A 72,089-nucleotide genomic window follows, 5' to 3' on the forward strand; every position below is an offset into this window, starting at 1 on the left:
GCTCTTTCTCTAGCTTAGAATTGGACTATCTCATCACTTTCGATCCCTCTCACTTTGCTATAGTTTTGAAGCTCTTCACAATATGGTGCGTGCATAACAAATTCAAATGTGGTGCATCACATAATCTTTCCAGTTGTAATACATCAATAACATTATCTGTTGTGAGCAATCCATGCTCCAAATTTTGTGTGCACACTAGTTTCAATGATGATACCAAAAACACATGTGCCAGTACTAATAGATGGAGGACATATTTCTTCATATCTTCTTGTTCATACCTGAATCATAACAATCAATATGTTAAAGCTCAGGGTGCTTCCAAATATAGATAGGATCAATGACAAAGCAAGAGCAATGTTTCATTGTTTCCCTTGCTTCAGTTGATAAATGAGCCCTAACATAAGTTTTAAAACACCATTGTATAATGCTCATAAGATATGTCAAATAGAACTCCACATCAATTATGGTTTTTTAGCCTCCCATAAGTATATATATGGTAGGAAGAAGGAGACTGTTAATGTGGAACAAATACCATTACAGGGATATGCCTCTATAGTAGGGTGAAAATGGTTGACACAATTTTCCCTAGAAAAGACCTAGTCACATTTACAATATTTAGTACACTGGGATCATCCAACATGTATAGTTATTATCCTCATTCTATATTCAAGAGAGAACCTTTCTGTTATGGATTCCTTGGCAATGTATGAGCACCAATTGGAGAGTTGTTTCCAGTAAATTCATAGAAATACTATGGCATGCCAGTGATGGCTACAAACAGTTTTCTATAATCTTGTATGGGCAGGAATTACTGTTGAAATTACAATCTTGATCTCCAAATATAGTTTCAATACCCTCATAGAATTCTAAGAATTGTAAATGGGCATATACAGTCTAGATAGTCATATGGGTGATGTATGAACAGATGCATCTGACATATACTATTACTTGGTCTTGAGCTTTGATTGTTGGATGAATAATAGAAATACAAGCTATGTTTTTTTGTATGTTGTGCTTCCCTTCTAAGTTATTGCAACAGGCTTGCTATCTAGGAGGTCTATAGTAGTTTCTGATTAGTCAAGTGATCCGGATTTAAACAGGAACGCAACAAATTACAAAGATAACCATATACACAAAGATGCAGCGGAAATAATACTTCATTTCATTAATGGAAAATACTGAAATATGCTTACAACCAGAAATGGAAATAAACCAGCTAGGGCGATGGTAGCTTATCTCTGAGAAGAGATGTGATGGCTACATGCCTCTGAACTGTGTTACAATGAGGCTCGAAGGCCTATTTATTGTTGAGAAACAATGGAAAACCCTTCACATTCCAAAACCTAACCCTAGGAGATGAAACGCCAAACTGTGGGCCCCGTTTGGGGTAAATTGGTATATCAACTTCCCGGGGTCGTAACTTTGGCATATTATCTCCGTTTGATGCGTACAATAGCTCATTAGAAAGATCTATCCGAGCACTATCATTGTTGGAATGGGCAACATTGGTCCATTCCATGGACCCATGTTACCCCTGGATTCCCCAAAAAACGTCGTTTAGGGCCTCAAAACGGCTCCGGAAGTTCAGGACCCGAAAAACTGCTAAAAATAGTAAGTTGTGCTACAATTAAGGAAACTGAAAATGCTGAGAAAGACAATGGTGGGGGTCCAGGTGGACTTGGCAGGTGGCCACCAATATCCACCTAGATCATTCCTCCCCCCTTAGGAAGCAATGGTCCCCATTGCGTTGAGCTCCTCCATGAGGTGAGGAAACTTCTGCTGAACTTGTTCTCTGGTGAGCCACTTGCCCTGCTGAAGGAGTTGGCCTGCTTTGAAAACTCGATACAGTTGGATATTTTGTTGGCGAGTGTTCTTGATCTATGTGTCCATGATCCGATCAGTTGCAGCTTGTTCCATGCAATCTGGATTTAATTCTGTGGGTTGGAGCTGTTCTGCAATGTCGGATGTGTCTAGCAATGGTGGAAAGTATGGCCGAAGGCAGTCCACATTGAACACTGGGTGCAGGCCAAGGAATGGGGGAATGTTGAGCTCAAATGCATTGTCTCCCATAGCCTTAGTAATGGTGTAAGGACCATATCGGAGTGGTATCAATTTCCGATAGGCTCCAGTAAGGCGTTCCTTTTGCAAATGCAACCAGACTTTGTCACCCACCTGAAACTTGTGTGGCACCCGATGTTGATCATGTCGCTGCTTGTACTTGGCATTTGATTTCTCAAGAATGTCATGGACCTGCTGGTGAATATGTTGGATGCGCTCAATGAAGCTGGTGGCCTTATCTGTTTCAGACTGGACATGAGCTGAATTCATGTGAGTAGCTGCAAGTGGCATGGCCACATCAATGGGGCATAGTGGCTGGAATCCCAAACCCACCTGGAAAGGGCTATGGCCAGTGGAGCTATGAAGAGCTCGGTTGTAGCTATGCTGAACATAGGGGAGGCTCTCGTCCCATGTGCGTGGATGCTTTGAGTTATACATGCGTAGAATGTGCACAATCATCCTATTGACAACCTCTGTCTGGCCATCAGTTTGAGGATGGAAGGCTGTGGACTTCGTGAGTTTGGTGTCCAGCATTGACCAGAGACTGGACCAAAATGTGCTGAGAAACCGACTGTCCCGATCTGAGATGATAGACTGTGGGATCCCAAAGTGCACCCACACTCATTCAAAGAAGAGTTTAGCAGTGGCTTCTGCTGTGATATTCTTCTTGCAGGCCACCATAATGGCCATCTTCGAGAACCTGTCGACGACCACAAAAGCACAGTCATTTCCATGCTTAGTGGAAGGAAGGCCTGACATGTAATCCATGGAGATGGATTCCCAAGGTCGGCTAGGGGTAGGCAACGGGGTATAGAGGCCGTGCTTCTTAATGGTCGGTTTGGCAATGGCACAGGCAGTACATGATCGGATGTACTTCCCAACATCCTGTCGAAGATTCGGCCAATAGAAATAATTTTGCAGTACTGCCACCGTTTTCTCGACCCCGAAATGCCCAACAGCCCGACTGTAGTGTGCTTCCCAAATCATCTTGGCACGCTCGCTTGAAGGAACACAAAGGTGACCGAGGTGGCATAATAGGGCATCCTGGAGGTGAAAATCTGCAACATGCCGACCCTCCAAGAGTGTCTGGTATGTGTGGCCGAATTCTGGGTCGCTTTTGTAGAGAAGTGGCCAATCAGAAGTCTCGTGCCCACAAGAGTTGAGCACGGTGGTTAGCGCCATGATCGGTGGTCGACTGAGGCAATCTGCAACATTATTGGTGCTGCCCTTTTTATACTTGATATTCAAGTGAAACTGTTGCAGGTATGTAGACCACTTCTGATGGCGATCATTCTGCAATTTCCCTTGGGTCTGTATGAACTGCAGGGGTCGGTGGTCTGTGTGGATGACCGTTTCCTTCCCCAAAATGTAATGCTTCCATTGTCGGCAGGCCTATATAATGGAATACATCTCTTTATCATAAGTGGGGTACTTCCGGACTGTGTCTGAAAGTGTTTCACTGTGATATGCCACTGGATGTCCATGTTGAGTAAGAACTGCCCCAATAGCATAGTTAGAGGCATCTGTCTCGACCTCAAATGGTTGTTGTAAATCTGGTAACGCGAGCGCTGGTACCATGCAGAGGCGATCCTTCAACTCCCTGAATGCCTTCTGTTGAGATTCAGACCAGAAGAATTTTTCTTTCGCCCCTCCCTTGGTGACTTGACTCAAGGGCCAAGAAATATGAGAAAACCCCAACACAAACCTGCGGTAGAAGTTGGCCAGACCTAGAAAGCTGCGGAGCTCTGTTAGAGTGGTTGGAGAGGGCCAATCCCGAATGACTTGGACCTTGGCTGGATCGACATGCACCCCCTATTCATCAATGATGTATCCCAGATACTGAACCTGGGTCATGCCAAAAGTGCATTTCTCCAAATTGGCACATAGCTTGTGTTGCCGCAGTGTTTGGAGAACCTGTCGGATGTGATGGAGGTGCTCTTCCCAACTCTGGCTGAAGATCAGAATGTCATCCAAGTATACTACTACAAAGGAGTTGGTGAATGGCCGCAAGATGTCATCCATTAGCCTCATAAAGGTTGCAGGAGCATTCGTCAATCCGAAAGGCATGACCAACCATTCAAAGAGGCCCTCCTTGGATTTGAAGGCAGTCTTCCACACATCGGAGGGTTCGATTGGTACCTGGTGATATCCTAACTTCAGATCGATCTTGCTAAAATATTTCGCCCCCTTTAGTTGGTCTAGGAGGTCATCAATCCGCGGGATTGGGTACCTATTACGGACAGTGATCTTTTTCAGCGCCCGATAGTCAATACAGAGTCTCCACGTCCCATCCTTCTTCTGTACCAACACGATCGGGCTCCCACAGGGCGATGAACTCGGACGGATGTGACCTTTCTACAGGAGCTCCTGAATCTGCCTCTTGATTTCATTGTTCTCCAGAATGGAGCACCGATAAATTGGTCCATTGGGTAGCGGCGCACCTGGGGTCAGATCGATGGAGTGCTTGACTTGACAGTGCAGAGGAACCCCTGCCGGGGAGGTGAAGATGTCCTCGTACTCCTCCACAATCTTGTCCATCTGTAGTTGTCGTGTAGAGGGACCCCGTTTGGAGGCCGCGGCCACTATCTTCTTCTTTCCTTGAGGGTGTATCATCCGGAAAACAAATTTCCTGGTTTTGGAAATGATCTTACTGCATTGTTTTGCAGTAATCAAAGAGATGGCGGCAGGTGGTGCTACCTCTGGTATCCTGAACAACTTATTTCCCAATGTAATAATAACATCACGGGGCCTTGATTCATACACAGCATGTCGCTTCCACAAGTATGGTTGTCCTAGTAATACATCACAAACTTCAATGGGAGCAATGTCACACAATACCTCATCCGTGAAGGGCTTGATGTTGCATGGAAGGCGACACTGCTGGCTCACACGAAGATCTCGTCCTTGGTGAAGCCACCCAATGGTGTATGGTTGTGGATGGGCTGTGGTCGATAAGCCCAACCGCTTCACAACCTCTGCAGAAATGAGGTTCTTTTGACTCCTGCTATCAACAATGAACTGTATCGGGGAGCCCTTTACCCACATCTAGGAGTGGAAGAGACGCTCCTCCTTCGCTGGATCTTCGGGTTCATTTTTCTAGATCTTTGCGGTAGCAACAGTGGCGCTGGGATCCGCATCAATGATCTGCTTCCCTTTTTCATACCCCTTATCAGGTTCTGACTCAGAGTCGGAACATGCATCTAATTCTGAAACCTTTAGCTCAGCCACCAGTGACTGCTTGGCCCGACACTCACTTGTGTTGTGAGTGGAGCTCTTATGGAACTCGCACCATTTTCCAGTGTCCTTTCTCGGCTTCGCGGCGCTGTTCTTTGCTTGCAGCTTCGGCTGGTTGTCTTGGGTTGTCCCGCCTTGGCTTTGTCCTTTGTTCTGTGGTTTAGGGGCACCTTTCCCCTGCTTTGGATTCACAGATCCAAAGTCTCGCTTCTTTTGTTTAAACTTCTGCTCGACCTTGACGGCGTATCGATATGCTGTGCCGAGCGAGGGGATGTTTAGGAATTGTATTTCTTCCTGGATGTACTTGTGCAGGCAGCCACGATATTTGAGTATCAAATGCTGCTCCGAATCCTTGATACCCAACTTTGTGCGAAGGGTATGGAAAAGATTGGTGAACTCCGGCATGTCTTGGTCCCTTCCCTGCCGCAGCGTGGTCCACTTTATGTATTCATCCTCATAGCTTCCGACAGGGTAGTACTGCTCCTTGATGGCATCCCGGAACGAATCCCAGGTGGGTGCGACTGAAAATAGTGAGCCAGTACTTTCATCCTTCTGCTCGCAATAGGTTTCCCACCAGTCCTTGACGTGGGGGGCTGCTTTGAGAAGAGCAAAAACAATCTTTTCCCGACTCGAAAATTCATGAACAGAAAAATAACCCTCTAGCAGATTCAACCATTTATCTACGGCATCTACGTCTATCTGACCCTCGAATATGGGGATTTCAAAATTAACTTGTACCTTAAAGGGTGTGGCGTTTCCAAAGTAGCTGCTGGAAGCCGATGCGTTTCTTCTGGGTAGCCGCTGAAGGATCTGGGCAAAGTTGTCCATCATCGCGTTCCGTTGTCACTCGAGGGCTTCTTTGAGCAAGATTTTGATGGGATCTCCTGCCCCCTCGTCTTTCTTCTCGTTCGCCATGGGAGGCCGTCAGGATTTGCGAGGCTGGTCTTGCAAAGGTTCAACCAGTTCAAGCCCTAACTCCTTATATCCCGACCTTGTTGGGGACATGCAAAGAAAAACAGAGAAAAAGCAGACCGCTCTGATACCACTGATCCGGATTTAAATAGGAACGCAAAAATTACAGAGATAACCATATACACAAAGATGCAGCGGAAATAATACTTCATTTCATTAATGGAAAATACTGAAATATGCTTACAACCAGAAATGGAAATAAACCAGCTAGGGCGATGGTAGCTTATCTCTGAGAAGAGATGTGATGGCTACATGCCTCTGAACTGTGTTACAATGAGGCTCGAAGGCCTATTTATTGTTGAGAAACAATGGAAAACCCTTCACATTCCAAAACCTAACCCTAGGAGATGAAACGCCAAACTGTGGGCCCCGTTTGGGGTAAATTGGTACATCAACTTCCCGGGGTCGTAACTTTGGCATATGATCTCCGTTTGACGCGTACAATAGCTCATTAGAAAGATCTATCCGAGCACTATCATTGTTGGAACGGGCAACATCGGTCCATTCCATGGACCCATGTTGCCCCCAGATTCCCCAAAAAACGTCGTTTAGGGCCTCAAAATGGCTCCGGAAGTTCAGGACCCGAAAAACTGCTAAAAATAGTAAGTTGTGCTACAATTAAGGAAACTGAAAATGCTGAGAAAGACAATGGTGGGGGTCCAGGTGGACTTGGCAGGTGGCCACCAATATCCACCTGGATCATCAAGTGTTATAATGGTTCTCGATTTGTTGAGTCATTTGTAGTTAGCCTTATGTTTTGACTGGATGTCTATTCTTGCTTCATTATAAATTGCTAAGCAATGGGATTGAGGGTTTTGTTGTGCATCCATATTGTAATGTGTGTGTTGATTTCCATAATTGTTATAAATGTTTTCTACCTTGCCTTTGTATTTGTATCTTGGAGTATTTTTTTTTTGAGTTGACACTTCACTTGTTGTTTGATTGGCAGATTGATGGACATGAACAACAAAGAATATTTAGAGGAACATACTGCACGTTTAGCATGAAACAAGGATCATAAAAATTGCTTCCAGTAGCTCTGAAGGATAATTAAATCATTGCAAGAAGATATAACTTATATTCAGAGAAAATTATTCAAGTTTTCCATCTCTACCATTATTGGTATGGTTGAAACTTGATCAAATTTTCAGAACTTGCTCTACCAAATTGCAATTCTAGACTTTCTCAAGAACTGTAAATGGTAGACTTTGGCAAGAGCTGTAAATGGGTTTGTCTTTGAATGTATAATAAGGCCATTTTCATTTTGTAACCTTATTTGGGATTATATACACTTGTAAAGCAGCATCGTATATGACTTGCAATGTACTCATTCCAACATAATCTTGAAAAATCCATGCTAAAAATTTAGGATGAGCTTCAATATAGCTTTCATGGTTCAAAATTATGGCTTCTCAATATTTTGTCACTTCTAATTCAAGCTAGATATTGTTTAAGAATGTACATCAATCTAATAAAATAAGCCCTGGAATTGCCTACATTTGAGAAACAATTTTCAAATTCTAGCGAGAAATATTCATGCCTGCTTATGCTCCTACATCATCCAACTAACAAGAAAACGTCAGTATAGTACTTCCATCTATAGAATTAGACGAGGATCATTGATCCCTCCTTGTTGAAAGGTGATCCACATAAGTACTAATAGACAAGAAATGTTGTAATTAAATAATCATTTTGTTAGGTAATAGCTACTCAACTAGCTTGGCCAATCACCCAATACATAATCAGTTGTGTCTAAATATAGTTTTCCCTTTTACTCCTATGTAGCTTATCCCTCCCCTATGTGACTAATGAAAATTAGATCTATTGTGTATCATACTTGCAATTGTGCATTTGTTTTGTTTATCTGGTAGTCCATGTGCTTTCCAATAAACAAATTACTTAGACCTGTAACAAGTTAGCTCACATGACATAGAAGTACGTTTAAGGAAATTAAGGGTACTTAGTATTTATCATTCTTTATCAGTTGTAAGCAAAGACATGGTTCCTGTACACTCATTCTTCTTCTCCCTAGAAAATTCACATAGAACTTTGTTTCATCACATATCATACATGGGGTTGAGCTTAGGATAATTGGTAAAAGCACTGAGATGGTAAGCAAATTTTATTTTAAGAGGCCCTTCAGTTTAGGAGGAACCCAACTGGGAATCAATGTTTTCCTTTGGAAAAGGGGATCTGGATCTTTAGGGGTGAGCCTTCTGCCAAAAAGGAAATCATTGAAGAGAGCTGAGATGAATTATTCCCAGTAGTCAGGAAACTTTGGGAATATAAAATAATAGTGGATTTGTTCTTGTTAGAAAACATAAAAAAAACTTTTCTTTGAAATTTCATTCACCACCTCATTTCCATTGTTGGAAGGTAAGGGGAAACCACCCATTTCATAGATAAAAATAAATTTTGATTAGTCTAAGATTGTGCAAGAGAAACATTTTGGAAAAGGTAGTTCCAAGACAACATATTATTGGTTGTCGATGTCTTTACAATGTTGCAAGCTGCAAGATATTCCTTAGTTTAACAAGAACAATAGCCCCTTCCAACATAGCTACAAGTCCAGTAGTCATCATACAATTCATACACATTGTAACTAACAAGTTTTAAGTTCTGTAAATCATATCATCAACTTGGAACTACTTACATCATTGGTACTCCAGTGAAGTTAAAGAATAAGGAAGTTTCATAAGAATTGGCATAATCTGCAAGTACAAGCAATTCCATTGCAATATAGTGGTAGTTATGATATAGTATATGGACATGCTAAGAAATCCAAGGCCAAAAATTGGAAAAAAAACTTGGCAATACAAAAGTTGTACAAAATCAACATGGAAATGGAATACATTCGATATACGGTAGGACTCCATAAAAAAGGAAGATATTACTCTGACCACTTATTTCAGCGCACTGAGAAGATATACAAATGGTAACTTTTACAATTTGGTGGAGAACGCAACTATGATCAACTATTTTAGTCTCGTTAAGTATCTACAATAAAAGAGGCACAACTTGAAACAATAATGTCAAGCATGGCCTCCCAAAATTCTCTTGATTCTAGCCTTCTGCTCAGGACTGAGTTTGGAGGGAAATCTAATTTCAAACTTGATTCTAAAATTTCCTTTCCTGCCATGCTCCTTTGCAATGGGCATTCCCTCCTTGGGAATAATATTTTCATACCCAGGGTATATAATGTCATTGAAGGTAAGATTTAGTGTCTTCCCACTCAATGTTGGAATTGTGATAGAAAATCCTGTCAGAGCTTCAACCAAGCTTATCTTCTGGACAAGCACCAAGTCATTGCCTTCTCATCTGAACAAATCATGTGGCCTCTCATCAATCACAAATACCAGATCAACAACCACAACTCCTAATTGCTCATTCCCCTTCTCTGGAAAGGTTATCTTAGTCCCTTTCTTCCATCCTGGTTTTATTTCTATACTCAAAACCTCTTGAATGGTCACAGTCTTGCTGCATGCATAAAGACAAATGTCATTTCTCATAAAAAAAGAACATGAAAATATCTACAGCCTTATGAAAGAGAGAAAAAAGTTGAGTGTGTGTCATACATATGTTCATCAGAAGTAGGGCCACTGACTTTTGAAACCTTCATACAAAGGGTTTTTTATATACAGATTGTTCTATAACAAACAACATTGTGTTTTGGTGGACCCTTTTCATGAAAATGAATTCCATAGGGAGTCCATGTCTGGAGTCTCTTCATGATATGGCTGGCTCAGTTGACTGGAAACTACAAATGACATATTTGTGTTGATTTCAGTGCTCAGGCCAGTTTCCTGTGAGAGGCTCACCATGGGTTGATTCTGCATTTGCTGCTGCTAAGGGACTCCATACTTTGGCTCCAGATTATCTTGATTTCTGTGTTGATAGCCATTGCTAGTGCTAATCCAGTGGCTTGAACCTCGTTGCTACATTTTTGAGTTCTTGATTGTTCCAGAAGAATTGAACAACAGTGAAGAAGGATCCATCTTGCATTACTTAAATATGTCGTTGGAAATGTCAGCATGAGTCTTGAAGATATTATTATAAGAATTTGGTTGGATACCATCGGGATAGAGGAGATTGGAAAACATAGGGAAGTTAGAATTAGGGCCCATAGAATAGGATGGAAGTTGAGCAACACGGTTAGACATTTGTTGTGGGATCTGTGTAGGGTTGTTGTTGGCATTCATACCCATTAGCATATTTTGTAGAAATGTGAATCTGGTATGTCAGAAGAAATGGAACCCAGGAGCTGAACCAAATTAGGGGGAAACCCAAAACCTTGGTTATTGTTGGTGTAATATGGAGTGGAGAATCAGGTCACATCCTACTACTGATCCATGGCATATCTTGCTGATTCACTTTCAAAAGATATTGCACCCCCAACACTGGTGGGGATACAAGGAGACTCCAAAAGTGGAGGCAAATTTGGAGAATCAATATCAAGATAATTTGAGCTTCTCCCAAGCCCTAATGGGCCCTTTTTAGCTCCAGAAGATTTCTAAAATATAATCACATCCCATAATATTTTGTTTCTCTTATGAGTCTAAAATAGGAACCAAAAATAAACATATAGAAATCACTACATCTTAATGAAATTGAAATAAGAATAAAAATATGACAAAACATAAATACTTATATTAAAAGTATATGGAAGGTCTCATTTATAAAATTAAAAATAAATTCTAGATTATATAGGAGGTATCAATGGAATTCTAGCTTATAGACTTCACATTTGACAAAATTAATATTCTATTGTCTATTAAAACTCTTTTGGAAGGCTGAGACTTCCAATAATTGCACATATCAAATAATTGGAACTACAGTCCCTAGACTTGGCTGCAAAATTGATCCAAGGTGGCCTCTTTTTTTAGTTATAAAACTTTGACAGTTCTGGTCCCCCAGCTTTACATATCTTATGCAATATCCTGTAATGATTAAATTCAATATGTTTCAGAGAAAAATCACATATAAATTTGAAAAAATATGGTTATGCTTTCATTTACAAAATTCAAATGGTATAAAACTAAAAAATTCACTTACCAAAATGGTTCTTTAAAGTGCTTGATAGAGTAAGACAATGATGGTAATAAATACTGAAACTTACTAGTTCTTTCAATCTATTTTCATAGTGAAACAGGTTTTCAAGTTTTCATATTTTTTCCATTCATCATAAATAAAATTCCAATCTACCCCATTTAGAGCATGAGGTGCACTAAGAGAGAGAAACATTAACATATCCAATGTTTTTAAAGAAAGTCTTGATCTATCCTCATTTTTTATTGAAAACCCTCTTTCACAAACTGTTGTACTAACCATAATAACAAGAATTGATTTCCGTAGTTGCATTAAGCATGGAAATCCTTAAAACCATTCAATTTCACCTCGATGTAGATCCCATGCTCCAAAAATATGATTTTTTGGGCAATATTTATACATAGTACATATAAATTCATCCATTTCACCCATACATTTAATGTTGTCCACAACAAGCAAGCCTCCAACACTAATTTTTTCACATAAACATGTCAAACATCTTCTTGTTTGAGAGTCACTATCATCCGTATCCTCATAATAATTAAGAGGACTAAAAAATTAGTTGCATTAAAAATAGGTAAATCTGTGAACCTTTTTTTAGAGAGTCAATCACCTTCATTACAAAACCCTTTCCCAACATAATGCAGTCATCTAGTGCCCCTGATCTTTGTGACTTCCGAAAACTTTCAAACCTCAACTTATGTACATGTACTACACCTATGCAATCTGCAAACTTAGGAGTTCCTTGTTGTGTTTTACTTAAAAAATATGATGTGTGCATTGCACTTGCCCCAAATGTACCTCTTAGAAATCTCTTATGAAGCAAGCTAATAATGATATCCAAAGTTTTTCCAATAGATGTAATGTCAACATGATCCTCTTGAAACTTTTGATTCAAGTTATTTAACTCAATAAGCACATATGCAAGTAAGTGGATGCAAAATTGAACTTGAATATTGTAGCCATTTCATACATTTTTTTCTCCAATAACTCCCAGTATCTTAACAAAGCAGGCATGAGCTTAACGAGTCATTCCATGACTTTGCCCCTAGAATTCCATCTAATATGATGAATTTGTAACACTTCCGACCTTGTGATTTGAAATGACTCCATAATATCTTTCAATTCTCCATGTTTTTTAGTAGATTTCCATAACCATGAATAGATCTTGTTTGAAAACTTATCAATATCTTGCAACTCTTCAAAATAAGATGAAGCATCATTTGCTTATAATGCTTATTGATGAGATATACAGTGGATATGTTAGGTCCCTATAATACTACTGATTCCCCCATTACTATTTTAGTTGTACCCCTTATTAATATTGTTGTGCCCCTATTGTCCCCATATTGTTATTACTGTGCCCCATAGAATCCCTGTATAGTTATTTTTGTGCCTTTATATTATTATTGTTAGGTTGGCTTGGTTATATTGTGACCCCTTAGACTCCTATATATAGAAAGGAGGTTTTGTCATTTGAATCATCTAAGAATTGTTCATTTGTGTAATGTAAATGAGGTTGCCCCCTCGAAGAGGCTTATTTCTAAGGCGTTGATCTATCTTTTCTATCTTTTTGTGAGTTGGTTTCCTAACATTTGGTATCAGAGCTTTGGATTCTAGGGTTTCGTTGCTCCAAACAGGACATCGTGGCATTTTCGCTATAAATTTTTTTTCTACGACGTTTCAGAAGCGAAAAAAAAACCATTTGAGACAAAATCACACTGAACCTTGGGTTAGAATTTTGGAGCTTGTCTCGCTATATTCTCGGAGATATGATTTGAGGAAGTTAGGGTTTTTGTAGGCCCCCAAATTACATTTCAAACAGGTCACCTTGGGAAAATTGTCATAACTTTCACTCTGAATATCAGATTGAATTTTCGTAAGAAGTTACAGAAAGAGGACGGATTGTAGTTTTTGTGAGTATCATTTTTAGAACCTAAGGTTGAAACAATGAGACGCGAAACGTCATACAAGTTCGCTATACTAAACTAGTCTATAATCAGGTCACTGTGGGAGATTTGGCATAACTCTTCCTTGGAGAATCCAATCCTGATTAGACTTGCGGGATTAGAAAGAGGACTCAAAGGGCTACCGGAGGACAAGATTTTAGATATTCGAGATCCATGGCTACAGAGATACAACAGATTCAATATCGAGCTCTTACAAAGTGAAAAAAAAGGTGTGTAATTTTTTTTTATTTTTATTTTGCATAAGATTGGTTGGAAAAGTTGCTTTGAAGGAATTCAAAGGGAACAGTGAAGAATTATTAGCATTAATTAATGCCCCGAAGAAAGAAAATGGAAACACTTAGTAAGCAACATGAAAGCTCTAGCATGACTCGTGAAGAAGAGGAAGAAATGCAACATGATATATCAAAATTACAAGACCAAGTACAACAAATTTCACTCTCACTGAAGGTAAATGAAGCCAAGATGAATGGCGTGGAAGCTAATATGAATGGAATGCAAGTTAATATGAATGGCATGGAAGCTAATATGAATGGCATGGATGCTAAGATGGAAGCTAAGATGAATGAAATGGACGATAAGATGGAAGAATTAAAGATAAATTTTAATAAGTTGCTACAAGAAATGGTCACCAATGGTGAAAGGGTAGTAAAGGAAACTCATGATGAGAACAAAAGAAATGTTAATCATGATTTCATAGACTCTAATGTTGTATTGAAGACCCACCATATTCCAAAAATCAATATGAGGAAGTTTGATGGCAAGGATCCCGCAACATGGATACTATAGATGGAGCAATTTTTCGATCTCCATAATGTGCAAAACACACAAAAGGTACGTATTGCAACTTTATATTTGGAACCAAATCAGTTTGTATGGTATCGATGGATTTTCTCTCATAAAAAAATTGTCACTTGGGAAATTTTTACGGAAGAAATGATAACACATTATGAGGATACAAAAAGCAACACCTTTTTTAACTAATTGATAAGTCTCAAACAAAAGGGTTCACTGATGGAGCACATTGAGGACTTCCAAAAATTGAACACAAGGGTAGAAGATATTCTAGAGGAGCATAGGATTGATGTGTTCATAGGGACTTTAAAGGATAATATCTGACATGAGGTTCGCCTTTGGGAACCTGATTCATGGGAGAAGGCAATTAGGTTAGCAAAAAAAATGGAAAGCAAAATTATGGCAACTAGGAAGCCTACCACTCACAACTATAAAGATGGAAGTGCTGTTGCCCCTAGCCTTCCACAACCTATAAGGTTGACACCAAAACAATTGGAAGAAAAAAGAGCAAAAGGGCTTTATTACAGTTGTGATAACAAATACACTAAAGGTCATAAGTGTGTTGAGAAGAAATTATTCTACATAGATTATGAAGAGGAGGAAGAAAAGGAACAAGAAATGTCAAAATAAGAGGATATACTCCAGGAAAATATCAAACTATCAAGATAAAAGGACATATCAAGAAGAAAAATGTAATAGTGTTGATTGATTCAGGAAGTACCCACAATTTTATTCATTGTAAGATAGCAAAAGAATTGAATTGGTTCCTATATACAGCACCAGAGTGTCAAGTGATGGTTGCAAGTGGAGGAACCATAAATTGCCCTGGAAAGTGCCATAATATCAAGCTATCCATGGGAGAATATGTATTGAATAGCCCAATGCTTTCCAGTCCAATGGGTGGTGCTGATGTTGTAATAGGAGTCTAATGGCTACAACCCTTGGATATAATAGCTTTTAATTTTCAAGAACTTTTCATGAAATTTTCTGCAGAAGGAAAGGAATTTGAATTAAGGGGTATTGCAGGGAAATTGGGAAAGATAACCAGCTCTAACGGTATGACAAAGCTTCTAAAAAAGGAACACCAAGGTGTAATTGCACAATTATGTCCGCTAGATGTTTCCACATCGAAATCATCTATTTCTCCAGATCTTCAAAAAGTCTTGGACAATCATTCCAAGGTAATTGAGACTCCCAAAGGTCTCCCACCTATTCGTGATCAGGATCATGCTATTCATTTGATTCCAAGAAGTTTTCCTCCAAACATTAGGCCAGACAGATATCCCTATGCCCAAAAGAGTGAAATTGAACATATGGTTGTAGAAATGTTAGAGGCTTGTATAATTCAACCTAGTCAAAGTTATTTCTCTGCTCTAGTAGTATTGGTGCACAAGAAGGATGGATCATGGCATATGTGTCTGGATTATAGGGAGCTCAACAAGCTCACTATTAAAGATAAATTTCCCATTCCTGTCATTGATGAATTATTGGATGAATTGCATGGATCAATTTACTTCACCAAGTTGGATCTTCGTTCAGGATATCATCAAATCAGAATGAAGACTAAAGACATTCTGAAAACAACATTTAGAACTCATGAGGGTCATCATGAAATTTTGGTCATGCCTTTTGGCCTTACCAATGCACCTTCTACATTTCAAGGTTTGATGACTTCCATTTTCAAACCCTTCCTTAGAAAATTTGTGTTATTATTTTTTGATGATATACTAATCTACAACAAGTCTTTGAAGGATCGTGTTGAACATGTTGACAGGGTGTTACAACTATTGGAGGAGAAACAATTATATGCAAAAAGCTCCAAATGATTCTATGGAGTACAAGAGGTGGAATATCTGGGTCATATTGTATCTCATAAAGGTGTTAAGGTAGACCCTAGCAAAATTAAAGCCATTAAGGAATGGAAAATCCCCACATCCATAAAGCATCTGTGAGGATTTCTCGGGTTGACAGGGTATTATCGCAAGTTTGTTAAGAATAATGGGAGAATAGCAGCACCTCTAACAAAATTATTGAAGAAATATGTTTTTTCATGGACCCCATGTTAGAGTCAGTCTTGTCAGTCCTCCATCGGAGATCAAAACTCTTTCCGCATTTCATTTGTAGGTGTCTCGATCCACTCACTCAGCTGCATTCCACTAGGGGCATGCCATAATCTGACAGAAGGGTCTTGTCAGTCATTACCCCTCATGCTTTGTATCTGCTGGCTCAGGTCTGTTCATCAAAGTTCATTAAATGACAGTCAATATTTGGTCTTTTGATGGGCAAAAGATCATGTTAGTCATAGGTCTAGGGTTTCATAAGTTGAGTTTTCAAAGTACCCAATAATGCCAGTAGGCCAGAGAGAGATTCAACAAGTTTCATCTCCAGATTTTCATCATCCATAATGCTCAAGGGTGATTCCTCTTCAAAACTCCGTTTTGAAGAGGAAATCATCAAATTAATGTTTATGATAAATATGTAAAGTTCTCCACCATGAAGTACTTCAAAAATAGATTTTGATCATCCTTTGCCAAATTCCATGTCAGATACCCCTGCAAAAAATTGCCAAAAATTTCATCATTTTAGTCAAAAATCCAAAAAGGAAATGTGAAATACAGAGTTGCATTAAATTGTGGAAAAAGTGCCAAAACAAAACATTGCAAAAGTGGGTTTTGAAGAAGCAAAAATCAAAACCATGTCTCCATGTCTTTATACAGATTTTATCATAAGGATCAAGGTCATTTTAAACGCCAAGGTCGGAGAGAAGCATTTCAAAGTGAATTGGGTGAGCCAGTGCACGTTTTGGGTAAAGTTGGAGGTGTCTTGACAGGCGTAGCGCATACAGTAGGTGGCGCAGTGCACTGGGCACGATCCTCCAGTGCAATTTTGAACGGGCGCGGTGCACCGGTAGCGCGCGGCGCATAGAACAGGCGGCGCGGCACATACAGTCTAACACCCAAAAAACGCCCGAAATTCCTCCAAATCACCATTGAATTGCTTGGACGTGCCAGGTAGGGTCGACATCTCGGTGGTTCATCCATTTTTGTGTGTTGTGTGATGGTGGTTTATGGTTCCAAATGTTTGAAACAAAATTTCCAAACCCTACCTCTAAAAATCCTTATGTCAATTGCTGTTAAAGGTTGCAAATTCATCATTTTGTTACCAAGGTTCCCCTTCCATCCCATATGTCCCTTTTTCCTTATACCATATCCCTTTGAATGTCATTGCTCCCTATCTCCTAAAATTACTAAACCCTTATCCCCAATTCCCTTTCACCCATTGCCCAATGTAAAACCCCGAACCCTACCCTATGCAAAGTTCCCAAACCCACCTACATTGCCCTAAATAAAATCTATCCTAATACTCCTAATCCCTTCATATTTTCCCTCCCTAACAGTCCCTTGTTACATTGCTCCCTTGGTGACAGATTTCAACCATATTACAACAGCAGTCCAACACAGTCTTGCGACCAACATTCATTTCTCCAAGCAATTTTCACATCATCAATTATGTCATCTGATCATTCATCCGACTATGAGGTGGAAACTCAAAGTGGCTCACCCACGAAAAAAATGCACCTTGAAGGCCTCATAAAAGTGGCAGACATGTTAGAGAAGAACCGACTACCCTCACAGAATTGTAGGCTTGCCCTCTTACCGTCTCTTGTTTTCAGTTTCAGTCATGCTATGAGTTTTGTGAAAAGGTTGCAAATGTTCAATTTCACCATGAGTTGGCTCGCCTATTTGTCTACATTTACATGGTGCTCAAGTTACTTTGGCCGGTGTTACTTTCACACTTACACTGGACTCTATCTCATTAGCTACCGGCATGCTTAATATTGGAGAGCCATGGAACAAGAGACAAAAAGTTGATCAACAAAATTATGAGCCATATGTTAAACCTGGTTTCTTGAGGCAACTTAAGAGGGTGTTTCCCTTCTGATATCTTAAAGATGAATATGCCCCTATAATGAAGTTAATTATGAAGTATTTCAGTTGTGAAGGCCGTTTCTCCCAGTTATATGCTTATCACATCAGGTTTCTCATGCATTTCACCCGGGTACGCATGATGAACATCCCATATTTCATATGCCGAAACATAGAGAGGATGACCGCCCTTGTGCAACACAAGACCCCTGAGCAGCAGTTCAACAGCATTTGTCATTTTTCTCTCATCAAGATTTTGGTGGTGCCTCAGCTTGATTTACAGGGTATCAATTGGGATGATTTCATCTCTGGTGACTTCTTCCGAGCTTCACAAGGATTATCAGAGGTTAAGTATGAGATAGGGGGACCTTCTCATCAGTATGAGTGCCATGAGACCGCTAGTGTGCCGGTATTCATCACATATCAGAGGGGCGCTAGACATTTGTTTACAGCAGCAAAGCGAGTGTTATCTCCACCCGGGGTGGAAGGGGCCTCACTTCCGACATCAACACTACAGGTACAAGACAGAGGTAAGGAGCCAATGCATGATGAGGGGCCATCAGGTGAACGAGAGACCGACTTCGTTCTCCTTCATGATGATGATATAGATACAGGTCAGCAAAGTGCACAGCTTAAAGAGATCATCCAGGAGCGGCAAATAGAGATCCAAGCCTTATCCCTTGACTTGGAGAGAGCTAAATGGAATATGAAATACCTGGAGTAGAGGAACAAACAACTTGAGGATCGGTAAGCTGAGATAGAGTTGCAACTGATCAAGGAAAACCGGCAACACATCATGGAAGCACAAGGTAGACCTATGGAGCAAAGAGATGAGGACCGGGAATATGTTTTAGAGAAAGTGAACATTCACTTGGAGAAGTTGTTGGAGAAGGCTAATAGGGAAAAAGCAATGCTGAGGTGCATGACTCACCATTACATGGCCCGAAACATGAGCTCCAAAGCGAGAATCAGGAGCCTAAAGGCGAAATTGAGGAAGGTGATAAACAGACAAAAGAGGCAAAAAGAGAAAGATCGGCTCTGAATCTTGGCCAAGGCCTCTTTGGCCCAGCAAGACATGTGATGGAGAAGGTACAACCCAAATTTCAAGAAATTTGGAGCACAATTTTTCATTTTGAAATTTTTTGCACAAAAATAGGGTTTTTCTCCCTATGCGCTGTGCCACGTGGCGCGCGCTTTTGCTAGGGAGCTCCAAATGACAAAACGTTTATATTTTTGGATTTTTCATGGAAAATCATGACTTCTGGTGCATGGCCAAGAAGTTTGGGAAAGTTTTGAGTCCTCAGGAGGTCAAAAACACCCAACAAATGACGTCTCTGCCCCTATTTTGACACACAGGAAGCAATCTTGGGAGGTTGTAGTTTCGGAGGGGAAAATGACATCCAAATTGAAAAAATTCACTTGGGTTGGAAATTAAACAGGCAGGGCTTTCCAACAAGTACACTTGGGCTCAATTTGGACTTCAGGAAGTGCCTCAAAATCATCTCCAAAATGGCGCGACGCATACATCTTTTGGCGCGGCGCACAGAGACCCAAAGGCCAAATCACTTCCGCTCTGCGAGAATTCAATTTGTTTCAGTGTGATTTTCTCCAAGTAAGTTTGTCAAAGCCTGTTCAACAATTTTTTGGCTATGGTATTGTGGTTTAGAAGCGAAGACAGTTGAAAGTGAATATTGGCGCGTGGGTGAGTTAAACGAAAATTGCAGGTGGGCCCGTTCATTAACAATATATGTTTTCTCTTCATTAAAGGCGCATCTTATTTAAAAGCCATGTTATTAAACTGATAGTTGTTATTCAAATGGCCAAAAGGAAGGCGAACAATCACCCTAGAAGATCTACGCTACATTTTTGTTTTTTTTAATTGGTCATCAGAGAAATTAAATGTAACGCTGCTCCTGTTACTAATGGTTGGCTTTTCATTTCCATTTGTAATGATTAAACAATCCCCCAACTTTGGGTCGATCCACTTTCTCATAGTAAAGCTTATTTATTGTATTGAAAGTCATTTGTAAGGGGTTGGTGGAGAAAAACTCAGCATTTTCATTGTACAGTTTTGGCTTGGAAATTAATAGAATGATGAAGCTCTGATTCATGAGATACCTGTGGTGTGCGTTTATTAAATGTGTTTCTTTCTATGTTTCATATGTATTTTGTTATGTTTACCATCCATTCCTAATCATTTCTGGTTGAATGCTCTTAAGTAGAAGAGGTAGAATTCAGTTTATGCTCTGCCTTGTAAAGCATTCATATTTTGTATATCTTCTTCTGTCTGAAAAGGATTCATGTGTATGCCCTTTTTAGCTTTTCTCAATAGTATTTCCACTCCATTTTATTTAAATCTGATTGCTAAACCTCCCACCTATCTTGCCTCATGAAATATCCTGTGTCTTTGATTTAATTTCCCAGCTCATGCGGTCCTTTGGTCCCACACAGCCCAGAAAATTCAGTCATTCAAAAATCGCCTTTTTCCATATCTATTTACTAGCCTAAAATCAGTATTCAGTTTAAGTCATCTCAGACCATATTGTTTATTCCTCACTGAGCATGACCTAGAGAGAGCCCTCTCCTGTTCTAGTAGGGCTAGCTACTAGACTGAGCGTGGTTTGTGGTTATCCTGAATTTTGCTTTCTTTCAGCCTAAGGCAGATTTAGGCGCTAACATAGTGGCAACCATACTGGGGACGAAATTCTTTGTTTGTTAGTCTTCTTCGTTGCGTAAATGGAAGGCTTAACCTACAAACACCCCAATACTTCTAATAATTCTAAGCTTCTGGATGATAAGTTTAGGATTTGATAGGCTAAGTAAGTTGTTTGTGTCCTTTTGATTTTTTGAAAATAACATGCTGGCTTCAAGAAGATATACCAGAGCTAATCCAGATCCAGATCCTCCTCATATCTACGAAAATCCCAATTTGATTCCAAGACTTCTTCGTCAAGAGAGCTCTATAACTCCCGTGTTCAAATCCCATTCATGTCCTAACATTTTTGAGTATCTTGAAGAGCTTGATTTTGATGAGCAGTTTGAAATATCATTGTTCGAGACCAAATCCGAAAGGGCTGTTGACTCTACTGTCCCCAATCCGCAGTTTCTTGTAGACCTAGAAACTGAAAGGGCTAACTGGTCAATTGATGATTATATTGTGACACAGCTTCAAACTCCAATTGTTAATTCCCTACAAGCTGCACACACTCCTCCAACACCTCCAAGACCAAACCCACCAAGAGTGATGGCTGCTCATTTTGCACCTCTTGTGCTGCCTCAAGTTTTAGATGATATGCCCGTAGATTATCAAAGAAAAATCCCTTTGTTTGATGGCGCTCCTAACAGCATTACCGCTCAGCAACATGTGGACAGAATGGAAGATTTCTGTGACCTTCATGAGATCGATGCAGAAAATGTGACAATGAGACTCTTTGTACAGACATTTGCAGGTGAAGTTAGGAAATGGTTCAGAGGTTTTCCGGCTACACGTATCGCTACCTTGGCTGACCTGCAAAGACAATTTTTAGACCGCTGGGAAGTGAAAAAGAATCCTCTTCAAATTCTGGCTGAATATGAGCAAATCAAACGAAACGCTGGTGAGTCGGTCCAAGACTACTGCATTAGATTCAATTCTGTTTATAATGAAATTCCCGATCATCTAAGGCCACCTGTGGGGCTAGCCATGATGAAGTTTCTGGATGGTTTTGATGCTGACATGGCTTATCAACTAAGAGAGAGAGAGAGCCGGCCACAATGGAAGACATGCAGAAGATCGCGGTCAGCGTTGAAGCAAATCTGCTGACCAAGAGGGCTAGAGCAAAAGCAGAAAAGAAGGTCACAGTAAAAGAAGAGTCTTCCTCGATGGATCAATTACTCCGAAAGGTAGAGCAGATGCTTGAAAGGGTGAAACTTGACAAACCTGAGCCACAAGTTAGAAATCCTAACTTCCGTGGCCAGCAGCAGCCACAATATAGAATAAGGCAGAGAGATCAGCGAGCCCAAGATCAGACAGCACAACAGCCAGTACAGCCACCTCTGCAGCAAAATTTTGTGCATGGACCGGAGTCTGATGAGGAAGGGAAGGTAATAGGGGAAGAGAACCACTTCTTTACTCCCGATGATTTTCCTATTTACATTACTGAAAATGAGGAGTATGCAGACATTTCAGCGGCACACAAAGATGCTGATTTCATTCTAGCGAATGACATAGTTTTGGAAGAAGAATCAGATGAGTATCAAAGAGGTTATATGAATGCTCTGTCTGCTTAGCAGTGGCAATATTCACTTAGAAACAGAGAGGTACTGGTTAACCCAATTCAGAAGAGGAAGGAAGTTTCAGCATCAAAGAATGATCCATCAGTTGTACAAAAGAAAGGAAAAGAGGCAGCTGATCCCAATATCAGCAAATCACCATCAGCAGAAAAATTAAATCAGCCCATTGTATCGAAAGAAAAGGAAAAGAAAGAAGTCCCAGCCAAAGAGGTAGAAAAAGCTCCAGCTTTTAGTTTAGAGAATGAAATTACTAAATTGAAGGTATCCATTCCCTTGACTGAAATAATGAGGAACAACAGTTATAGAGGACAAGTTTCTAAAATTTTGAATTTTGATCCAATGTCTGATATGGTGAATGTCGAAGATGATCAACCCGAAATGATTTTTGGGCCAGCATTGAATGGTGAGTCTCCAGATAGTGATGTGCCACCTTTTTATATCAGTTTAAGATTGCATGATTTTGTGTTACATAATGCCATGTTTGATTCCGGAGCTTCTCACAATCTCATGCCAAAGGCTATCATGGATAAGCTGGGTTTGGACGTCACTCGGAAATACCATGATCTCTATTCGTTTGATTCCAACAGAGTAAGATGTATCGAGCTCATTAAAGACTTGGTTGTGAGTCTGGATCAAATCCCAATGAAGAATTTTTTGATGGATATTGTTGTAGCGGATATTCCTCCCAGGTTCGGCATGCTTCTTTCCAAGTCTTGGGCAGAAAAATTGAAAGGGACACTACAACTAGATTTCTCCTATGCAACGATTCCTGTGTTTGGCCAAATGAGGAAACTGTATCGGGAACAAAAAATGAAATACATGATTACAAGCAAGGAGAAACCAATTAATCATCCGATTAATTATGTACATACAGATCTAGAGTCTTTTGTTTTGTATTCAGATAGTTTCAATGATATTGATAGTCAGTTAGTAGAAGCAGAAAGTATTCCAAAAATAGCAAAAAATTTCAGAGGAGTTTTAAAGAAAGAAGGACAAGAATAGCAGAACACCGTTGAGCAATCAGCTAAAGGTAATGGACAGCAAGCAGAAAAAGCATAGCAAATAGATTTTCAGCACTTGTAAGAAGAGGAAGAAGTTTTGTGGACCATGGATTTCGATGGAGCAGTGGGAAATGATGGCGCTGGAATTGGTATTTGGATACGCAGTCCTTTCTCCGCCCCGAACAAAGTACCTAGTAATGTGCGGGTATGCTCTTACAAATTAGATTTTGATTGTTCGAACAATGAGGTTGAGTATGAAGCTCTAATTGCTGGCCTAAAAATTCTAAGAAAGCTGAATGCTAAGAGGATTGCAGTATATGGCGACTCCAAATTGGTGATTAAGCAGGTCAGAGGCGAATATCAAGCAAAGCATCCTCGGATGCGGGCTTACTGGAATGCAGTTCTAGACATCCTGAAATTATTTTCAGAATATACCTTGACATGTGTGCCTCGTGTTCAAAATAGCATTGTTGATGCTCTTGCTAAGGCAGCCAGTAGTTTGAAAATTCCAATGAACTCCAGTAATAAATTCGAAATCCATGTCAAGCATCATCCGACTGTCCCAGACAATCAGAGATATTGGAAAGTTTTCCAAGATGATGAGGAGATTCATGATTTTTTGCAAAACAAAGGTAAGTTCAAAGAAACCTCAATTGATGCAGAAAATGATGAGGGTAAAGATGATGTGCAGATCAATCAAATGGACATGTTGCAGCTAAAGGATAACATTATTCCTAAAGGCTTGATACCTTTAGAAGAACTCTTTGATCAAGATGACGTAGCCCGCAAATCAACATTGCAGCCAACAGAGAAGGGTGTTAAAGAGGTCAATATCGGAACAAATGCTAATCCTAAAATGGTAAAAATGTCTAAAGCATTGCCACAAAAGATAAAAGCCAAATATATCAGTTTTCTATCCTCATTTGCTGATTTGTTTGCTTGGGACTATTCTGACTTGAAGACATATGATACCAATATAATTCAGCACACTATACCCATTAAGCCTAATCAGAAACCTTTCAGACAGAAGTTGAGAAGGCTAAATCTAAAACTGCTGCCATCAATTGGAAAGGAGATAAACATGTTGTACAAATCAGGAATCATTGTTCCCATCAGATTTTCGGACTGGATCTCTAATTTGGTGCCTGTACGAAAGAAGTCAGGTGAGATTCGCTTGTGCATTGATTTTAGGAATCTCAATAAAGTTTCATTGACAGATAACTATCCTCTACCCAAAATGGATCATATATTTCAGCGAGTAGTTGGAGCATCTCGTATGTCACTACTCGATGGTTATTCTGGATATAACCAAATTTCTGTCCATGAAGATGACCGAGACAAGACAGCGTTCACCACTTCGTGGGGAACTTTTCATTACGCTAAAATGCCTTTTGTTTTGAAGAACGCGGGTGCCACATTTCAGCGGGCAATGGACTTGGCTTTCACCAATGAGAAGGATGTATTTTTGGTTGTGTACCTTGATGATCTGACATTGTTTTCCAAATCAGATGAAGAACACATGTATCATTTGAAAACTGTTTTTCAAAAGTGCAAAAAATATGGCCTGTCGCTAAATCCGAAAAAGAGCTTGTTTGCCATGGAGGAAGGAAAACTACTTGGGCACATTATCTCAAAAGCTGGCATTCGTATTGATCCAACACGTGTACAAGTGATTCAGCAAATCGATCTACCCCGGAATAAGAAGGATATTCAATCTTTCAATGGTAAAATGAATTTTTTACGCCGCTTCGTACCTAATCTTGTTGAACACCTAAGAGAGATTACAAACATGCTTAAGAAGGACAACCAAGTGAATTGGATGGAAGAGGTTGTAAAATCTTTCAATTTGATCAAATTGGCTCTTTCTTCAGCTCCAGTTCTAATCAACCTGGAATACACTCAGGATTTTATATTGTTTTCATTCGCTTCGGAGCATACTATGGCAGCTGTGTTGATGCAGAAAAGAGATGATCACGAAAGACCAATTTCTTTCTTCAGCTGAGCTATAAGAGATGCAGCCTTAAAGTACAACATAATTGAGAAGCAAGCCCTCACACTTGTGAAAGCATTGAAAGATTTTCGGGTATACATTCTGCATTCTCATATTTTAGCTTATGTTCCTAATGCTACTGTCAAAGATGTTTTAGTGCAGACAGACCCGAAAGGAAGACGAGGCAAGTGGATTGAAACTTTGTTGGAGTATGATGTGGAAATAAAGCCCACAAAGCTTGTTAAAGGACAGGGATTGGCAAAGTTAATGGCCGAATCAAACTTGCACGCCTTAGACATAAATCTGATCGCTGCTATGTCCAATGAGAATGAGGAAGGTTCGTCAATTCAGGTATCTGAAATGTTTGCTCTTTCTCCGTGGTATTCAGATATCATATATGTGCTTCAGAATTTGTCACCACCGCCCGGCATGACTAGAAACAAAAGTAGAACTCTCAAATTAAAGGCTGCTAAGTTTTGCATTCTAAATTCTGCACTTTATTGGAAAGATCCTGGTGGCATTCTGTTGAATTGTTTGGTGGAAGAAGAGGCAAAGCAGGTCATGGAGGATTTCCACGAAGGAGATTGTGGTGGTCACCTTTTTTGGAAAACAACAACAAATAAAGTTCTGAGAGCGGGATACTATTGGCCGACATTGTTTGCTGATGTATATAAGGTTGTCAAGAGCTGTCATAAATGTCAGATTTTTGAAGGAAGGCAGAAATTACAGCCTTTGCCGCTTAAGCCCATTGAGGTGAGTGCCCCTTTTCAGTAATGGGGGTTGGATTTCATTGGTGAAATTCATCCTGCTTCTTCCGGTCAGCATCGGTGGATTCTCATGGCAACAGATTATTTCACGAAATGGATCGAAGAAATTCCCACCAGACAAGCTACAGATGCAGTAATTATTTCATTCCTTGAAAATAACATCTTGTCTCGCTTTGGTTGCCCGAATAAGTTAATCACTGATAACGCAGAAGATTTCAAATAAAAAAGGATGGTAGAGTTTTGTCATAAATATCACATCATTTTGGGTCACTCAACTGCCTATCATCCGCAAGGCAATGGGTTGGTGGAGTCTTCTAACAAATCTTTAGTCAACATCATTAAGAAGCTGCTGGAAATCAACAAGAAGAGCTGGCATAGGAAGTTGGTCAATGCACTTTGGGCAGATCGTGTCAGTCAGAAGAAATCCATTGGTATATCCCCCTTTGAGCTTGTGTATGGAGTTGATACATTGTTTCCTATCTCTCTCACAGCCTCGGTAGTCAAACTTCTTCAGGAAGCTGGCAGTGAAGACGATCCTATGCAGAGAAGATTGAATCAAATGATCCATTTGTAGCAGACAAGAGAAGAAGTTTTCCACAACACATCCAAGTTGCAGGAGAAGATTAAGAAAATTTATGACAGAAAAGCAAAGGCGGACAAATTTCAGTTGGATGATGTGGTGCTGAAGTGGGATGCAAGGAATGAGGAAAAGGGTAAGCACAGTAAATTCGAGAATCTCTGGAAAGGTCCCTTCAAGATTGCAGCATATCGGGGTCAGAATGCCTTTCTTCTGAAGGAGATGAACGGGGAAGATTGTCCAGGAGGGCCGGTCAATGGTCGGCTGCTCAAGTGGTACCATTTCTGAGTTGTTTATGTTGCTTCCATTGTCACTGTAAATACCATTTTATTTTAGTTTTGGTTTGAGTTTGTCTAGTCAGTCTTTGAGTCATTTTAAGTCCAAATTTGAGTCAGTTCGAGTCAAGTTTCAGTCAATAAATGAGTCAAGAGTTTTGTGTTGTTTGTCGAAATAATGATTCCATAGCCCAATGGACGAAGGCACTGTCTGCTCTCCCAAAGATCTGTCGTTCTTGGCACCTCTGAGGAGCTACCATCCCCCATTGGAGCCAATGTTAGAGTCGGTCTTGTCAGTCCTCCGTCGGAGATCAAAACTCTTTCTGCATTTCATTTTTAGGTGTCTTGCTCCATTCACTCAGCTGCATTCCGCTAGGGGCATGCCATAATCTGACAGAAGGGTCTTGTCAGTCATTACCCCTCATGCTTTGTACCTGCTGGCTCAGGTCTGTTCATCAAAGTTCATTAAATGACAGTCAATATTTGGTCTTTTGATGGGAAAAAAATCATGTCAGTCATAGGTCTAGGGTTTCATAAGTCATGTTTTCAAAGTACCCAATAATGCCAACATGCCAGAGAGAGATTCAACAAGTTTCATCTCCAGATTTTCATCATCCATAATGCTCAATGGTGATTCCTCTTCAAAACTCTGTTTTGAAGAGGAAATCGTCAAATTAATGTTTATGATAAATATGTAAAGTTCTCCACCATGAAGTACTTCAAAAACAGATTCTGATCATCCTTTGCCAAATTCCATGTCAGATACCCCTGCAAAAAATTGCCAAAAATTTCATCATTTTAGTCAAAAATCCAAAAAGGAAATGTGAAATACAGAGTTGCATTAAATTGTGGAAAAAGTGCCAAAACAAAACATTGCAAAAGTGGGTTTTGAAGAAACAAAAATCAAAACCATGTCTCCATGTCTTTATACATATTTTCTCATAAGGATCAAGGTCATTTTGAATGCCAAGGTCGGAGAGAAGAATTTCAAAGTGAATTGGGTCAGCCAGTGCATGTTTTGGGTAAAGTTGGAGGTGTATTGACAGGCGCGACACATACAGTAGGTGGCGCGGTGCACTGGGCCAGCACGGCGCATTGGGCACGATCCTCCAGTGCAATTTCGAATGGGCGCGGTGCACCGGTAGCGCACGACGCATAGAACAGGCGGCGCGGCACATTCAGTCTAACACCCAAAAAACTCCCGAAATTCCTCCAAATCACCATTGAATTGCTTGGACGTGCCAGGTAGGGTCGACATCTCGGTGGTTCATCCATTTTTGTGTGTTATGTGATGGTGCTTTATGGTTCCAAATGTTTGAAACAAAATTTCCAAACCCTACCTCTAAAAATCCTTATGTCAATTGCTGTTAAGGGTTGCAAATTCATCATTTTGTTACCAAGGTTCCCCTTCCATCCCATCTGTCCCTCTTTCCTTCATTCCCCTTTTCCTTATACCATATCCCTTTGAATTTCATTGCTCCCTATCCCCTAAAATTACTAAACCCTTATCCCCAATTCCCTTTCACCCATTGCCCAATGTAAAACCCCGAACCCTACCCTATGCAAAGTTCCCAAACCCTCCTACATTGCCCTAAATAAAATCTATCCTAATACTCCTAATCCCTTCATATTTTCCCTCCCTAACTGTCCCTTGTTACATTGCTTCCTTGGTGACAAATTTCAACCATATTACAACAACAGTCCAACACAGTGTTGCGACCAACATTCATTTCTCCAAGCAGTTTTCGTAGCATCAATTATGTCATCTGATCATTCATCCGACTATGAGGTGGAAACTCAAAGTGACTCACCCACGGAAAAACATGCACCCCGAAGGCCCCATAAAAGTGGCAGACATGTTAGAGAGGAACCGCATACCCTCACAGAATTGCAATCCTGCCCTCTTGCCGTCTCTTGTTTTTGGTTTCAGTGATGCTATGAGTTTTGTGAAAAGGTTGCAAATGTTCAATTTCACCATGAGTTAGCTCGCCTATTTGTTCTACATTTACATGGTGCTCAAGTTACTTTGGCCGGTGTTACTCTCACACTTACACCGGACTCTATCTCATTAGCTACCGGCATGCCTAATATTGGAAAGCCATGGAACAAGAGACAAGAAATTGACCGACAACATTATGAGCCATATGTTAAACCTAGTTTCTTGAAGCAGCTTAAGAGAGTGTTTCCCTTCAGATATCTTAAAGATGAATATGCCCCTCTAATGAAGTTAATTATGAAGTATTTCAGTTGTGAAGCCCGTTTCTCCTGGTTATATGCTTATCACATCAGGTTGCTCATGCATTTCACCTGGGTACGCATGATGAACATCCCATATGTCATATGCCGAAACATAGAGAGGATGACCTCCCTTGTGCAACACAAGACCCCTGAGCAACAGTTCAACAGCATTTGTCATTTTGCTCTCATCAAGATTTTGGTGGTGCATCAGCTTTACAGGGTATCACTTGGGATGATTTCATCTCTGGTGACTTCTTCCGAGCTTCATAGGGATTATCAGAGGTTAAGTATGAGATAGGGGGACCTTCTCATCAGTATGAGCGCCATGAGACTGCTAGTGTGCCGATATTCATCACATATCAGATGGGTGCTAGACATTTGTTTGCAGCAACAAAGCGAGTGTTATCTCCACCCGGGGTGGAAGGGGCCTCACTTTCGACATCAACACTACAGGTACAGGACAGAGGTAAGGAGCCAATGCATGATGAGGGGCCATCAGGTGAACGAGAGACCGACTTCGTTCTCCTTCATGATGATGATACAGATACGGGTCCGCAAAGTGCACAGCTTAAAGAGATCATCCAGGAGCAGCAAACAGAGATCCAAGCCTTATCCCTTGACTTGGAGAGAGCTAAATGGAATATGAAATACCTGGAGCAGAGGAACAAACAACTTGAGGATCGGCAAGCTGAGATAGAGTTGCAACTGATCAAGGAAAACCGGCAACACATCATGGCAGCACAAGGTAGACCTATGGAGCAAAGAGATGAGGACCGGGAGTATGTTTTAGAGAAAGTGAAAATTCACTTGGAGAAGCTGTTGGAGAAGGCTAATAGGGAAAAAGCAATGCTGAGGTGCATGACTCACCATTACATGGCCCGAAACATGAGCTCCAAAGCGAGAATCAGGAGCCTAAAGGCAAAATTGAGGAAGGTGATAAAAAGACAAAAGAGGCAAAAAGAGAAAGATCGGCTCCGAATCTTGGCCGAGGCCTCTTTGGCCTAGCATGACATGTGATGGAGAAGGTACAACCCAAATTTCAAGAGATTTGGAGCACATTTTGAAAATTTGAAATTTTTTGCACAAAAACAGGGTTTTTCTCCGCTTTTGCTAGGGAGCTCCAAATGACAAAAAGTTTATATTTTTGGATTTTCCATGGAAAATCATGACTTTTGGTGCATGGCCAAGAATTTTGGGCAAGTTTTGAGTCCTCAGGAGGTCAAAAACACCCAAAAAATGACCTCTCTGCCCCTATTTTGACACACAGGAAGCAGTCTTGGGAGATTGCAGTTTTGGAGGGGCAAATGACATCCAAATTGAAAAATTTCACTTGGGTTGGAAAGTAGACAGGTAGGGATTTCCAACAAGCACACTTGGGCTCAATTTGGACTTCAGGAAGTGCCTCAAAACCATCTCCAAAGTGGCGCGACGCATACATATTTTGGCGCGGCGCACAAAGACCCAAAGGCCAAATCACTTCCGCTCTGTGAGAATTCAATTTGTTTCAGTGCAATTTTCTCCAAGTAATTTTTTCAAAGCTTGTTGAACAATTTTTTTGCTATGGTACTGTGGTTTAGAAGCGAAGACAGTTGAAAGTGAATATTGGCGCGTGGGTGAGTTAAACGAAAATTGTAGGTGGGCCCATTCATTAACAATATATGTTTTCTCTTCATTAAAGGCGCATCTTATTGAAAGCCATGTTATTAAACTGATAGTTGTTATTCAAACGACCAAAAGGAAGGTGGACAGTCGCTCCAGAAGATCTACGCTACATTTTTGTTTTTTTTTTAATTGGTCATCAGAGAAATTAAATGTAACGTTGCTCCTGTTATTGATGGTTGGCTTTTCATTTTCGTTTGTAATGATTAAACAATCCCCCAACTTTGGGTCGATCCACTTTCTCATAGAAAAGCTTATTTATTGTACCGAAAGTCATTTGTAAGGGGTTGGAGTTTCTGGGAATAGCGTGGAGAAAAACTCAGCACTTTCATTGTACAATTTTGGCTTGGAAATTAATAGAATGATGCAGCTCTGATTCATGAGCTCCCTGTGGTGTGAGTTTAGCAAATGTGTTTCTTTCTACGTTTCATATGTATTTTTTTATGTTTACCATCCATTCCTAATCATTTCTGGTTGAATGCTCTTAAGTAGAAGAGGTAGAATTCAGTTTATGCTCTGCCTTGTAAAGCATTCATATTTTGTATATCTTCTTCTGTCTGAAAAGGATTCATGTGTATGCCCTTTTTAGCTTTTCTCAACAGTCTTTCCACTCCATTTTATTTAAATCTGATTTCTAAACCTCCCGCCTATCTTGCCTCACGAAATATCCTGTGTCTTTGATTTAATTTCCCAGCTCATGCGGTCCTTTGGTCCCACACAGCCCAGAAAATTCAGTCATTCAAAAATCGCCTTTTTCCATATCTATTTACTAGCCTAAAATCAGTATTCAGTTTAAGTCATCTCAGACCATATTGTTTATTCCTCACTGAGTGTTACCCCGAGAGAGCCCTCTCCTGTTCTGGTAGGGCTCGCTACCAGACTGAGCGTGGTTTGTGGTTATCCTGAATTTTTCCTTCTTTCAGCCTAAGGCAGATTTAGGCGCTAACACCCCAGAAGCAACAAAGGCCTTCGAACATCTTAAAGAGGTAATGTGCCAAGCACGGGTCTTAGCTACACCGAACTTCACAAAAACCTTTATTGTGGAATGCGATGCTTCAGGAAATGGAATTGGTGTTGTTTTAATGCAAGATGAAAGACCCATTGCTTTTGAAAGTTTTCCAATCAAGGGAAAGTATTTAAACAAAGCGATTTATGAGAAGGAAATGTTGGAAATAATACATGCACTTAAGAATGGTGACCCTACCTGATGAGAAGACACTTCAAGGTAAAAATGGATCATGATAGCCTTAAATACTTTTTATAACAAAGATTATCCTCTGAAGAGCAACAAAAATAGGTCACAAAGATGTTGGGTTATGAATTTGAAATCATTTACAAAAAAGGGAAGAAAAATGTTGTGGCAGATGCACTCTCAAGAAAGGATGAGGATGTGGAAGCATTGTTGTGCACCATTTCTATTATCCAACCAGATTGGATAAACAAAGCCAGGGAGGAATGGAAGAATGACGAAGAAGTGTGGGCATGTATTCAAAAGTTAGAACAAGATTACAGTACATTTGATACATTTAGTTGGAAAAATGATTCATTATGGTACAAATATCGCTTATACCTCTGTAAAAATTCCCAACTCAAACAAAAGATTCTTATGGAATTGCACACTTCTCCCTTAGGAGGGCACTCAGGATTTTTAAAAACTTACCACAGGGTTAAGAAGGATTTTTTTTGGGATAGCCTTAAATTGGATATTCAAAAGTTTGTGGTAGAATGTTTGGTTTTCCAACAAAATAAAGTTGAAACAATTAAGACCCCAGGCCTATTACAACCTTTATCCATTCCAAGCCAATGTTGGGAGGAGGTTTCAATGGATTTTATCACAGGTTTACCCAAGTCTGAAGGAAAGAGTGTCATCATGGTGGTCGTTGACAGACTTACCAAGTATGCACACTTTTGTGCATTATCACATCCATTTAAATCCAGTACAATTTCTACTGCAGTTATGGAAACAATTCAAAAGCTACATGGAAACCCAAAGATTATTGTAAGTGATAGAGATCCCATTTTCACTGGAAATTTTTGGACAAAATTATTTTCTTGTCTTGGTACTCAGTTAGCTCATAGCTCATCTTATCATCCTCAATCTGGTGGGCAAACTGAGATAGTAAACAAATGTTTGGAAGTATATCTTCATTGCTTTGTATCTGATAAAGAAACACAATGGTTCAAATGGTTGCCTCTGGCTGAATGGTGGTATAACACTTCCTTCCATACTACAACAAAAATGACCCCATTTATGGCACTTTATGGATATCAGTCACCATCCATCACATCATATTTAAGAGAAAATTCTAAGGTTCAAGTAGTGGAACATCACATCGAGCATCAACAAGAAGTTCTCTAGCTCTTAAAGGATAACCGCGTGTTGGCGCAGAATAGAATTGAACAACAGGCAAATCAACATCGCAGCGAAAAAAGTTTTGATGTAGGCGACTGAGTATTCCTATGGCTACAACCATATAAACAAATGTCCCTCAAGCAAGCTAAGAAGGATAATAAAGTATCACTAAAGTATTTTGGTCTATACAAGGTGTTGCAAAAGATTGGTACTATGGCATACAAATTGGAGCTTCCTGCAGCTTCTCGAGTGCACCCAGTTTTCCATGTTTCATGTTTAAAGAAGGTTATAGGCGACAAGATCCCAGTTTAAACAATATTTCTAGAACTTGACGAGGAAGGAAAAATTATATTGGAACCAGAAGCAGTCATAGAAACAAGAACTCGACAGCTACGAAATCAATCAATTCCAGAGTATCTCATCAAGCGGAAGAACTTATCTTCTAAAGATTCCACATGGGAGGATGAGAATTTTATACAGAAGCATCTAGAACTACTCAAGCATTGAGGACAACACTTTTTTGAAGGAAAGGGGCATGTTATGTCCCTAGAATACTAGTGATTCCCCCATTACTATTGTAGTTGTATCCCTTATTAATATTGTTGTGCCCCTATTGTCCCCATATTGTTATTACTGTGCCCCATAGAATCCCTCTATAGTTATTTTTGTGCCTTTATATTATTATTGTTAGGTTGGCTTGGTTATAATGTGACCTCTTAGACTCCTATATATAGAAAGGATGTTTCTTCATTTGAATCATCTAAGAATTGTTCATTTTTGTAATGTAAAGGAGGTTTCCCCCTTGAAGAGGCTTATTTCTAAGGTGTTGATCTATCTTTTCTATCTTTTTATGAGTTGGTTTCCTAATAGGATATCTAATAAATGAGGCCCATGTCAATGAAGCTTAGTAGACAAACCTTCATGAATATCCCTCATGGGTGATGCTCCATCAGATCCAAATCCAACTAACTTTGTCATGGATAGATTCATGTCTGCTAAAAGAGATGTGACAACATCATACATAGACTGTGATGTTCCATTCCCTAATTTCTAGAAAGTGTGTAAATTTTGTAGCACATGGACCTCTTCCTTCATTTGTCAAATATGTAATATAAAAAATCAAATGTTGCACCATAGTCCGATCAGTGCTTTCATCAACTAAAAGTAAGTAATATGGGCTTTGGAAAATCTCATCTTTTATTTTTTTCCAATATACCTCCTTAGCAGCTTCTAGAAAGTATTTTCCAGATGTTTTATTTGTATATGTTGAGTATTCATTTGTTAGAGGAATGTGAGGAGTGTTTTTATACCTATTCAAGTCACAAATTGACTTATATACTTCCAAAGGTAATCATGTATTGCAACAAAATAAATGTTCGAATAACTGATATAATTCTCTCTTTCTGAGCATCAACCATTAGCTCTACATGTTTTGTAATTGGAAGAGTACTCCATTTACTTTCTCCCTCTAAAAGTTGCAAAGAAAATTTATGAGCCTCTGACGTTGCATGGATGTTTAAAGCACTAACTTGAAGAGTTGTGCTTCCATATTTAGCAAATGGATTTTTCCTTTTAAATTTTACACACCATGAACATTTTATCCTTTCAACACCATAACAATATTTTATAGCATAATCCCATGGAAATCTCATTCTCCATTTGGACTTGAATGTTATTTTGTACCTCTTGGATGTTGATTCCTCTTCAAGAAGTTTTGCACTATATGATTCATGGTCCTCTTCCACATGATCATATAGTTCATTTTAAAAAATATGCAATTGATTAGAGCATTCAGAGATACCAAATGCATCGGCAAGTGAATGTTGTTTCAGATCCTTTTTGGGGGGACCAAGAGGTGGCATTTTATACCTATAAATTATAATCAATCAACAAAACAAGAAATATAAAAATATAGATTAATATAAAAATACACAAGATTCTTTGAAAATAAGACAGTAGACAACAAAATTCATATGAAAACTAATGAAATGAAAAGCAACAAATAGATCTCACACACATAGGTCTGTTGATCATTGAAAATTAAAACTAACATTGATCTTCATGGAAGGTTATGCACATTTCCATCACCAAAATGGAATTTCTTCTATAACAAGGCATATATCAAATTTTTTTTTCAGTAATTGTAATGTAGAAGGCATCATGATTCACAAGGACAACAATCACAAAAAAGGGGATGCACAAAGCACACCAATAGTTGGCAGTTCGAGTGAATTTGGGGAATAGTTTGCAATTACACAGGGGTCTTTTGTGCACCTGCCTTAGACAAATCATGTGACAGATTTGTTGTTGGGATTGAATTGAATCATGGATTTCTTAAAGGCTTCTTGGTTGAGGAACTAGGCATGCTCATTGATATTTCTCTCTTCCATCTCAATACCAATCATTTCAGTGGGGTCATTCCTCTTAGCTTCAAGAGTCTCACACTTTTAGCAGAGCTGGATGTGAGTAACAACCAACTCTTAGGGAATTTCCCTACTATGGTTATGGAACTGCAGAGTCTGGTGTATTTGGATCTGAGATTCAATTTCTTTACAGGTCCTATTCCTACAGATCTCTTCAACAAGAAGGAGATGGATGCTATCTTTGTGAACAACAACTATTTTGAAGATAAGATTCTAGACAACATGGGGAACTGTCCAATCTCTATGGTGAGATTTTCCAATAACAAGTTGACTGGAAGCATTCCTAGCAGTGTTGGCAACATGGCCCAGAGGTTGAACGAGGTGTTGTTTCTCAACAATGCACTGTCTGGATGCTTGCCAGAGGAAACAGGGATGCTGGATCAACTCAATGTGTTGGATGTGAGCTTTAATCACATAGGAGGTCAGGTTCCATTATCTCTTGGCTGTCTTGGTAACATTGAGCAGCTCATTCTGGCTCGTAATGAATTCTATGGATCCATTCCTGATGTGATTTTCTCCATAAGGAGCCTCCAAAACCTTATTGTTTCCTACAATTATTTCATAGCAGAGCATGCAAGCTACCCCTCACTTCCAAGCAAGGGAGTGCCATTTGATGATTCACAAAATTGCATTCCAGATCGTCCTCTTCAGAGATCACAGCAGGAATGTGCTGCATTTCGTGCCCAACACAAGACTTGTATTGATATGTCATTTTCTCATCTGCAATGTACTCTACCACCTCCCATTATATCACCACCACCATCACCTTCACCTCCTCTTCAAGTACCTGCTGTTAGATATTCTTCACCACCACCTCCTGCTTCTCTCACAGTACCTTCATTTAGATATGCATCCCGATTCCCCACCACCTCCTGTTCCTCTTGCAATTCCTACAATCAGATATACATCCCCACCACCACCTCCAACCAATCTAGTCCCTCCACCAATCCAAAACTGTAATCCTCCCCTTCCTCCACCCTTCCATTAACTATTAAACAATGCAAATACTTTGTTCTGAAGTCAACATACAGGAAATAATTGTGTTTTGGGCAGAATAATAGTTTGAAGTCTGAACAGAAGATTCAATGTAGTATTTTTATGGAAGAGCTGGCATATTGCTTTTAGTTAAGGATCTGATGGCAATATATAACTAAGAGATTCATGCCTTATCCACTACCTATTGTGTGTGTCTAATCAACTAATAGTGATAACATCCTATTCATTTTGCAAAGTTGATAGGTATATTGCTATCTATTCATATATTGGTCTTTTATAAACACCTAATTCAGGTGATGGTAGCTGGTGCCAAATTGTAATGGTTTTCTGAACATTTTGTTATGTTACTAAAGAAAACTGAATCCAGTGATGCCATTTTGGTGCAGAATTGTAATAGTATGCAGCTTGATTTTTATATTTTGTTTTGGTAGAACTGGAATGATATATGAATGGTTTTGATAAATTGAATTTGAATATATGAATGGATTTGATAAATTGAATTTGAATTTGAATTTTCAAGTGGATATGGTGACCCTATTCAATGTTATTCAACAACCCCACCAAACTCAAAATTAATTATCTTAAATTTGTGTTAACTTAATCTTATCTCTTCCAAAATTATTAATTAAATTGTTATTATAAAATATAATATCATCAATTTTCTCATTCTCTTCACCTATCCTAACTATCATATCCTTCCAAAAATAATAATAATAAATAATAAATTGTTATTATAAAACATTAAATCATTAACTTTCTCATTCTCTTTACCTTTCCTAACGGTCATTTCCTATATCTATTTATTCGTAGTGTAGCACTCTTTGTATCATCATTCTAAGGTTACTGTCCCCGAAGATGGGTGAAGTGTTCACCTGAAACGTTGAACACCTCAATGAAATCACATAGTAATCTAGAAGCTCTCGTCATAATACTGAATGCAGTCAACACTTCTAGATCAAAACCTAACACAAACTCCTGAGGCTCATATACGACAATCATTGCATTGTACAACCCCATATCTTGACGTAAATGTTTTTAATGTATTCTGATAAAACAATGAAATAAGTTCTATGTAGTATCTAACCCACATAGCATGTGAATTTAGTATTTACACTATAAGAGGCCCCAAGGAAACAAGTGTTTCCTTGGTATATGTTTGAATAATTTATAAATTTATTGTCTAAATTTAAAAAATGATAAAACAAAAATTATTAACACCTCTAGAAAATTATCTGCCATGAATTGATGAGGTTCAGGCACATCATGCCTTGCGTTACACATTTGGAGAACCCCTTCTCCAATATCATACCTTTTCCATGAATTATGCTGCATACGAAACCCATCAAACTCAACCAACTTATAATCCAAGGTTCTATGCCTGCCAAGATTTGAGCCTTGGTCTTTAACATGCAACACCCCTGTCAACCACTAGACCATGGCCCAACACACTAAAAACATCCTTTTTTATTATGTATTTCATCAAATGTGACAAGCATTAAGTAGAATCTTAGTATGATGATGTGATTAATCAGGAAGGAATTTATTTAAAATCTTAGTCTGCTGATCAAAAGATTACTCAATAAATTTTATCCACTGTAAAAAAATGCCACATTACCACAGATTCATCAATGAAAAAGCAAACAAGTTGGTCAACCCAGTATGACCAATCAGTTAATTGTCCATAGGTGTCCCTCGCACATTCTAAGCAGTAATTAGTGATGCATAATTTAAAACATAGTGACTACTACCATGCTCAATAGAGAACAAATAGTACATCATCTGGGAAAAATGACCGTTCTTTGATTTAAGCAGTGATAAATGGATAATTCCAAGTAGTGAAATGAGTATTTATGCAACATTTTCATTCTTGAATTGACTAGTAAGAGTTGGCATATCATACTGTTGAATTTAAATACACTTATGCCTAAGAGTGCCATGTAATATGTCAGACCTAATTATAGTTTAATATGATGTCAATAACTCTATGGTGCCTGTTTCATGTGCCTAGAAAATAGAAATGCAGCAGGTAAATAATTATTTAATGATGAATAATAATTTCCTCAGGCCACTGAAGTATAAATTTAGCAGCAATTTACTCTTGAAACTTAGGTGTAGATTTTTCCAACCAAAACCTATTCTATATTGGAGATTTGTATTTCCTGCTATATGACACATTTGAATTCCACTTTACAGAACAGAAAAACGCTTTGATAACCATAAATACTTGTTTAGGGAATAGGGAAACTTGGGAAACAAAGTCCTATTTGACATCAACTTCATTGTAAAAACAAATTCATATAGAAAAAATCAGAACTCAGAAGTCAAATTAATGTTGGAAACCCACACATTATATACTAAAATAATAGCATGGGGCTACTGGTTTGTATTTAGGGGCACATCCATCCCAAGTTGGGGGTATCATGAAACCATGAATCTTTTATCTGATGTCAGCCTCCTAAGCTGATTGTAAAAACTCTTGAATCCATACAAAATTAGGCTAAGGTCTCTTGTCTTTTTCAAACGAGAGGGGTTTTGTAAAGAATGAACAATTTGAAGCAAACAGCAAGGCACCAGGGCATGTTTTTATGGTTGCATTTTTTGAACTTATGGTATATGAAGGCACCTTTGATCAAAGGCATAAAACTCGCTATATCATCACCTTGTAAAAACTCTTGAATCCTAAGGTATCCTATCTTTTTCAACCAGTGAAGTATTCTAAAGCTAGATCAATATCTAAAATCCCTACCTTTGTTGTCATCAATCAATTAGTTTGAAGGAAGCCTCACGCTCTTACTAATTTTGTCATTCAGTTGAAGCCAAATTACTATACAAAAAATAATTTCGTCTAAGGGCTTGTCTCTATGACCTTTCAAGAACCAAGAAGAAGGACATCTTTGAGGTATGGATCATAAGCCAAATAAGCTTCTTCTCAAGCGACTTTTTCCTTAGTTGGTTGCAGCCTTGAAGCATGGACTTGTTAGTTGAGAAATGTTGATAGAATGAACAATTTGAAGCAAACAACAAGGCACCAGGGCATGTTTTTATGGTTGCATTTTCTAAACTTATGGTATATGAAGGAACCTTTGATCAAAGGCATAAAACTCGCTATATCATCACCTTGTAAAAACTCTTGAATCATAAGATCTCCTATTTTTTTTCAACCAGTCAATATCTAAAATCCCTACCTCTATGGTCATCAATCAATTAGTTTGAAGGAAGCCTCACACTCTTACCAGTTTTGTCATTCAGTTGAAGCCAAATTACTATACACAAAAGAATTTTGTCTAAGGGCTTGTCTCTACGACCTTTCAAGAACCAAGAAGAAGGACACCTTTGAGGTAGGGATCATAAGCCAAATAAGCTTCTTCTCAAGTGAATTTTTGCTCAGTTGGCTGCATCCTTGAAGCATGGAATTGTTAATTGAGAAATGTTGATAGAATGAAAAATTTGAAGCAAACAACAAGGCACCGGGGCATAATTTTACGGTTGAATTTGATGAACTATGGTATATGAAGGCACCTTTGATCAAAGGCATAAAACTCGCTATATCATCACCTTGTATAACAGTCCAAACACCTCCAAATTTGCGAGTCAAAAATTCTAAGTAAAATATTTTTATTGCAGAGGTTGGATGTCTCCATAACCATTGAAGAGGACACTTATATTTATATATATCTTGTATAGGCAGGTGTTTGTTACTAGGACCATTGTAAACGAAGTTTGACTTCTCCACAAATTAGACCTCTCTTCTCTGATAATGGAACCAAGTTACCAACACCCCGGAATAAACTTGCTTGTCAATAAAGACAAATGAACAAATGGTACAAAAATGAGCCTAATCGCCAGTTCAGATGAGGCCCACTTTCATTCGATGTCAATAGACAGGTCGAAGGATGAGGTAAGGTAGGCACAGTAAGGCCTTATAGACTACTGCCTTAAGATTCTATGCACAGTAAGTACTGGTGCATAATTACTAGCAACAAAGTAAGCAGCTAAGGTGGTCACAACACCTTAAAATGTATAGCCCATTTTAAAGCCAACATTTTGCCCAACAGTATCCCTATTCCTAACTATGAAATTCATGCAATTTATTCAGTTCCTATTGGACCTATCTAATTTCCTCAGTAGTCTAATGGGTTCACTCCGTAAAAATGATTGAGGTTGATGCCACAACATACCTAGTTGTTTTTTATTGACATTTGATTGAAGAATAGATTGACTCCTGACCTGAGTATAAATGTGCAATAAAGGATTCAGGAATGACTCTTTCGCTGGAAAGTGTTGTGGTCACCAACAACCCCCCTCTTTGTTTGATATTAGTAATAACATCAAGCAAAGGGGGACCCTTAGCCAAAAAATCCAAAAAATATTTTTGTTTAAAAAAAATAAAAAAAATCTTTTGTATCAACCCCCTAAGAGCTATATCGCGTCGCAATGGAAAAAAGAGCGCTTGCCCAAAGCGCACAAACACACCGAAAACGAGCGACGCGAGAACCCATCGCATCGCGAGCATCAAAAGTGCTTGAAAAGGGAAAACCTGAAGAAACGCCGATGGCCGATATGCGACGTCGCACGTCGCAATGTCGCATGAGCAGCACGAAGTGACAAAGTGAAAACCTTGCGATTGTGCGATATTGCGATATGCGATCTGCGACCATGCAAAGCTGCGATTTGCGACCTATGGTTTGCGACAAATGAGACTGTCAATGGCTGCAACGCCACCTATTTACATCGCAATTTTCAAGACTGCGATGCAAATCCCAGAAATCATTCATCGCAGGCATTCCTCAGCATGATCTGTGAGCCCAAAATTAGGCGCGCACCTTACGGGAAATTAATGACCGCATGCTTAAGTATCCAGAAATGATTGCATCGCATTTATCGAAGAGTCAAGTCATGATGAATGTCAGAATTACGCATTCATTAGAATTTAAATGCTTTCATGTCAATCTTTTCGTCATTTCCCTTCTTCTTTGCGTAAACTGCAAGACATGCTACTGATATAAATCTATATGCAGGAAAAATCTAAGGGAAGAGCGCCAATAAGACAACAGAGAGAAAATGCCTCCGCAATTGGATGCCGCATGCAGTAGAACCGCGGATTCCAGAATATCGCCCAACAGGCACTGATGAAAATAGACTATCCAAGACTCAGAGTCAAAGGCACACAAAAGCAGCGTGTTTACAAAAGATCCTGAAGCTCAGACTTGGTAAAGCAGAGAAAGAAGCGCAAGAGAAGGAAGACGCCCCAGAAAAGCCTGGAACAAAGAACGGAAACAATTCTCGAAACAGGGGATTGTCCATACAGCGCGACTTCTAACTCATTGAGTCATTTGCACGACCGAAAATCGAAATAGCAACAACAAAATCAGTTCGAGAAGAAACTGGGTTGTGCTAAGTGTGCGCACAGCGAATACACCCAGCCAGAGAAAGGTTTTCGAAAATATCTTCTAGCTTGTCAGAAAGAGGTGCCAGCTCTTGTTATTTCTAATTTTCAAGCTTGAACAAAAGGAAAGAACAACCAGCCGACTCTTTCAGGGCGAACAGTGCATTGCTTACAGCACTAAACAACAGATACAGAAACGGTTAGAAATTAGATTTGATTTTTAGAAATAAATTTGCTTTTTGTAAAAGGGCGGTCATTTGAAGCTGTTCCCTCAATTTGTGTAATTAGAATTATCCGGTTAGTAGTATTTAACCCTTCTCGTTGCATTGGAGAAGGGTCCGGAAATTTGTCAAAAAACTTGTCCTCAGAACATGCACTTTTGTACCCTCGGAGGGGGTTTTTGATGAATGGACGGATCAAGATTTATTTATGTTTGCATTTTAATACCTGCTACTGATGTTGCACTTCTGTACTCTTAGTAGGCATTAGAAGTAAGTAGAAATAGATCATTATTGCTTCAGGTCTGTGAGTATAAAGTCAGTCATAAATGGTACTTTTATCTCTTGACGAGTTTCTGCTTGCATTCTTAGAGTAATATACAGCTGATGTTGTTTATATGTTAACGTATGAATGAGTGGACTACCATTTGGCACTTTTGTACGGTGGAGTCATTGATTTGTGCTTAATACATGAATAACTGATTATGCGATATGCTGTTCACAATCGTTCTGCTTAACTTTTTATGCAGGATGGTTCATCTCAATTGATTTATATTCTCATAATAGCTGAATAATCTTCATTACCAGTTATTGTGTGAAACCTTTCTAGATCGCATAATGGAAAAAGTTCTATCCCGGGTTAGCGTAGATTAGATGTGTTATTCTTTATAGATTAAAGTAGTATAAAATTCACTCTCAGAGTTCAGAACTAGATTAGCTTAGAAATAATTCTATATTTTCATTATCATATTCTACACACACACACATCACTAAACTCTACACACACACACCCCCTTAGAATGGGAAGCTGGTCCCGTTATCCCCAGTCGGACCCGCTACACCAAACGGGCACGGAGCCGCCAACCAGGTTCCCGACCGGGTGGGTATCCCCCTTGTTGTTGACCCGATTTCAGGGCCCTCAACATATTTGGCGCTAGAAGGAGGGCACGAACTATGAATGGCACCTAAAGAAATATCTAAATACCATTCTGAGAGTAATACACCCTCATCAACTCCCTCAACTTCTCCAACACGGTTAAACCCGAAATTTGAAGTCGCTCGAGTATCTACCACTGCTACATATTCGAATATATCAGACCAATCTATCATTGAACCCCCTGAAATTCGGACTTTGATTCATAAACTCCAGGGATTTTCTATTTTTAACTAGAAGTCTGATAAATCTAAAAGCAGCGTGACTTCGCAGTATAACCCTGCTCATCCCCTTACCAGATCGAAGAGTGAAAAATTTGGCATACAACCAAGTGAACTCCCTCTCCCTACCAGGAAAAGAGCAAGGAAAACGCCACCAGAGTCTGACAGTCGGGCTCCTTCATCCACTTCGTCCATATCAACTCCCTCACCGTGAAGTCAACCACCCACTCTTTCATTCCAACTCACTCACCCATCTTCTACAAACCTTCCTCTTCAAACATCAAAGATCTTAATATCTTCATCTTCTCAGCATTAGAATTCATCTTCTACACTTCCATTAACTAGCAGCTCAACGATGGCCCAGTCTCCATGGAACAATCCTGGGGCGGTTTTAATGCCTCCACCCCTGAGCCCTATACCGGCCCATCCTGAGAAATGGCTGCCTAAATTCAATCCGGAAGCAGGCATGCTAGCCGAGGAACATATCAATAATTTCATGCTGTCTGTTAATCTCAACGGAGTCACTAACAAAGATGCTGTTGTCCGGCTGTTCCCTTATACAATGCAAGGAACAGCCGGGTCATGGTACTTTTCGTTACCTTCCGGATCCATCACTAGCTGGGACATTTTTCAAAGTCAGCTCCTCACCAAGTTTGGTGATGACAGATCCACGGCGACATTGATCAGTGACCTATCTAATCTTAAAGCTGAGGCTAGAGAACCCATTAAAGATTTTAACTTATGGTTCAATAAGATCCTCAACAAAATCCCCGCTACCTCACAACCCAGCGAGGAAGTAAGATGTGAATGGTACATCACGACTTTACCTCCAAACTTGGCTATCTTCGTAGATAGGGCAAACAAGACCACCTTAGTCGACAACTTGACAGAAGCGTTAGCAGTGGAAAAACACGTGGTAGCCCTAGAAAAGAGATCTGCTATAGAAGAACGCAAATCTAAGAAGATCTCTTTCAAAGATGACACTAAGAAGAAGCAAACGAAAGATCCTTTCGATTTGGAAGGATTACAAAAAGTGTTGAAAACCATGTCAAATGAGATGATTGATATTAAGAAACAAGTAGCAGAGACTTCTTCGAAAAAGCCCTTTAGGACTTTTAAAAGAAATCCTCCCATGGAGGTAAGACCACCTAGTGTTGTCTCAAACGTTGAATCTGAAGAAGACGAAGAAGAAGAGAATACCACTGAAGGGCAGACCGACGAGGAAGAGGTCGTAGAACTACAAGGAATGTGGGACTTCATCCTCCCACAAGAAGAGGATCAAGAAGCATTTCCTGTTAGCATGAGAAGCAAAAATCAACTTGATCCTCCCATAACTACCCCAAAACAAAAGGGCGCAAGCCCTGCAACAAAAGAAAAGGTCGCAACAAAAAAGACAACTGCTAAAGCGACCCAGATTAGCCCAGTCCAATCTGATCAAACGCCTCCATCAAGAACACTAATAGTGTCGGGTGAAATGGAGTATAACATCATTGATGACATGAAGAAGACTAGGGCTAATATCACTCTGTATGAATTGAGCAAATTGAAACACCAGCAGAAAATAATGATGAAAGAATTACATGCTGTCCCTACTACATCTTTACCTACAGCGGTAGCTTCCCACAATCTGGGAAGGCCTCCAACAAACACGATCAATAAAATTGATCCAAATGACATCACCTTGATTGGAGGAAGATCAAGATTTCATACTCCTCCTTTTCTTCTCACATATGAAATCTTCAACAAAAACGTGCACAATTGCTTGGTCGATTCTGGTGCTTCAACGAATATTTTACCCAGGTCAATATGTGCTAAATTGAATGTGCAACCTCAAAAATCCGCAGTACGCATAGTTCAACTTGATCGATCCCAAGTCGAAGTGATTGGTGAACTCAATCAGGTGACCATAAGATTGTCGTCTAACCCGAAAGTGTGTCAGATTATCGACATTCTAGTAGCTGATATCCCTGAGTTCTATGGTTTGATTCTTAGCAGGGATTGGTCGGAAAAACTCCACGGATATTTTTCAACCGATTGGTCGCACATGTGGTTACCATACAATGGTAAACCAAATCAGATAAAGGTTGAACGAGAGTTGCACCAAAAATACATAGTGACAGAACTGGAAGGAGAAAATGAGGCCATAACGTACAATAGCAGCATTGTAGGAAATTACGCAATAGATTCTTTCCTAGGTAATTTCAATGCTCATATTTCACCATACTTAGAGAATTCAGTTTTATCCCAAGTTGAAAATTTCTCACAAACTGATGACTCAAAATGTTTTAATTTTTTAGATAATTCTGTAAACACATCTTTATTTTGGAAATTATATTTTGACGGATCTAAATCAAATGAGGGAGCAGGAGCAGGATGCGTTCTGATTAACCCAGACGGGAACAAGATTATGCTCACATGCAGACTTGAGTTCGATTGCACGAACAACACAGCGGAGTACGAAGCCTTGGTTCAAGGCCTATACAAAGCAATCAGATTGAACGTTAAGTATCTTCAAGTCTTTGGAGATTCGGAGATCGTTGTAAAACAAGTACGTAACACCATACATTGCCTGTCAAGTCATTTAAAGCATTATCAATCATTAGTTCAAGATCTCACTGCACATTTCGTAGCATTCAACATCTCGTCAATTCCAAGAATTCAAAATGCGAGCGCAAACCTGTTAGCTAACGTAGCCTCTAGACTTATCCCTTCTGAAGATTTTAGTCCTGATAGGTTTTCAATAGAATTGATCTTTAAACCATCCGTCCCTGACAATATCACCAATTGGAGAATGTTCAACGACGATCCTGACATCGTAAATTTCCTTACTTCTGAAGGATCCTACTCAAATCAGATAATCGACGAAGACCATCATGATCATCAAATACAACAAAATAGCTCTGACAATGCTATACTGAAATCGGTGGTCAAGCTAGAAGATCTGTATGATTTGAAAAGTCGGTTTAAAAGGTCCGCCAATGCTAAACTTTGCAGTTCTACCCTGAACTATGAATTAGTAAACCTAGGGACCGATCAGAAGCCACATAACGTTAACCTAGGCCAGGGCCTAGCCCCTGAAGAAAAATCAGCATATATCCGTCTTCTGAGACAATACAAAAACGTTTTTGCCTGGAATTACGATGAGCTGAAGACTTACAACACTTCTATCATTCAACATGTTATCCCTATGATTGACAATGAAAAACCTGTCCAATAGAAGCTCAGAAAAATACACCCTAACCTAGAAAATCAGATAAAAACTGAGCTTAATAAGTTGTTGAGAGCCAGAATAATCTTCCCCGTCAAGCATTCTAAATGGGTATCCAATATGGTGCCCGTCAGGAAGAAAAACGGAGACATTAGAATCTGTATTGATTTCCGAAATCTCAACAAAGCCTGTCAGAAAGATAACTTTCCCCTCCCACCTATGGAGCAAATTCTACAGGCAGTAGCAGGCTCAGAATTAATGTCATTCCTGGATGGATTCTCAGGATACAATCAAGTACTGGTGCATCCCAATGATCAGTTAAAGACTACGTTCCAAACTAAATGGGGCACTTATGCATATCGGAAGATGCCATTTGGTCTGATCAATGCCGGAGCTACCTTTTAGAGAGCCATGGACATCGCGTTTAAAGGGTTAGTCAATAAATCAGTAGTGATTTACCTGGATGATATAACATTGTACTCCAAAAATCGAAACAACCACCTCAAAGATTTGAAGCAAATATTTCAAAGATGCTTGAGGTATGGGATTTCGCTCAACCCAAAGAAATCTTTCTTTGCGTTAAGCGAAGGGAAATTGCTCGGATTCATAGTGTCGAAATCCAGTATTCACATAGAACCTGACAGAATCAAGGAAATTTCCGAAATATCCATACCTCATAACAAGAAAGCCATGCAATCCTTCCTTGGATAGATCAATTTTGTCAAAAGATTTGTCCTGGATTTTTCACGTATTATTTCTCCCTTACAAAATATGATAAAAAAGAATTCAACTTTCAAATGGGGTCTAGATGAGCACGAAGCATTTAACTTAATCAAACAAGCTATCATCAATGCTCCATCTTTGGCCACCCCAAATTTTTCAGAATCTTTCATCTTATACACTTTTGCCTCAGAGAAATCCTATGCCGCGATTTTGACCCAAGTAAATCAAGAGAAAGCGGAAGCTCCAATTGCATTCTTTAGCTCGAACTTACAAGGTGCTGAAATTAATTACTCAGACGTAGAGAAACAAGCATATGTTGTTTTCAAAGCAATCAAATATTTCAGACCTTTCTTGCTTAAAGCCCACACCAAAGTCGTAGTGTCGTTTCCAGCGGTAAGGAACCTTTTGGTGCAGAAAGACGTGGGCGAGAAGAGAGCTAATTGGATTACCGCTTTACAAGAATATGATCTTGAGATCAAACCAGCAAACATCGTAAGAGGTCAAGGCTTCTGCAAGATGTTAGCCGGAGCATCGCAAATCCCAGAGAACTCATTTGAAGAGGTACAAGCATATGAGGTAAGCCTAAATGATGCAGAATCATTATATGCTGACACCATTTATTTTCTTAAGAATGGGTATGCTCCATCACATCTGGATCATACCAAGAAAAGAGCTCTGAGATTAAAAGCTAAACAATATCAGCTCATGAATGATGTCCTATTTAAGAAGAATTACGATTCTGTACTTCTTAGGTGTCTTGAGAAAACTGAAGCCGAAAAGGTTTTGCAGGAACTTCACGATGGACCAGCGGGTGGACACTATGCCGGAGATGCGACTGCACACAAAATCTTGCGTGCAGGATATTATTGGCCCACGCTGTTCAAAGACTCATACAATCACGTAAGGAAATGCCAAGTCTGCCAGACTGCTGCAGGAAAACAAAGGAAACCATCCATGCCGCTACAACCGGTCAACATCGACCAACCATTCAGTCAATGGGGCTTGGACATAATAGGTGAGATCGTTCCTCACTCTTCTAAGCAGCATAAGTATATCCTTACGACAACTGATTATTTTACCAAATGGGTAGAAGCAGTTCCTCTCAAGACAGTTCATTCTGAAAACATTATTGAGTTCATAGACCAATTTATCATAACTAGGTTTGGATTGCCAACGACCTTAATGTTTGATAACGCTTCATATTTTTCTGGAAATGCTATGACTGAGTTTGCGCTTAAAAGAGGGTTTAAACTGAAATATTCTGCCAACTACTATCCGCAAGGTAATGGATTGGCTGAATCAACAAACAAGAACCTAATCAGAATTATCAAAAGAACAGTTGACCAAAACCAAAGGAATTGGCACAAAGCGCTGGTAAATGCTTTATGGGCTGATAGAATCACAAAGAAAGCTTCAATCGGCACTTCTCCCTTTAATTTAGTTTATGGGGGGGAAGTGGTTCTTCCGACTCACTTAGTCATTCCCTCTTTGTCTTTAGTGCAATACATCGATGAAGTACCTACTTCCTCATTACAATTAAGACAAATGGAAATAATCAAACTAGAAGAACAAAGAGAACAAGCTAGGAAAACCCATGCTCATCACCAAGCGCTAATAAAATCTTCTTTTGACTCAAGCATCATAACCAGAAAAAACTTTCAGATGGGTGATTTAGTTTTGAAATGGGATAAGGCTCATGAAGAAAAGGGCAAACATACGAAATTTCAGAAGTTGTGGCTTGGCCCTTTTCAGATTGTGGAAGCCGTAGGCCCATCTACATTCGTATTGCAGGATCTGGCAGGAAGGAGAGATTCTTTACTTGTCAATGGAATGATTCTTAAATTATATTTTCCATAGAAGAGAAATCTTCTAATTTTTGCAGGATAGATTTAGTTTTTAGTTTTTATTTTTGTTTTGCTTTTCTCTTTTGAATAAAACCCGTTGTAGATGATCATTTAAAAAGGATTTATGAAACAGCACGCCAATTCTCTATCAGATTTTGACTTCGCTTGTACAAATAGCAAAATTTTTGAAAAATCTGAATTTTATTATTGTCAAATAGAGTTAACTTCACTTTGATTACGATACTCGTTTCAACCTCTAAAAAAAAACTTTGACAAAAGCAACCTCTAGTAAAAGAATTGTTTTGTATCAGCACCATGAAGGGTATCATCAATAATAAAATAAGCATTCTCTGCAAAGCTGTTGTTTTCAAAAACTATATTATTGTCGTCCAGAGCTTTCTTAAGGAAAAACAATGACTTCCTCCCTGCAAAAAGGAAACTACAGCATCCAGAGAAACAATCCAAGCAAAACACTATATCTCAAAGAATAAGAGGTCTCATCACGAGCCGGCTTATCATGATCACAGATATTATAACTTGCTGACTTTGCCAATACTGTCTATCAAAACAGGGCAACGACTTAAGATTGTTGCAATCCAAAGACAAGAGGTCTCATCACGAGCCAGCTTGTTCAGCACAAGTGTAAATCAGGTGAATGACTGTGTCATAATTTGGCCACCAAACCAAGACATTGTTCTTTAGAGAGTTAAAAAAGGAAAAGTGTGTTAAAAAGGATTTTTCTCTGGAATGTTGCGAGTAACCTCAAAGCAGGAAAAAGGATCATTGCTGGATAATATGGTAACCCTGTCGAGGCTATGGACGCTTGCGGGCAGCAGAGGCTCTACCTACGACAAATGAGCATACTTTTAAGCCAGTACGCAGAGAAGACCTTATTTTATCTTTTATCAAGACCAAGTAATGTCTGATGCAAGTGCAAGAAGAAACCTGAGGAAGCAAGAAATTGAGATATAAAACAGGTTGAGACAAAATATCGTCGACAAGGTGAGGGGTAATCTACTCTATCTGTCCATAACAAAATTCAAACATATAAAAAATTTTGTTGTTTCGGAAGTGAACGGTCAATAGAAATGCAGAGATAACTGGTTCTTCACAGTGAATCGCCATTGTTGTGGTCACCAACAACCCCCCTCTTTGTTTGATATTAGTAATAACATCAAGCAAAGGGGGACCCTTAGCCAAAAAATCCAAAAAATATTTTTGTTTAAAAAAAAAAAAAAATCTTTTGTATCAACCCCCTAAGAGCTATATCGCGTCGCAATGGAAAAAAGAGCGCTTGCCCAAAGCGCACAAACACACCGAAAACGAGCGATGCGAGAACCCATCGCATCGCGAGCATCAAAAGCGCTTGAAAAGGGAAAACCTGAAGAAACGCCGACGGCCGATATGTGACGTCGCACATCGCAATGTCGCATGAGCAGCACGAAGTGACAAAGCGAAAACCTTGCGATCGTGCGATATTGCGATATGCGATCTGCGACCATGCAAAGCTGCGATCTGCGACCTATGGTTTGCGATGAATGAGACTGTCAATGGCTGCAACGCCACCTATTTACATCGCAATTTTCAAGACTGCGATGCAAATCGCAGAAATCATTCATCGCAGGCATTCCTCAGCATGATCTGTGAGCCCAAAATTAGGCGCGCACCTTACGGGAAATTAATGACCGCATGCTTAAGTATCCAGAAATGATTGCATCGCATTTATCGAAGATTCAAGTCATGATGAATGTCAGAATTACGCATTCATTAGAATTTAAATGCTTTCATGTCAATCTTTTCGTCATTTCCCTTCTTCTTTGCGTAAACTGCAAGACATGCTACTGATATAAATCTATATGCAGGAAACATCTAAGGGAAGAGCGCCAATAAGACAACAAAGAGAAAATGCCTCCGCAATTGGATGCCGCATGCAGTAGAACCGCGGATTCCAGAATATCGCCCAACAACCACTGATGAAAATAGACTGTCCAAGACTCAGAGTCAAAGGCGCACAAAAGCAGCGTGTTTACAAAAGATCCTGAAGCTCAGACTTGGTAAAGCAGAGAAAGAAGCGCAAGAGAAGGAAGACGCCCCAGAAAAACCTAGAACAAAGAACGGAAACAATTCTCGAAACAGGGGATTGTCCATACAGCGCGACTTCTAACTCATTGAGTCATTCGCACGACCGGAAACCGAAATAGCAATAGCAAAATCAGTTCGAGAAGAAACTGGGTTATGCTAAGTGTGCGCACAGCGAATACACCCAGCCAGAGAAAGGTTTTCGAAAATATCTTCTAGCCTGTCAGAAAGAGGTGCCAGCTCTTGTTATTTCTAATTTTCAAGCTCGAACAAAAGGAAAGAACAACCAGCCGACTCTTTCAGGGTGAACAGCGCATTGCTTACAGCACTAAAGAACAGATACAGAAATGGTTAGAAATTAGATTTGATTTTTAGAAATAAATTTGCTTTTAGTAAAAGGGCAGTCATTTGAAGCTGTTCCCTCAATTTGTGTAATTAAAATTAGCCGGTTAGTAGTATTTAACCCTTCTCGTTGCATTGGAGAAGGGTCCAGAAATTTGTCAAAAAACTTGTCCTCAGAACATGCACTTTTGTACCCTCGGAGGGGGTTTTTGATGAATGGACGGATCAAGATTTATTTATGTTTGCATTTTAATACCTGCTACTGATGTTGCACTTCTGTACTCTTAGTAGGCATTAGAAGTAAGTAGAAATAGATCATTATTGCTTCAGGTCTGTGAGTATAAAGTCAGTCATAAATGGTACTTTTATCTCTTGACGAGTTTCTGCTTGCATTCTTAGAGTAATATACAGCTGATGTTGTTTATATGTTAACGTATGAATGAGTGGACTACCATTTGGCACTTTTGTACGGTGGAGTCATTGATTTGTGCTTAATACATGAATAACTGATTATGCGATATGCTGTTCACAATCGTTCTGCTTAACTTTTTATGCAGGATGGTTCATCTCAATTGATTTATATTCTCATAATAGCTGAATAATCTTCATTACCAGTTATTGTGTGAAACCTTTCTAGATCGCATAATGGAAAAAGTTCTATCCCGGGTTAGTGTAGATTAGATGTGTTATTCTTTATAGATTAAAGTAGTATAAAATTCACTCTCAGAGTTCAGAACTAGATTAGCTTAGAAATAATTCTATATTTTCATTATCATATTCTACACACACACATCACTAAACTCTACACACACACACCCCCTTAGAACGGGAAGTTGGTCCCGTTATCCCCAGTCGGACCCGCTACACCAAATGGGCACGGAGCCGCCAACCAGGTTCCCGACCGGGTGGGTATCCCCCTTGTTGTTGACCCGATTTCAGGGCCCTCAACAGAAAGATGGCTCTTTGGAAAACTGCAGTTCTTCTCCAACCAGATGAAAAAAGGAAATCCTTCACACTGGCAGGGAAAAATATTAGTCACTGAGCTTGCGAATTCCATTATGATTTTTGGCTCAAACTCAACAACCTCTAGGCTCCAACTCCCTTACCATTAATCTTCTTCAATGCTGCAACAACCTTTGATTCTGAAAACAACGTTACCCAAAGTCCCTGTCTAGTCACCAGTACCACTCACTAGACTCACCACTGAGTCTTGGGTTATATTAAAGTTTAGGAAGTTGAGATGAATCTAACGAAATAGGTGTCTCAAGTCTTTCCTTGTCATATGAAATGGCTCCGTGACTCTCATGCCTTGTCACCACCACTTTTTTAGGGTTAGACATCATTGACACGGGTTTGGTTTAAAAGTTTGAATATGAAATGACCATTTTACCGGCTAGTCTAAGTCACCACCTCCGCATTGGCCAGTGGCATTACTGTGGTCCATGTACCCTATGCACTGTAGGCAGAGTCTAATATCTGTACGTGTATCTTGATGACTAGTGAATTGGAGACAAGTTGGACTTCAGTAAAATTAGAATTAAAAAAAATGTTTCACGGCTTGACAACCCTTCTTAAAACATTTCATAATATTATTAATTCTTTTTAAAAACCTGTAAAACTCAAATTTTATTTATTTTTTGACTAGGAAATTTCATTGCTTACTTCTGTGATGTGCCTGAGGTATTTTGAAGGGCTCCGATGTGTTCAATTTTGAACACTGATGGTCATCCTCACTAGCTAGTAGCACCAATGCCTCGGGGGATATCTTGGCCAGATACTTTGACAAGCCCCTCTTGTGCATCATTTGCCCCCACATGCACATATAGACCTCAATGATCAGCATAGGAAGGTGATAGTAAAATGTAGGCCTCGTCTATGGAAACCTCTCAAAAAAAGAAAAAAACTTGGAAGTGAAAGGGAAGGTCTCCCTCCCATGTCTCAACGCACGTGTTGGCACAAAAGGGACATAAGGGAGAGACACTGGTTTCAAGTGCAAAGAGCCAACAATGGTTTTTTGTAGTCCAGGACAATGTCGACATTTTCACCTTACCTTGAGGGATAAGGAATCTCACCTGAGGCATGCCACAACAGGAAGTAAGAAGGGTTCAATATAGGGTCAACGATATCTTAACCATTACTCTATAAGTGGCCCTGTGCATATACTTAGACTAACAATATATCAACATGAAGATCAATCTACCATGAACATAGACTTGCAACGCATTCAAATTTTTAGTGGGTCCTGATAACATAATCAAATACATGCATCATACCAAGAAACCAGTTTGACTCTTCATTCATATTAATTCAACAGGATAACATTACATTATACATTGGCCTCAGCCATAGATAACAGCATGAAATACCTGGTTACATGACCTGATTGACTGCAACAGTCTTCGCTCCGCTTCTCATCTACTGCTCTAGTCTTTAGATTGGATGCTCTGATAGCTCACATGCTCCTCGTTGTTCGTCCATGACAAGACCTCTTCAACTAACCAATCAAACAAAAAACCATCCCCTTTCTCCTTGCGACCTTCTCCTTTTGTATTCACTTCTGCCGCTTGTACTGCCAGTTCTTACTCGACTGTTTCTTTCCTTGGTTGCCTCTCATCCGCCTTGTCCACTCAACTACCCCTACTTTTTGCTGACACCTTGTTGTGACTGTACTTCAATTGCCTATTCCTGTTTTCCTCCCAAGTTTTCTTCTCTGCAACCTGACCGTTGCTTCCGCCATATGTTTCTTCTTCTTCGTATCTCCAAAATATTTCAAAATCGAAATGAAGGCACTGTCACACGAAATGAGTCGATCTTGCAGACAAGATAGACCTTCCTAGAATCTAAAGAAGACCTAATGACAAGCAAACTAATCACAAACTATCTTTCTCTAAATATGCATTTATAAACAAAGGAAAACAAGTGTTTTAGGCCTACCTTGGGTCCAACACAAGTTTGTGGAAGCCTCGCTCCTTCGATCCAAATGAGCTCCCTTGTCGCAAATCTGCAAACACAAACAAGCAAGCAAATTAAATATCACCTGAAAAGCCAATATCATAAAACATATTTAACATGAAAGTCAAGGAATTCATGAAACAAATGACATGAGACAATTTGTTGAGAAAAATGAATCTGATTGTATTAATTCAAATCAAAGAAGAACTTTACAACCTGTGCCTTGACGCTGTACAAGCTCCTCCCAGGGTCCAGCAAGAAGTCTCCTCTACTTTGACAAGTTTCACTCTCTTCCCAATGAAGCCAAAAAGGTATAGTGCAATGGAGGGAAGTTACTAGGTCCTCCTTCAAAGGGATAGCTCCTCTCATCAATGGATTAGCTCCTTCTCTTTTGGGATGCATGAACCACCTAACAGCAGCCAATCCACGTCAAAATTCCTTCTAGAATCATCTAGAATTAACCCAAAGTGAGTTTTTTAGAATAAACTTGCGCCTTTTTGACTTTCACAGGGGTCCGTACCCACACCTTTAGGGACAGAGTGGGCAGGTCCGCAGTTTTTGTAAACAGAAGGTGCGGGACCATAGGAAATAGTGAGAGAAAGTGCGGAACCAGAGTTTTATTGATTTTCAATGTCTTTCTCTCATTTTCAAAGATTGACTTGAAGAGTTGAGGTCTGAGACTTGCTTAGGAGGATAGTACAAGTGATGATAGACCCATACTAACTGCAAATAATCATGGTGACGATATTTTCGTGTAACAGATTTCCCCCTAAAGTGCGAAGTCTGTAGTAGATGAGGATTCCATTTATCATTTATCATCGCTGAGGTAGGCATTCCCATACTCAGATGAAAACTCTTAGAAAACTAACTACTGCTCTGATACAGGAATGACTCATGTGGACACAGTATGGACACAACCATCTGTTTATGAATAGTCCATTATATAATGAATACAAAATTCCTCGCAGCCTGGATTGTGGAAACTAGATCCAGGGTCTTCATTTCTACTTCCCGAAACAGTACGATTTTATCCATGCGAATGAATGTGTTGATGTCGAACATGGTAGAAACCACTTGATTACCAGTCAATGATGTAAACTGTTAACAAGTGTGAAAGAAACCACCAGTGATGTCAATGGCTCTCAAAGTACACAGTACAATCCATGAGATGTGAATAAATGTGTTGATGTCGAACATGTCACGGAATCCTTTGATCGAAGGTCAATGATGCAACCTGTCGTCAAAGGCGAGAAACCTGCCATCGAGGCATGGAAATCCCAAGGTACTGACGATTTCTAGATCATCTTTCTAGATAATGAGCTGAAGTCGATAGAAAGCGATCCGTTGCAGGCAAGCCCACAACACGAAATTATAGATCAAGTTGAAGAAATTTAGTTGCAAGGACTAACTCAAGGATGGTCAAGATGGATGACAGATATTTTGCAGATGAATGATTTATTGGCAGTGACCTCTTGAACACATAACAACACAACAGATGGCTTGGTGACAATTGACCCAAAGTTAATACCCAGAAACCGGCTGAAGACTTTCAATGTGGTTTGATCAATTGTTAGGCAAAGGATTTCCCAACCCAGGTGAATAAAAGTGTCGTGTTCAAGAGTGGTTACAAAGTATGACAAACAGACTCATTTTTCTCTCTTTTCCCCCACCATTTCTGGCAAGTACCTCTTTATTTTTGACAAGCTTGAGGAGGATAACATTTGCTTGATTATAAGCTCATCCTTCGGATGAGTCCAACTTAGTTTAAATTCGAACCCTAAGAAGGAGTGGTTTGTTCCTGTTTGTAATTGAACATGTCCTTTACTGTGAAATTTTAACTAGTCCAGTATAGGAGAAACTCGGCGTTTTTCAATTTTAGAGAGTCTGAAAAAACTTAAGAAGACTCCAGGGTTGACCTTTTTCGTAAATTTGTGTCTCCCAAGCCTGAAAAAGTATAAAATAATACTTGAGAGAACCGCTTGATCTTTACGACCAAGGAGTACTTTTCGTAATTAGTGCCCCTGATCTGAAAAAGTAAAAAAGCGATCAACGACACGTCGTTTTATAACCAATATCGAATTTGAAACGACAAAAATCCGGCAATCTTTTCATGTTTTTACGGTCAAAAAAGAGCTGTAAGTGGACCGTCTTTTAGTTCCATTTTAACGAGTTTAAAAGAAAAACTCGGCAATATTTTTATGTTTCAGGAGTCAGAAAAGACCTTAAAGGTGACTCTAAATGTTTTTTCGTCAAAAATGATAGATTTCGCCTGAATAATCCGTTATCCTAAACAAAAACGCAAACATTACTCATACTTGTTTGAAATGGTTAAAAATGTTGCAAAAATACCTTTCCAAAGTGAAACATAAACAAATTTGCAATTTATTTACTCAAAAAACTTATAAAAAGGGCTTTCGTCAATTCATTTTTACCGTTTGAGTTTTGGGTGAGAAAATAGTGCTTTTGTTCAGAAAACTTCCCGTGAAGATTGCGGAAAATCCAACTGTCGGAATCGAACGCCGTCTTCTCCAGGTAATCCACATCATCCCACTCTTCATTTTTAACCGTTTCATTTTTTGTTTTGGGTTTTTATTTCATTTTTTGGAGGGTTTTTAGGCTTAAAACCCGCGCGCGGGGGCCCGCAGGTGTAACACTGCCAGCCTGCGGACCCCAAATTTTTCTTAATTGGGAAAAAGTCAAGGGTCCACACCTTCCATGTAGGCAAGGTGCAGACCCACGCACTATGTCTAACCCAGAGGGTGCGGTCCCCGCCGCAAGGGTTTTTAACCCAAAAATTCTCAAATTTGGCCCAAACAAATTAATCTCTAGCATCCTAATTTGTCTTTTTACTTGAGGCGGAGAGTACATCATGCTAGATTGGCGTGAACGAGAGCATGAGGACATGGATCTCGCTGCGTTGAATCACCAACCTTCGATCGATGCATTGAAGGCGTGCGGCTTGTACAAATTCTGGGCCATACCTGGCATGAGGGCCCAGGTGGATTTATTATAGTGGCTGGTTGACAGATGGAGCATACAGGACCAGTGCTTCTTCTTTGGTGGCCACCAGCTCGAAATTGAGCCGGAAGACATATATTTCTTGACCGTTTTGCCTAAGAGAGGCGAAGACTTGACTCTATTCGGGACTAGGCCAGGTGGGTAGTCTGTCGATAGCCTCCAGCTAGAGTTCTGCAACAGCCAGGCTAGAGACAAAGGGATAGACATAAAAACCATATCCCTTCTTGAAATCATGGTGATCACGTTTACTATCACCATACTTTGCGGGAGTGCCACATTACATATTGCCACCAGATCCTAGATGCGGATGGCAGTTGACTACTTTCGAGGCACCATCTTCAACTGGTGCGATGCTGTGTTGGCCAATGTGAAAGGCCAACTGACCAGAGCCAAGAACGGACAACTAAAGACCTTTGGTTATGGGGCTTTGGTTGTGAGCTTTGGTCTGGAGAGGGTTCCCATGTTGATCCCGCAGCACCTTACTGTTGGAGCTGGGCTTCCTCGAGAGCCCAAATTGATGCGATGGGTCACAGTTATGGCCCGTCATCCGGACGAGGGGACAAAGGTTGTTCGATTCAAACCTGAGTATTTCCAAAGGTTGGAAAACCAGGTTTTTTCTATTCAGGATTTCCCTTACGCTGGGGTAGATTTCCATGGTGACCCAGACATGGCTCTTCCACCAGTAGAGCAATGGGATGACTCAGGTAAAATCATTTTCGACATTTTTCTATTTAAATTTTTTTATTATTTTTCTATCGTCCCAAAACTGATAGTAAAAGTTTCAAATGCAGAGGTGGGTCCACAGCGACCAGCCGCTCTCCGGCCTTACGAGAGGAAACAACCAGTTGCAGTCGCGCCAGCCCCACAGGACGAATTAGCAGAGGTTTTGGCTGAGTTGGAGAGTCATCTAGAGTGCTTGACAGGAGATATTCTGGAGACCACCACAGATGACATTCCTCATCGACTTCAGCGCTATGTGATTGGGGTCCCAGGACCTTTTAGGAGGTTCCTTTGCAAGGTGGCCCATGTAGTGGTTTCTTATCGAGATCATCACCAGTGATAGGATGATCGCCTATTGTGGGCACATATGACATTTTTGTTTTTTGTACTTATCATTTTTGCCGATCATAAGGTGTTTTTCAACCTATGATTGAGGACGATGTATTTTTGACATACTCCTATATATATATATATATATATATATATATATATATATATATATATATATATATATATATATATATATATATATATATATATATATATCACTATTACCGGCTTATCTTGTAAATCATGTTATGGAATGGTTTTAAATTTACATGTATGATTATTGCAAATGTCTACTTAACATTCGAGAAGCAATTACATTTGCTAATGTATTTAAAGATCTTGGAATATGTTCATATTCAATATAATCAAATTCACGTTCCAAGAGATGCACTCTCAAAAATAATCTCAATAACACTGGATTTCTAATGGCATACACTCTATTAAGCTGTAATACAACGAGTTCAGAATCTAACCTCACTATCAAACTCTGAATCCCAAATGAAATAGATTCAGATAATAACTCAATCACTGGACTATATTCGGCAAAGTTGTTCGTTGTTTGACCGAGGCTTACCCCGTGCATAGATACCAACTCGTCAGAGGGCGAATAGATAACCCAAGCTGCGGAAGAAATGTTCCGTGTATTACGACAAGCACCATCAGCGAAACCAATGTATGTTTGGAGACGCATCGACATCTGCAATATCAAGAGTAAAACCAAGATAAGTAGGAATAATGACGAAAAACACTCTCTAAGCTAAGCACACTATTTAAACTAAAATACACCAGCTAGAAAGAAAAAACTATCCTAACTAAAAATCTCCATACCCATTCTTTAAGCATAATACCTCTTCAGGTAAAGACCATTTCTGGGTTTACCTAAGGAGTCCCCGTCAAAGTCTACCAATTCATAGGCCCCTTTTGCTAGCTTTCGCTTGACAACATAGGGACCATGCCACATAGGAACGAATTTTCCAGTGCCTAATTTATCATTAGCTTCATCGTAAACTAAGACTAGATCTCCTTCCGAAAAATTTCAAGGGGTCACATTTCGATCATACTGAGCTTTCATACGTTTTGCGCGAGTCTCGATCACCAATGCAGCATCACGTTGATTCTCATCTAATTGAGCCAAGTATAACAAACGCTTTCCTCTTTGGAAGTGGCTAGAAGTAACTCGATGGCCATTTGCAATGACGGGATTTCGCATTCAATGGGTAACACAGCTTCCAGACCATAAACTAGTTGGAAAAGAGTGAACCCTGTTGATGTTTTTACTGAAGTTCGATACGCCCAAAGCGCTGAAAATATCATGTTATGCCAATTCGACCGATGAATCCAAATGATTCGTCGGATTATGATGACTAAGACTTTGTTGATGGATTCAACCAGACCGTTAGCTTGTGGATAATAAGGAGTTGAATTATCGTGATGCAAACCAAGCTGGCCTGTAAGTTCGGTCATCATAACGTTTCGAAAATGACGCCCATGATCAGTGATAATCTCTTGTGGGACACCAAACCTAGCAATTATATGATTGAACATGAAAATTGCAACTGTCTTGCCATCTGCCTCAAATGTAGGCATCGCCTCGGCCCACTTGGTAAAATAATCTACGTAAGGATGATATACGCATGCCCCCCGGCCGAGTGAGGGTTACATGTAATAAAATTGATACCCCATTTGGAAAAAGGATCAACGACAATTATAGGGTGGAGAGGAGCAGGTGGAGCGCGCATCTTTCGATCAAAAATTTGGCAGTTGTGGCATTTCCGGACCGAGGTAATACAATCTTTAAACAAAGACGGCCAGAAGTAGCCAGCGCGCAATATCTTTTGGGTTGTGGCATACCTAGACATATGACCGCCACACGCTCCAGAGTGACAGTCATTTAGAACCCTTTCAGCTTCCTTGTGAGTTAAACAACGTCGAAAAACAGAGTCCGCCCCACGGCGACAAAGAGTATCTCCAATAATCCTGAATTGTTGGGACTGGAATCGTATTTTCCGACGTTCCGACCTTGAAATTTCTAGCCGAAAGGATTGGGTCTGGAGATAAATGATGATATCCCCATACCATGGATCTAAAGTGCTGATTAGAAACAAGGATTCATCCGCAATGGTTTCCTCCGCCACAGTTTCTGTATCAGCACGCGAGAAATCACACATTAACTCCGCAAAAACTAAAGATTTCTTAGACTTAGATTTCTCAAATTCCAAGTCTAACTCCTGTAGGATAACAATCCATTTAGAGTACTTGCCCCCTAGCAATTGATTGGTCAAAATGTAGATCATAGGGTTGCAATCCGAAATTACTATAGTTTTACATAGTAAAATGTAGTGACGAAAATGTTGGACAGCTTGAACAGCTGCCAATGCCAATTTCTCCACATGTGAGTATTTTAGCTCAGTTGGATTTAAAGTTCGACTAAGGTAATATATCACATGTTTAGTACCGAATTCATCTTCCTGGACTAAGACCATTCCAATGGTGGAATGAGAGGCGGCGAGATACAAGAAGTAATCCTGGTTGTAGTTGGGAGGATGCAATAACGGTGCATGGGTCAACGCGTGTTTGAGTGCATCAAAAGATTTTTGAGCTATCTCATCCCAATAAAATGGAGTATTCTATTTCAACAACTGGGTAAAACCCTTTGTCACCTCGGCGTAGTTAGGAATGAATCATCGTAAAATGTTTGCTTTCCCTTGAAAACTTTGGAGTTGGCGGAGACTCGAAGGAGGAGGCAATTTGACAATAGCTTCAACCTTCGAGGGATCGACGCGAATGCTGGCTTTCGAAACTACAAACCCCAGCAATCGACCCGTTTCTATACAGAAAACACATTTGTGTGGATTCAACTGAATCCGATAATGCCTACACCTCATAAAGATTGCTCGTAAATGGACGAGGTGATCAGCTCGATGTAATGAATGAGCAGGCAAGTCATCGAGATAGGGTTGCACAATGTGCTTGATGTCATGAAATGCATAAGACGTGGCCCTTTGAAAAGTTGCTTTGGCATTATTGAGTCCAAAAGGTAATTTGAAATAAGCAAATGTCCCCCATGGACAAATGAAAGTCGTTTTTGGTTGATCGGCAGGTAGAATATTGATTTGATTGTATCCGGAAAAACAATCCATGAAGGAGAATATTTCGCTGCCGGCACAATCATCAATGATTTGATCGATATAGGGAATTGGGTAATTGTCCTTTGGACAGGCTCGATTAATGTCCCTATAATCGATACATATTCTTATTGTCCCTTGCTTTTTGTTAACCGGAACAATATTCGATACCCAATCCGTTAACAGGATCGGATAAATGAAACCTGCTTTGAGTAATTTTTCAACTTCTGCTTTAATTGCAGCAGCTTTTCTTGGGTGAATCTGACGCAAACGTTGCCGGACGGGTTTAGCGTACGGGTAAGTCTTGATCTCATGTACCACAATCGCAGGATCAATTCCTGGTATTTCCTCATAGGACCAAGCAAACACGTCGTGGAATTCTTGAAATAGGGCCTTATATATTTGAGTTTTATTTTCTGTACATGAGGCACCTATATGAATGTTCTCAACAATTCCAGGTTTAACCGAAATGTCAATAGGAATAGTTCGAGAGATGTTTCCCAAATCTAACTCAGAATCAGGATGTTTCATTGGATTCTGAGGTTCCTTGACATATTCAGTCATAAAAATTGATGAAAAATCATTTTCAAAACGATCATTCTTGGGTAAAAACGAAGATGTGTGATGGAGATCTTCCCATGGTAAATCATCTACACATAGGATTTCACGAATTTGCTCATCAGAGTGAACAAGTTCAGAAAACATGATTGAATTAGAGCTTGATGTGAAAAGTGATTCTTCATGGACCACATTCATTAAGTCAATTTCGGTTGAAGATGGATTGGTAAATGATTGCACGGCTTCATATGCAATTTCATATGGACTCAAAGGCATGACATCACCAAATGAGTCTATCTCAGATTCAAAAGGAATGATCCAAGGATCATCATAAACAAAGGTGTCTGACCTAATCATATGAATGGTTGCAAATGAAGACGATGCGTCGATCAGAGGAAAAGGAAAAGTTCCCAATAAACCGACATTTTTAACTAGTCCTACTCCAACATCCTTATACGGGATAGTCGTTTTGCCAACATGTTGAATACTTTCAGAAGAGGCTGGGTCGGATGAAAAGTAAGCCAACTGGTCTATTGTTATGATCTTTCCATTATGAGGAAACTTTATAACCCGAAAGACCGATGAAACGACAGCTGTCATAGCGTAAGACCAACTTCGACCCAAGAGAAGGTTGTAATCTAGAGGGGCATCAACCACCTCCACATCTAGATTAACGGTTTTTCCTTCAACCCCTATAGGCAAATCCTGTAGAATGCCAAAAGGATGAAACCCGCGGCCATCAAAGGCCTTTAGAATTGTCGGCGATTGATTTAGCGAAGGAGAACCAAGAAATCTCCAACACTGTATCGACATAATACACGTTGAGGCTCCCTCATCAATCACAGTCCGATGAATAGGCCTGTTTTTTACTATCACTGGAATCTGGAAAGCCATTTGATGAGGTAAGCGTGGTGTACTATTTTCTAGATCGAAAATTATTAGGTTCGAGTCCTAAACGTCAATAGCTCCTATAGCTGACAAAAGTAATTTACGCTGTGCTGGACATGATTGCAGCACTTCCAAAGCCAACATTGCTGAGGGTGAAACAACTAAATCCTCAACAATGTTATAGTTCTGAGCTGCTCTCGCATGTGGATTGAAAGCTGACTTTCGAAGTATACCCTTGGCGGGCAGTTTGATTACCAAGTCTGGATTAGGTTTCTCAATCTGTAGTGGATCGGAACCGGGAGCTGAGGTTGATGGATTAGAATGAGAAGATTCTGCTTCTTTACCATCAACAGGACTTTTACTACCATAATCATGTGATCGAGTCGCAATCCTAACATGGGACATCATCAGTATGGGTTCTTCATTGGCACTCGAGGAAGAACCTATCATCTTACTGTCTTGACTTGGAAAAGGATCCTTCAAAACAGCAGGCGTTTGGGAACCTTTGACAATCTTCGCAACCTCTGCATGATGAGGGCAGTCTCTTGTAAAATGTTCATCGTCACAAATGAGACAAGGATAACGAGGTTTGCGTTTTTCATCATTGGTTTCCGATTTTTCAGGTTTCTCCTTTGAATTTTTGTCCGTTTTATTCTTCTTCTTCCCTTTCTTCTTTCCATCGGATTTTGATTTGGCTGTAGATGACTCTACAACGTGAATATCGACAGAAATCTCTGTGGAAGAATCTCCTGTCGGGGAATCAGGCAAGGTTATGATAGGAAAAGAATTCTTGGAAGACTTCTTCTTACTCTTAGTGTTAACCGTACCAATCATACCATCGGTGGCATGAGATCTCGAAGGAGCTACAACGATTTGATTTTGCTTGGGAAGATCAGGGATTTTCTCGTGTAACGTACCTGACTGAGTATAGACCAAGTCAAGGTACTGTGCTTGAGAAATTACTTGCTCCTCAGTAACAACTCCGGCTTTAACTACATCTTCAGTGATCTTTGGCAACAAAGACTTTACAAACCATTCAGCCAAGATCTGATCCGGAATAAAAACCTTCACTAAACTTCGTCGACGTCTCCATTCATGAATATGATCTAAAATGTAAGTGGACATCGATTGCTTTAATGAAGTTAGTAATTCCATGCCATTGTCATATCTGACTAGCAACTGAAAATGAGTTAAAAACGAGGTAGCTAACTGACTAAAATTATAAAACGTGCCTCGCAGTAACTCAATGTACCACTTAGCCACAAGACCAATTAGAGTGCACTGGAAAATCCTTAGACGGATTGAATCATCTGAAATGGAGTTAGACGCACACCAGAGGTGATAAGTCATCACATGGTTCGACGGTCCTCTCCTGATTTGCCTTCGAACTTAGGAATATCACTAGGAAACTTATTCGGCATTGGCGGCCAAAACGAAAGATAATTAATGCGATCATTCGTTAGGCGCGACAAGTCAGGCAAGTCCAAAGTTGCGATAAATGGTAATTGACGATTAGGGTCCCTAAAACTCTGGGTCATGAGACGAGCCCCAGGAGGAGGATATCCAGGATAACTAGGAATAGGAATTGCATTTGGGATATTGTATCCTCCCGGAAAACCAGGATTAACCGGACCGTACTGGGGTTGCTGAGGTTGTTGATATGTGTACCCAGGGTACGGTTGATACTGATATACTGGCTGCTATACAACAGGACCGAATTGGTATTGTCCCTGGTACGGTTGATAAGTAAATTGTGGTTGACTTGTGACAACCGTACTTGAACCAGGTTGTCCTACAAGCATCTAAACCAAAGTTTGAATCGTAGATCTAGACGGCGGTAAAGATGTCTGAGGAGTAGATACAGGAACAGTAGAAACCAGAGCTGTCGATACTCCGGAAGTAGGTGGGGTAGATTGAACAGATGTTGCGGCAGTTGCAGCAGTCGTTTGAGGCGGAGTACGAGGCATACTAGGCCCAAGCTGAGAAACTACCGAAGGTACAGAAGTTTGAATATTAGACTGGACAGGTTGTTGGGGTGTACCAGAAACTAAGGGTTGTCCAGTTTGAGATGACAACTGTACACTTGGCTGCAACACCTGTTGAGTTTGCGATGGATCCTACACTACATTCATTCCGGGGTACGGACCCATAACAGGTTGAGAATATTGAGGACCATAACCGGGTTGAGGGTAGGATTGATAATTCAAAGGTACATTTCCCGTTCCTTGAACATATGATTGACCAGAGGGCGGTTGGAAACCTTGGTTCGAGTACTGACCTTGGGGTTGATACCCTTGAGGCATGTACTGATACTGGGGTTGACCTTGAGGTATAAATTGATACTGGGGTTGACCTTGGGGTACATATTGAGTTTGGGGTTGACCTTGAGGAACGTACTGTCCCGTAGGTATGTATTGTCCTTGAGGTTTCCCCCCAGGCACAAATTGGGTACCTTGAGGTTGCCCCCCAGGCGATAATTGAGGCTGACCCCCAGGCGATAACTGGCCACCTTGAGGTTGAGGATTGGGAATAGAACCTGACATCATGAGAATATCTTCTACGCTCAATGGCTTAGTACCATTGCTTTCAGTTAATAACCCTTGTTCAATGGGTTGAGGAGATGCTCACGAAAAAGTACCAGAAAGTGACTGATACCCAGAGGGAACAGAAGGACCACCGTACAAAAAGGATTATGGCGATTGAGTAAACATGGACGACTGTCTTGACATATTCAACGGAGGATAATAACCTCTAGGTGTTGGGTGGTAAGGAACACGAGGTGGTGAAAAACTTAACCCTGGGTTTTCTAAGAAATTAGACAAAGAAAGATACCAAGCACTGCTCCTAGGTGGATTGTAAAAAATTGATTCACGCTTCCTTAGCTCAATAACAGGTTGATTTTCAGGGATAGGGATGCCTACTTCTTCTTCCGGAGTATCAAGTTCTTCGATAGCTATAAGTCCAAAAGGAAGATCTTGGCTAATTATTCTTTCTACCCTAGGTGAACCAGGACCACTAGAAGCTAGAGAAGCAAACTCTGATGTTGGAGTAGCAGCAAATTCACTTTCAGGTTCGGATATTTCAGGTTCCTCACCTATATCACTAGTAGATGAAAAGCTACGAGTAACTTCGGAAACAGACACTGATTGTGGATTATAATATGCTACTAAAGCTTGAAAATCAGGATGTACCACCAAAGAAGACTCTCCTTCTTCAGGTGACCCAACTCTACTGTCTCTAGAAGTTACGAGTACTTTCAACCCTTCAGGATGGCTCGGTGAAAACTCAGGAGGTTGGCCCCGAAGTCTACGGGACTTCCTCGGTAATTCAGCCATGGTTAAAAACTTTTAACTACTTCACACGCAAACAAAGTAAAATCTCAATGAAAACCACCTAAAGCCTCTAAAGAACCAAACAAATTTGAATCACACGCCTAAAGAATCTAGGAGATCAAACACACACAAACAGTAACTTTCCGTACTGAAGACACTAGTTGGTGATGAAATCCAACATCGCAGAGTTCAATGCAGAAATGGCGGTTGGAACAGTTACCCCGACAACCTGCTTAATGAATAGACTGGCACAAGTTCCTCCACTTAACTGTCTCGAGTGAAGAAAACCCCCTAGAAAATCCAAGTGAGTATAGCCGATGTCTGCTCCAGGTATAGTGGGATCTTCCCACCACTGTCACCTTAGGAAGAATCCTAAAGAATATGGTCACTAAGGCTACCAACTGAAACAAATACACCTGGGGGAACAATCTACAATCTGATACGCACGCAAGGGCAGAGTAGCAAGCTCAATCCCCTTGAAGGCTCCTTGACATAATCCAAGGTTTACCAACAAGTGACCCCAGGCTCCTCGACAATGGTTAATCCGATGTTTACCATTTTTAATACATGAATATTTGGCATCGTTCCCAATGAGGAAGGATTGATTCCCACACTGGTTCTGACACGATCTCGTGCTTCTCCTTTAAGAGGAGCTTTCCTAGAGCATAAAAGCAACAATTGGATTTCTTCCCTACCACAAGATATAGCTAGTTGTTTGTTTTTACTGTCTTGGAGATTTAATTACTCTCCTACTCCAAGACACTAGCCTAAGCTATGTTGGTGTATCAGAGCCCTAGAAATAAAAATGTTGCTAGATGAATTTTACTTTAAGCGTTATTTTTATTGGTTTTTGTTTAAGTCAAAAGGTGCGGAGATGAAACTCGTGGTATGAAGACTTGACTCAAAATCACTAAAAATTCACCTAAGATGATTTAAACAATCTTTTCCCTTTGATGAACTTCTAGCTAAGAAATAGTTTGAGAATGCAAATACTTTGTAAACACAAATCTTTCTTAACAAATAAATTAAAAGAAGAGCTTTTGTCCTTTCCAATGCACTCAAAACGAGACAACTAGTTATTTTCACAAAAATTTTCCCTTTTCGTTTCAAAGCACTCAACCACTACAAAAACAAACTTTTTCAAAAGAGATTTTTTATTTTATTTTATAAAACACTCAAAACTATGCAAACGACTAACTTTGAGATCTATAAATTATAAAAAACTATTTGAAGTCAAAGCCTACAAGATGTCTTTTTAAAGGATGTTTTACTTAGCTAGATGTAAACTAAGGACCAATTCATGCAGAATCACAAATCAGTCAAAAACAACCAATTTTGTTTTCTTTTTAAAAATGAAAATCCAAACTTTTAAACACAAGCTTTTCGAAGTTTTGTAAAGAGAAAACACAAAGTGGATTCCTCAACAAGGGTAGATTTCATAAATGGTCAGACTCATAAGAAGGCTGGTAGAGACCAAGGTGATCTGAGGTTCCTACAGCTTCTAAGCTCAGAGCTACTACAAGACCAAAATGAAAAACAAACCCAACAAGCAAAACTCCTAGGAATTTCACCTAAAACCCTAACACCAATGAAATTAACCTAAGGAAAGCTTCTGACAGGTTATATGCAGGTCTGGGCAGTGGATAATAACTTCTAAACAAAAACTAAGCTGACTAACAAAGGAAATCTTAGGTTTTTCAAAATTTTGACAGGGTCCGCAAGCCCACAGTTAACACAGGTGCGGTACCGCTCTGTGCTAAAAGCAAAAGTGCGGATAAGTACGCACTGTGTCAAAAGGCTAGGGTGCGGTCCTCTCCCAAAGTTATGAAAAATGAAAAATAACCCTGGATCTACAATCTCTACCCAATTCCACACACAACAAGCCAAAAACAGAAACAAAAACACAGTTTCTCAGGTCAAAGTAAAAACAAGGAAAAAATCAAGTCCCCAGTATGGTCGCCATTTTGTCACATGGAATGAGTCGATCTTGCGGACAAGATAGACCTTCCTAGAATCTAAAGAAGACCTAATGACAAGCAAACCAATCACAAACTATCTTTCTCTAAATATGCATTTATAAACAAAGGCAAACAAGTGTTTTAGGCCTACCTTGGGTCCAACACAAGTTTGTGGAAGCCTTGCTCCTTCGATCCAAATGAGCTCCCTTGTCGCGAATCTGCAAACACAAACAAGCAAGCACATTAAATAGCACCTGAAAATCCAATATCATAAAACATATTTAACATGAAAGTCAAGGAATTCATGAAACACATGACATGAGACAATTTGTTGAGAAAAATGAATCTGATTGTATTAATTCAAATCAAAGAAGAACTTTACAACCTGTGCCTTGATGCTGTACAAGCTCCTCCCAGGGTCCAGCAAGAAGTCTCCTCTACTTTGACAAGTTTCACTCTCTTCCCAATGCAGCCAAAAAGTTATGTGATCTCTCCTCTCAAGCTCAACTAGGAAGTTTTAATTTCACCAGCATTTACCCTCAAAAATGTTTAGCTTCCAACCTCTCCAGCAACCAGCCCAATGCCTGAATTTATAGTGCAATGGAGGGAAGTTACTAGGTCCTCCTTCAAAGGGATAAAGCCCTCCTTCAAAGGGATAGCTCCTCTCATCAAGGGATTAGCTCCTTCTCTTTTGGGATGCATGAACCACCTAAGAGCAGCCAACCCACATCAAAATTCCTTCTAGAATCATCTAGAATTAACCCAAAGTGAGTTTTTTAGAATAAACTTGCGCCTTTTTTACTTTCACAGGGGTCCGCGCCCACACCTTTAGGGACAGAGCAGGCAGGTCCACAGTTTTTGTAAACAGAAGGTGCGGGACCGCAGGCAACAGTGAAAGAAAGTGCGGAACCAGAGTTTTATTGATTTTCAATGTCTTTCTCTCATTTTCAAAGCTTGACTTGAAGAGTTGAGGTCTGAGACTTGCTTAGGAGGATAGTACAAGTGATGATAGACCCATACTGACTGCAAATAATCATGGTGACGATATTTTTGTGTAACAGGCACCAACAGGCCCCGACCACAGTTCTTTGACTCATCCCTGAGTTAATTTATTTCCAGCACTACAGGTCTTGTTGGTGTCTCTGTGGATACTCCTGTTGGCAGCTGTGCTGGTTTTATCGATTGATGAGCTATAGCTCCTGTTGTATCCTATGTCATTTTTTGGGTGGTTTCTACTCCAGCTACTCCTTCTTCCCCTGCTATCCTTCTTTCCCAAATGAAGGCCCCAACTCAGGAACAACAGTGGTCATTCTCTACTTGAATTCATTGTATTTGTGGAGGGAAGCTTCCCATGCGATGATGATTGGGTCTGCTTGTTGGGTAAAGTCTTTAGCTATGTTCGATGTTAGTTCGGTTGGACTTTGACTCTGCGGTCCCACTGTTCTTCACTATTGTTGTAGATTTCCTTTAGATTCAGAACCTGTAGTCAGACCGATGGACGCAAGTCTATAAATAGATTTTTGGTTTTCATTGATTCCTCTTCAATTTGATCAACCTATGTTTGAATGGCAGTGATCTGCTCATCGATCTTATGGAGTTGGTCGAAGTCTGTGCATTCTCTGTTGTTGGAAAATAATATCTGTAGCTACTCTCTCATAGGATATACTAGATGATTATTTAGCACGAGGCTTCCCGGCTAGTCATGAACTCTATCCATGAGTGCGTACCCGTCTGCTAGTGCTTCATCGAGTGCTTGTTTCTTGGCTGCCACTTCACTTATATTTACATCTATCATTCTAGCATATATTTCTACCGGGTTTGGCAACAGTGATCTCCATATTTCCATCTTCTTCTTCATATTAGCATTTGTTTCCACAAGATTTGAACATGCTACTTGAATGTGATCGCAACAACTTGCCAACGTGCAGGCTGCAATGTCCTTCAGAGCTTCTAAGTTGAAATCTGTGATGGTCAGCCATATTGACCAAAAATTTTGTGTCGCCTGATCGACCTGCGCCTACAAATCAATATTTTCCTATCACAGGTGATCTCTTTCCTCTCTAACTTCCCATAGCTGCTGCTTTTGCCGTTCATGTTCTCGGACCAAGTCATCGTGTATTCTTTGGCTCTTTGCGCAACTTGCTAGATTAATGCAAACAACTGTGTCGATGACCAGTGCTGCGGGGTGTCGTTCTGCATTGTGCTTGGCTCTGGAAAATTTTGCTGAATTAGTAGGCCGCTGGCAATGGATTTCTCAAAATTGGAGGTGGGATAATGAGATGGCTTTGATTGTGGGGTGAATTGGGGAGTGGAGGGAATGATATTAAGGTTGGGGACCACCAGGAAATTTATAGGGAATAATGGCCAATACTACTCATTCCCCCTAAGTGTGGAAGGGTTGTGATTGGTTCTTTCCCCTAGAGTGGGTCTGACCCAAAAAGTAACGATACTAGTGAGGCTGGTTGGATGCCATTGCTAGGGGTGGTCCCGCTAGGATTCTCTGTCGATTCTACCTCCATGTCTTCAGTTGCTAATTGTTGGAGAGGTAAATCCCCTTTACGGATAGAGGCGATCCCTACTAGCCCAGAATGGGTCTAGCAAAAATCAATCAATGCTACTATGCAAGTTCCTAATTGCAAATAAAAGATAGGCAATGAACACCTACTTGGATTCCAACGCTATTGTTTGATGAAGAGATGTCATTCTCGCTCCTTCGCTTTGGCCGGTCACGATCTTCCACGATCCCCGTAGATAGATACCTGCACACACGAAGAGAAATGCAAACACAAACGTGAAATCTAATAAATGCAATTATACATCAGTCAGAAAGGATGTAATTCACATTAACCATTACGAAGACAAATGAGAATGGAACCATAACAGTAGTCATCTATTATTAATCAATAACAGAGAAAGGTACAACCAAAGTTCTGATGCTGAGTCCTTCTCTAGAGGGTCCAGCCAGCAAGTCTCTTAAGCATTCACCCTTGGAGGTAGATTCTCCCAAAACAAAAGCTCTCTCTCACACAAGCAATACTCACAACCTTCCTTAAGCTTCCTCTAGCAAATCCACACTTGTCACACCAACTACCTACTAGCAGCAGCACTCTAAGCACTATGAATTCCACACTATCCAAAACTATCAAAAACTAGCTGCTCATGGCAATGGTGGAGGTTTAAATAGGAGAAGGAGTCTCCATGAATGGTGGGAGGATGAGCTTATCTCCAAGGAAGGTGGCTCAAATGACGAACAGACATGCCATAGAAGGTAGGGTGACATTCACAAGGCCAACAACCAGGTCTGGAGTCATCTGGAAGGCTGGCTGTTAGAACAAACTCGCCCAAACAGGATCAGCGCGGTTGCATAACTGGACTGGAGCGCTGACATCGCATCTTAATAACGGAGTAGGTAGTGTCAGCGCGACTTAATACAAACATAGGATGCGCTGGCTCATGAAATTCGACCAGCGCGGAAAACCCGTGTGCTTCCGTGCTGGCAGCGCATCAGTTGCACTATCAGCCGCCAGTCAGCGCGGTTATTTTAATAACAGTCGCGCTGATGAAATAAACTTTGGCAAAGTGGGTCATTTGGCTAGTTTAGAGAGCATGAGCATGGTTATTTTGAATTCATGATACAGTAGGGAGACTGACAAGGAGACAGTGACAAATTACTGCGTAACACTAATCTTGTGCCAAAGGGGATG

At 39.9% G+C, this 72,089-nt stretch overlaps 1 protein-coding gene across 1 annotated transcript; it reads left to right on the forward strand.

The window, feature by feature from the left end:
• Positions 1-10,613: 10,613 nt before the first annotated feature.
• LOC149166412 (leucine-rich repeat extensin-like protein 6) lies at positions 10,614-36,513 on the forward strand. The gene is made up of 2 exons (XM_089430158.1): positions 10,614-10,695; positions 35,375-36,513. The coding sequence occupies exons 1-2, from the start codon at positions 10,614-10,616 to the stop codon at positions 36,511-36,513; spliced, it is 1,221 nt and encodes a 406-aa protein (XP_089286284.1).
• Positions 36,514-72,089: the final 35,576 nt, after the last annotated feature.

Source organism: Pinus tabuliformis, chromosome 5_1 (genome assembly GCF_031772625.1).
Source record: "Pinus tabuliformis cultivar Carrire ecotype Pingquan chromosome 5_1, CPIR1, whole genome shotgun sequence".
Lineage (NCBI taxonomy): Eukaryota > Viridiplantae > Streptophyta > Pinopsida > Pinales > Pinaceae > Pinus > Pinus tabuliformis.

Coding starts and splice junctions, on each gene's coding strand:
- LOC149166412 (XM_089430158.1), top strand. CDS start 10,614: ATGGCATATCTTGCTGATTCACTTTCAAAAGATATTGCACCCCCAACA. Junction 10,696..35,374: donor AGGAGACTCCAAAAGTGGAG/GCAAATTTGGAG, acceptor TTTGGGGAATAG/TTTGCAATTACACAGGGGTC.